Here is a 69,165-nt window from a genome sequence, read left to right as displayed (position 1 = left end):
CACTGAGTCCAGCCATTCCCCCAGCGCTGCCAAGGTCACCGCTGACCCATGTCCTGAGGTGCCACATCCACACAGTTGTAAATCCCTTCTGATTTAAATCCTCAAGCACTGCCCCAGGCAGCCTGTTCCATTGTCTGACCGTCCTCTCTGTCAGTAAATATTCCCCAATATCCAGCTTAAACCTCCCCTGGTGCAGCTCAAGGCTGTTTCCTCTCCTCCTGTCCCTGTTCCCTGGGAGCAGAGCCCGAACCCCCCGGCTGTCCCCTCCTGTCAGGGAGTTGTGCAGAGCCACAAGGTTCCCCCTGAGCCTCCTTTTCTCCAGGCTCAGCCCCTTTCCCAGCTCCCTCAGCCCCTCCTGGTGCTCCAGACCCTTCCCAGCTCCGTTCCCTTCCCTGGATACGTTCCAGTCCCTTAATGTCCTAGAAGTGGTGGGCCCAAAAGCACTGGCTGAGGCATCCCATAATATACCACAGCCATAACTGTCACTGATTTAGTGGCACCTCTGAGCTGCTCCAGAGTGCTCCCATCACTCTTCATTCAGCCAGAGTTGCATTTTCTTTTGCAGGGCTCAGTTAGGAAAGGGTGTCAGGGCTGTACAGGGAGCAGGATCAGACCTTGGAGGAGGGAAAAGAACAGAGAATTTCTTGCTTGTTCTTCCTCCCAGGGCAGTAAAACCTTGGCTTGACTCATCCACAACATGCAAATTCCCCCTAGTGTGGCAAGGAGAGCTCCTAGGGCTGTGCTAGGCTCTCCTGTGCCAGCTCCCTGCCAGAACTAGTCCCAGCACGAGGGAGACACAGAAAATGCTCCCAGGTGTGAGGAGGGTGGGATTGGGAGAGCTCTCGTTGACGTCTCCTTAAACCTCCCTGGAGGTTCTTGCCACCAAAGGGTGAAAAAAGCCCCAAATACACAAGTAGTGGCGGGAAAGGGGTTCCAGGCACCACTTGTGCTTCTTCCCAGTTGATGCTCTGATTGCTGTGGGTTACTGGACTTATCACAGGTGCCTGAGTTTTAGCTGGCAGCAATGAAATGAAATGTTTTCATTTTTAAAGGTGGGAGTGAGAACAGCAAACAGTTCTAAGGTTACCAAGTGTGTCAAACAGAGAGCAAGGAAATAAGTAAATCTAGACATAAACAGCCTCCAGCCATGTGGCAGTAAACACAGGTGTGCCTGGAGTGGTAACTCAGCAGCAAAGCCGTGTCCTCAGAGCACATTCGTGCCTGGGGAGCACTTGGCACATCGCACTGCTACAGGGGCACCAGTCCTGTGCAGGATGGGACCACACTGCCCAGTGCAGCCGCCTCTTGCCTGCCCAGAAGCTGTCAGGAAGTGCAGAACCACAGCCTGTAAGGATTTGAAATGTGCTTGGTTTCCTTTCTGGGCTTCACCCCACTCCTTTAAGCAGAAATGAGCCTCAGGACTTGGCCTTGAACCTTGGGGCTTTCTGTAAGTGCCATTTTAAGAACGGAGGCAAACAAGTTTTGTTCGTGCTCAGATGACCTCAAGTGACTTGCAAATCTGGACTGAATTTTAATTAATATGTTGATTTGTTTCCAAAGTTTATCTGTGGTTCCTTTTCCCCTCAGATCAAGCCTCAGAGGTGCAGGTGACAATGATGCTGACGGAAAGCTGTAAACTCAGAGGGCTTCACCACAGGTAGGGCAAGCAGGGCTGGTGACAAATCCGTGGCATTGTGAGGTGGAAGTTCCTGGGCTAAAGCTCTCTGGGGAGAGGGAGCTCTTTGTTGGGAATTCAGCAACAGCTCTGTAGAATCATGGAGTGTCAGGGTGGTTTGGGTGGGAGGGGAACTTAAAGCTCATCTCTCTCTTGGGCAGGGACGCCTTCCACAAGCCCAGGTAGCTCCAAGCCCTGTCCAGCCTGGCCTTGGACACTGCCAGGGATCCAGGGGCCACCGCAGCTTCTCTGGGCACCCTGTGCCAGGGCCTCCCCACCTTCCCAGGGAAGGATTTCTTCCCAAGATCCCATCTCTCCCTATCTGGCAATGGGAAGCCATTCCCCCTTGTGCTGTCGCTCCAGGCCCTTGTCCAGAGTTGCTCTCCTGGAGCCCCTTTAAGCACTGGAAAAGACTCTGAGGTCTCCCTGGATCCTTCTCCAGACTAGACATTCCCAGCTCTCCCACTCTTATATAATAAAGGCTTTGCCTAAAATACAGGAGTAGCAGGTTCTTGGTGAAACATACCTAAAATAGAAACAAAATGAACCTGCCCTGCTCTCATCATTCCAAATGTGCTGTTGTCCTCCCTTTTATAAGTCAAACTTTTAAAAAAAAGTCGAAAAAGCTTTTCTTCCCTTCACTGCCTGTAAAGCTGGGACCTTCATGGGTCTCTAAAGCTTATGGATGTGACACCTGCCTGTGAGAACTTTTCAGGAAAGAGTAAGAAAATTCAAAATTAAAACCAGTTGTAAGTCATTGGTGACTTTTACGAATGGTTTTCAATGGAAAACACAGATATTTTAAAAAGTGATTGATGGAAATCAAAACTGTATCCAGTTTGGTTTGAGTTTCTGTGAATTTACATATTGATAGGTGTAATATTTTATATATCTTCTAAGGAAGATGTGCAGAGACACTGCAGCATGGGGGTTAACTGGGCCACAAGAGGCTCGGAAAGGCCCTTAAAGTGGCTGATTTAGAACTAAAATCTGTTCTGTCACTTTGCAGCAGCTCAAACCTTGTATTTGTTAAACTACTGTAATGGAAATTTATATTTTATATCTGTAGTTGATTTAGAATGCTACGCCTCTCAGTTTAGGATGTAGCACTTCTGTGTACAAATGTTGTGAATATAGGTAATCTGTGTTCACAGCAGTTTATGTCAGACTGCATGGACCAAGTGAAAACATTTGGAGGGTTCTTCATAATGGGAAAGTAGTCAAATATTCTGTTTATTAAAAGAAATACTGTCTAGGGCTTCAGGTTTTTGGGCATGTTGTGCTCTGCAATTCCTAATACAAGATTAAATGCTTTTCTTCTGTGTTGAATTAATTTTATTACTGTGTTTAGGAATCAAAAGTATTTTTGTCAAATGTCAGTTCCATAACATTAGGGATTTCTCTGTCTTCCAGGAATCTGCTGCCTATCACTCATGTCTGTATAGAGGAGGGAGAGAAACCAATGGTGCTGCTGCCCTACATGAACTGGGGGAACCTGAAACTCTTCCTGCGACAGTGCAAACTGGTGGAGGCCAACAATCCTCAGGTACCTTGGCCATGTGGGACTTTGTGCCCATTCAAGCTCCGTTTGCTCTGGCACCTGAGTTTGTGCCACCAGAGGAGTGGTTGTGGCACTCTCCTGTTCGGTGTGGTGGCAGGAGAACCGCAGAGTTGGCTCTCCAGCAAGTGTTTGCCTTGATCCCCACCAGGAAAGCGTTCCTGGCTGTTTATCCTGGGTGTTCAGAGGGTGGGAAGCTGAGTCACCTCTCATTAGGGTAGGAGCTCAATCAATGCATCCTAAAATTATATCAGCAGCTAGAGGAAATTGTGGATTAAGTTAAGGGAAATCGTGTATGGAGAAATTTCAGATTTACTGATGCTACTTTTGGTATCCCAAGCTATAAATACGTGCAAGATTTTAATTACGATAGGACTGTGAAGTTGCAAAAGGAGCTGAAGCAGCAGCCTTTGATACTGGTTTTGGAGAGCAGCAAGGCTTTTGACTGTGCTGCTGCCTGGAAATGAGCTGGTTTCCAGGGAAACAAAGTGAAAAAGGTGTGGGAAGAGGGGTAAAATGGACCATTTTTGCTTGTGTCCACTTCCAGTCAAAGGAAGAGTAGGTACAAAGAGTGAGGCTCTTGCAAGATGGAAGTATTTTCCCTTGGCACGTCAAAAAAAGAAGTTAAAATTTAGAGCAAGGCACCATCATGAGTGTCCATCGGTGGTTGTGTCTGTGGGGACTGGAAGGGGAGGGGAGGGGGCACTGGGACACAGCAAACCCATTAACCCTGCAGGTTCTGGGCTGGAGGGACTGATGGCTGCTGCTCTGGGCTCTTGCAGGCAATTTCCCAGCAGGATCTGGTCCATATGGCCATCCAGATCGCCTGTGGGATGAGCTACCTGGCCAGGAGGGAGGTCATCCACAAAGACCTGGCTGCAAGGAACTGTGTGTAAGTACTGTCCCCTCTGCAGCTGCAGCTCCCTGAACTCAGCCTGAGCTCTCCTTCAGAATGCAGGTTTGGGGTCACTGGTGTAGTCAGAGAAGTTGTTTACCTCTGAAGCAAGGGGAGCCAGGAATCGTGGTTCTAAAGGACACAGAAGATCCTCTCTGTAAATGCTTCAGCTGGGTTCGTCTATCACTTTTTCAAAGGCTTGAAAATAATTAAAGCTTCCCGTCAACTTTAATAAAAGCTTGGAATATCTTCGACAGTTTGTCGATGGATAGATTTTTGTTTGAAGTTAGTTTTCTGCATTTTTTTCTGCTTAAAAACTGTGTTAAAGACTTTGTTCATTGGTAGATTTCTTAGCTGCCAAATGATGAAAAGATACAAATGTGCTCTGGAATGGCAGGAATGCCAGAGAGGGGTTTGAGACCATCTTCAGGCTTGTATACACTCCAAAATGTAGAGATGGAGGTGTTTGGTGGCCTTCTAGGAGCCCAGTCACTCAGTGACCACCATCTCTGCTCTTGTGCCCCAAAAGGGTGCTCAGTGTGATGGGGTTCCTGACAGAGTCTGTTCCTGATTTCTATTGCTTTTCCTCACTGGTGAGCACACTGACTGGGAAGTGGGAACACGGGAGACAGCCATCACAAATTCAGGGACATCACCTGGAGCTTTATATCTGAGAATATGTTTTTATTTATTTTTCATATCGGAGAACAGTTTGGGTTGGGAGGGACCTTAAAGCCCATTTAATTCCACCTCCTGCCATGGATTGGGAAGAGAAAGAGGTGCCAGTAGCCAAGGTCCCCTGAAGGACTTTGTTCCACCTGCCCCTCTTTGTTTCCCAGGTTTACTCTGGGTGGTGAAAGGCTGGGAAGTGCATCAGACTCATGTCCTAATTTTGGGAAAGGAGCCAGGATTCCAGTGATCTTGGCAGGTTTAAGGGAGGAAATGCTTTTGGTCTCCTGTGCCCATGGCGCAGCCAGGTCCAATTACAGTGGACGTGAGGATTACACAAGTCAAGGCTCTCTAAGCACTGGGGAATTGCCCTTTGGATTGAATTTGTTTTCAAACAGGTCTTCTAGGAATTTCTCTCAACTCTTAATAATGACTAGATAGGAAATTTCCTGGTTTGTAAATTTTGAGGATGAGGAACTGGCCTGAAAGCACATAGAAATAAAATAAATAAAAAGGTATCTGAGACACTAAAGAGGGAAACACACAGAGCATTTCTATTTCATTTTTCTCATCAAAATAAAGAAATAATTGGCAAGATGAGAAGACAACAAAAACCAATTGGTTGCAATACCTCCAACCCAATGTTCCTTCTGTATTTTTGTCATACAATGTTGTAGCCAACGTCTTTGCCATGTTCTGAAGTCAGCTGTTTATGAGAACACTGAACTTTATTAGTTTGAATCACATCCCAGAGGCGGCAAATTCTCTGTGCTATTTTGAGTCATCTTTTCTTGATTAAAGTAACTTTCCTTTAGTACCCAATTTCTGACAAGCATCAATATCTTTGGTGGAGGGAATAAACAGTTTTGCAGCAGATGGCTTGATCAGAAACATGCTTTTAGACCCCAGAGAGTACTGGTTGCTTAAAGATATTACTGGCTCTTGCTTTGCTTAGATCCTTGCCTCATTATTGCCACGGCGGTACTAGAGCTACGAGGCGTTTAATTGCTCTGATAGGGGATCTCTAAAAGAGCAGGAGTAACTTGAGGCAGTTACTTGTTTGCTTTAACGGTATTTTTTTGCACTTGTAAATGTTTGTTTTTATTTAACCGAGCCTGCTGATTTTTCTCGTGCTTATCAGTTGGCACAGAACAACTGGGTGCCGCGATAATATTTGCTAATCACAGAGCGAGTGTGTCTTGATGCAGGAGAGTGTGGCAGTGCTTGAGACGTGGCTTAGCAGTCCCCAGTTAGATCCCGAGTGTGGAGTTAGGGCTGAGCTGAGCCGTTTGCTGCGGGGCTGAACGCTGCTGTTCTCTGTGCCCCAGCATCGACGACGCCCTGCAGGTGAAGATCACGGACAACGCGCTGTCCCGGGACCTGTTCCCCATGGACTACCACTGCCTGGGGGACAACGAGAACAGACCGGTGCGCTGGATGGCTCTGGAGAGCCTGGTCAACAATGAATTCTCCAGCGCTAGTGACGTGGTGAGGTTTTTTTTTTTCTGTGTTTTGTTGGCGTTTTTATCTTTTCTCAGCTGTTGGAGAATCACAGAAGCCCAGAACGGTTTGGGTTGGGAGGGACCTTAAAGCCCATTTAATTCTGCCCCTTGCCATGGATTGGGACACCTTCCATTGTCCCAGGTTGCTCCAAGCCTGGCCTGGAACACTTCCAGGAATGGGGCAGCCACAGCTTCTCTGGGCACCCTGTGCCAGGGCCTCACTGCCCTCACAGGGAAGAATTTCTTCCCAGTATCCCATCTAACGCTGCCCTCTGGCAATGAGAAGCCATTCCCCGTTGTCCTGTCCTTCCGTCCCTGGTCCAAAATCCCTCTCCAGCTCTCCTAGAGCTCCTTTATGCACTGGAAGGTGCTGTGATGTTTCCCTGGAGCCTTCTCTTCTCCAGGTGAACCCCCACAGTTCTCCCAGCCTGGCTCCAGAGCAGAGGGGCTCCAGCCCTTGGAGTATCTCTGTGGGCTCCTCTGGGCTCATTCCAGCAGCTCCAACATCGTTCTGCTGTTGGGGACCCCAGAGCTGGAGGCAGGGGGTCATGGCACTGGATAGGTGGACAGTGGCTTGTTCAGAGCAGCATCTCTATTCCCACTCCAGCATCAGCTGCTTGTGGCAAGTGGTTCAGTCAGGCCCTTCAGGCACAGGAAAATTGCCCCTTGCTCCCTCTTCCTTGGGAGAGTGCTGGCAGGGAACACAGTCAAATTCAGGGAGCTGCACTGGGACCAGCCTGCTTTTCATAAAGTATCCCAAGCTGGAAGGGACCCACAAGGATCATCCAGTCCAGCTCCTGGCCCGGCACCGGACACCCCAGCAATCCCGCTCCATGCCTGGGAGCATTGTCCAAGTGCTCCTGGAGCTCTGGCAGCCTTGGGGCCGTGCCCCTTCCCTGGGGATCCTGCTCAGTGCCCAGCACCCTCTGGAAGTCAAGTTGGACATCCGTTGCTCACGCTGTGCTCTGTCTGCTCAGCAAAGATCTGGTCAGGCACAGGTTCCCTTCCTCAATCCACACTGGCTGTTCCCAGACATCCCTGTGCTTCATATACGCAGGAGTGAGTTCCAGAATAACGAGTTCCCTAACGCTGGCAGGACAGGAGCTGGTGTTTGACTGTGTGGCCCATGCTCCCCTGCATCCCAGCTCTTCCAGAGGATGCCTTCATTCCAGTGGTCAGGAACCTCTGCCAGTTGATGTGACCTTTCAGGGATAAGAGCAGTGTTGCAGTGACCTCCGCCTGTTCCCTCGGTGCCCTCGGATGCATCCCAGCTGGGATAGTGGTCTGCTGCCAGTTTAGGAAACTTCAGAGAAGTTCTGGTTGGCTTTTTTTCTTCTGTGGTCTGTACTAGTGCTGTAGCCATGTAAACAAGAAAAAGAAGGAAGGAAGGGAAGGTGCCAGTTGTTCTCCACATGTGTATTCACTGGAAAACACATGGGGGTTTGTGTTTTACCAAACTTGAAGACAGAAGAGGAAATGGAAGTTGCCTGTAAAAGCATGTTTTTAGAAAGCTAAATTAATTCAATCAAGTGGTGGGTTTTATTTTTACTTTTTAAAAAATCTGGAACGTGAAACCCTTTGCTGTTTGTGAGGACTGGGAAATCAAAGCTTCTGTAAGAGTGGCAGTGAGATGTGGAATTTTATTTGGATGAGTAAATCTCAGTATTGTAACCATTTTTGAAAACTCCAGTGCAATTCAGCATCTCTTCCAGCCCATTTTAGCCCAGAAGTCCTTTTCTCATTGCTTAGGGATAAATGCCACTCACCTTCTAACACACAGTTCTAAATGCAGGCACGTGGCCATCTGAGTTTTGCAGAGTTCAAAAGCGAGCAGTTTTTCTGGGTGTAGAAAACACCATGTGCCCTAAATATCAGCTTTGCATCTACCTGGACTCCTTTCACAAATAGCTGATGTCAGATGTTTTTGTGGGTTTGGCAGGAACAAACCCAGTGATCCGTTGCGTGTAACAGGGAACGGGTGATGAAGTGTGGTACAAACAGCGTCTGTGTCTGCAGAGATGCCATGGGATGTGTTCCAGGCTTGCTTTTTGGATGACTCTCTTTCAAATGTGTTCGCTGGCTTGAAACTTCCCCAGTGATGTGTTGCTCCTCTGCCAACAGCTCTATCAGTCTGCCAGAGTGTAGGAAAACAAACCGCGGTTCCTGCTGAATCTTAATTCCGTGGTTTTCCTGCTGTTGGGCGTGAAGCTCTGCATCTCTTCATGCCATTTTTATGTAGCTACCTATGGAATTAGAACAGCTGTATTCCCAGCATGGTTTTGCTTGAATCACTCTTTATCTCTTCGTGACCACCCCTTGTCCCTCAGCACTCTTCTCCACTGTAGGTCAAAAGGGGCTTTATTTTCTTTGGTGGCTGTTTGGAGTGGGGCCACGTCTGCGCCCCTGCCCCTCCCACATGAAAATATCCCTTCCCTAAGGCTTGGATCAAGGCAGTGGTGGGATTTCTCTTGATTAAAACAAGAATCGTGTGAGCCTTGCAGGATTCTGCCCCTTTTTAATGAACGATGATGTGTAACTTGATTAGTGAGTCATGAGCGTGCAGTATCAGCCCCATCTCTGTTTGGTCTCCTGGGTCTCTGGATACCAGATAATAAATCATTTTCCTTGTACTTGGCTTGTGTGTGCATTAATTGATGGATTTTTTATCACTTCAAGCTCTTTCTGGCAAGAGTTACTGGCTGAATGTGTTCAATGCTGATCCAGCTGTCAGGTTTACTGAGATGAAATCTCTTTTTCTTTCTCTGAGTCCTATTCCTGAGCATACTCTCCAAATATACAGATTATTTGGAGTAAAAAAATTATAATTTCATTCAGTTAGCCCTTCTGATCCTTTGAAGTTCGCAGACTCTTTTTGAGGGTTTTTGAGGCATTTTGAAGTAGTAAAATGTAAAAAAAAAACCACAAACCTTTTGATACTAGACAATCATTGAGTGTTCAGTATTGTTTAGATTTGGGTGTTCTGTAATGTCATGTTAAAAAATGCGTGCTTTTTAGCACCGATATCTTAGTGCTGTAAGATTTTAAGTAGTTCAACTCTGTAGAATCACAGGTTGGTTTGGGTTGGGAAGGACCCCAAGACCATCTGCCAAGGACAGGGAGTCACTAGCCCAGGTTGCTCCAAGCCCTGTCCAGCTTGACCATGGACACTCCCAGGGATGGGGCAGCCACAGCTTCTCTGGGCAGTTTAACACCAGTTCTGTGATTCTTACTTAGCCCGGTTCAAGGCATGTTGAACTGGGTTATACAGAGCATTTATGTCAAAGCTTTCTGATTTTGTGGCCTGGCTGGAGGGGCTCAGGGGGTTTCAGCACGTTGTGTTAATGCCTGCACTGTTCCTTTGCAGTGGGCCTTTGGGGTGACGCTGTGGGAGCTGATGACCCTGGGACAGACCCCGTACGTGGACATCGACCCCTTCGAGATGGCAGCTTATTTAAAGGACGGCTATCGAATAGCTCAGCCCATCAATTGCCCCGATGAACTGTGAGTGCCTCTGCTGGGGAAGGAGGACGCTGCTGGTGTTTGTTTGGTGTGTTAAGCCAGGCTGCCCAAAGAGAGAGCTGGGGTTGCCTTTCCCTGCCTGTTTGTTCTGCCTGTCAGACGGACCCTGGGGTAAGCATTGCTCGTGGAATAGCTCCTTCATCAGAAGGATGTGGAGCTGATGGAGTGAGTCCAGAGGAGGCCATGGAGATACTCTGATGGCTGCAGTCCCCTCTGCTCTGGAGACAGTCTGGTAGCATTCAGCCTGGATCAAAGAAGGCTCCAGGGAGACTTGGAGCCCCTTCCAGTGCCTAAACAGGCTCCAAGAGAGCTGGAGAGGGACTTGAGATAAGAGGTAGAGTGACAGGACAAGTGGGAATGGCTTCCCAGTGCCAGAGGGCAGGGTAAGATGGGATTTTGGGAGGAATTCCTCCCTGTGAGGGCAGTGAGGCCCTGGCACACGTTGCCCAGAGAAGCTGGGGCTGCCCCTGGATCCCTGGAAGCGTCCAAGGCCAGGTTGGACAGGGCTTGGAGCGGCCTGGGCTAGTGGAGGGTGTCCCTGCCCATGGCAGGGGGTGGGACTGGATAATCTTCAAGGTCACTTCCAACCCAAACCATTCCATGCTTTTATAGCAGTTGAGCAATTTCCAGTGAACTACATACTGCTTCTTCCTGGATTGCCATGGGTTATATCCTAAATCAAGCCAGGGCCTGTGGTGGCAGCCCCTTTGCTCATCATTCCAGGTGTCCATCCTTGGGAGGAGCTGTTCAGCATTATGAACCATAAGATCCAGGGCTCTTTGTCTCTCTCTGCTTGCTCAGCCAGTTTCCCCGTGGCAGATGCTGTTTTTCCTTTCAGGCTGGGGCTGTGGTTTCCTGGCTGACGTTCTGCTGTGCTCCATGTGCCTCTGTGTTGCAGGTTTGCTGTGATGGCCTGCTGTTGGGCCCTAGATCCTGAGGAGAGACCCAAGTTTCAGCAGCTGGTGCAATGTCTCACTGAATTTCACGCAGCATTGGGAGCCTACGTCTGAAACAGCAGCAGAAGATGGAATTCCCTGTTTGGGAGAAGCCACGGCATCCATCTGCAGCTCCATGCATCCCTCGGACTCACACACGTGATGTGTATAAAGCAACACTACAGGGAGAAAGCACTTCTTCCAAAACACTGTGCCTTAGAATGCCTTAGTAGTCTCAAGCTTTTTTTGTAAGACCTCTTGGTGTTGAATATTTTCTAGATATCACTTTGGCTAAGTTAAATTGAGACCTTTTGGTTTGCCATCAGGATTTGTAAAGTGTAGAGATAGCGTACTGAAACACGAGATTTGGATGGACTTTGCACTCTGACAACAGACACGTGATTTTTTCGGAAGGGTTTATGGAACTGGTAGAAAAGTCAGGAGAGGGGAAATGAAAAGCCACACTGCAGAAAATTTTCCCTGCTTTTAAAAAAAATGTTGAAACTGAATCTTTCTGACCAGCTCTAGTGTTTGTACTTGTATGTATCTGGAATAGCTTTTTAGTATCAACTTCTTCTATTTTGAGACAACAGCACATTTTATGGTTGGATCCACACATCTTGCCTTTTTAACCCACTCACAGATGTTCTTTGGAAAAGCTGGTCTTCAGGATACAACATCTCCTTTCTAAAGCGATGATGTAAAAGTGATCCCAGTTTACCTCATACAGAGAGTGGTGAAAGTGGGGTAAGAATGGTGCCCCTTCTTTCACATCAAAGGATTTTTGAGATGGTTTTATGTGCTAACTAAAGGCCTTCAGAGAAGCGCCAGAGCAGCCCCTGTGTGGGAGTCTGTCACCTCAGGCTTCTGCCCTGCAGTTTCTCTTGTTCAAAAAGGTACTGGTTGTTTTTTTTATGGGATTTTATGGCCTGAAATGGGCTTAAATATATAAATATATATTTGTAAAGACACTTGCAGAGTAAAGAATGTTTTTCTATTACACCTCATGTGAAAGCTTGGTCCCTCACCTTGCCCTGTGTGTGGATTGTGCGGGTTGGTGGTGGTTAGGTTGGAGTTGGCAGGAAGGGAAGGTGGATTACCTGCCTCCCTGTGGAACTGGTCCCTGAGACTTCAGGAGTTACCCTGCTGCCTTGCTTAACCCAGAGATCCATTCCACCCCAGGTTGTTTAGAGTTGAACGTCACTTAAGAGGACTGAACATGTTTCTTCAGCAAAATGTGTGATAGATTCAGGCTTTTTCTATATGTAACAAAGTTACTTGCAGAGTCCTCCCAGTTCTCCTGGTGAACTGTAGGCTGCATCCTCTGCCTGGTGGCACCACGGGAGGGTTGGGCTTCAGCACAGTGTGGGACATGAAAAGTTGCCTTTTGTCTCTCTCCCACTGCATCGAGTGTTTGTGCAACTGCAGGGGAGGGACACTGCCCTGACAGGCCCCAGAGCCACTGGAGCATTTTAGGAGAGTGCTGTGCAGGTATGAGCAGCTGGATTTGGCTGGGTCATGCAGATGTGCAGCTCCTGTCCTTTCCAGAGTGGTGAACTTTGCTGAAGGAAATTAATCCTCTCTAATTAGTGTCACATGACCCAGAGCCTTCTGCGGCCTGTGTCCCTCGAAATGCCAGAGCTTTCCTGTCTGTTCTCCATGGTTTGTTACCTGTGGCCAGTGACCCAAGCCTTGCTTTGTCCTGGAAGGAAATTTTCCTGCTGGCTCAAGTTTGGGCACGTTGTGATGGGCTGCGCTTGCCTGACGGAATTGAAACTGGTTTTGTTTGGTTGAGTTTGGAGTGGCTGAGTCTGGGGACAGCAGCAGGGCCTTGGGTGTGTGGTATCTCCATTCTGACCTGGGGAACTGGTACTGGTGGCAGGACTTGACGGTGACGTGAGTGTTGAAGTCAGCAGAGGCAGTTCCTGACATCCAGGTCAGTGTTCCAACGGGATCTGCGGAGATCATAGCTCTAAAAGTGAGGTTGGAGAACAGCCCAGGGTGAAAATGATCCACCTGTCGTATGTGCCCAAGGCGGAGTCACATGCACTCAGGATGTGCATTGTGCAAGTTCTGCTCACACCCCAGGGGTGTCACAGGTGACATCTGACCAGTGTGGGCTGGACGTGGCTCGGGGATGTGCTGCACCTGAACCTGCTCCACTCAGAGCTGTGGGAGCGGGAAATGCGTCAGCTTTCCCTTCCCTAGGCTGCTTCTCCCCTGCTTTCATCCACAGAGACTGGGAAGTGGTTCAGCGTAGGTTAGGGTGCAGATACAACTCTTAATTTTGGAAATTTGCTTTCAGTTCGTCAGGGTTCATCTGCAGGGATGAGGCTGCCACCTGCTCCACCCAGGGCGGTGGTGGAGTCCCCATCCCTGGAAGTGTTCACAAAACAGGTGGATGTGGCACTTCGTGATAACAGTTTGTTGGGCATGATGGGCCGTGGTCAAAGGTTGGGCTCAATGATCTTGGAAATCTTATCCAACCCTAATGATTCAGTGCTTCTACGTTAGGCATTTTGCTGATAGCAGAGCTCCCTTGAGTAGATTCCTTGCAGGAATTTGTTGTACCTGAGACTGCAAATAGCTTTTCTGCAGGGATTTTGCTGCATGTGCTGCCTCTTAGCTTCATGGGCTTTTGGGAAAACTCTTGAGAGGCAGGTCACTTGGGGAGAAGATTGGAAAGGCAGACTTCCTGCAAGGAGAGCACTATTGGTAAATTCTAGTCTTAAAGTACGTGAAAAAGTCTCAGTGTGTCCCTGGGGAGAGCTGGATGGAGCTTGGCCGGGAGGTGAGGCAAAGAGATGAAGAACAGAAAGCTGTGGTTACAGGAAGGAAGAAATGAGGAAGATTTTGGCTCCCAGGTTTTTCTTTTTTTTTTCTTGGGAGGGTAATGCCAGAAGTAAAAATGAGGCACAAAGGAGTAAAAGACAAGAGGTGTTGAGCATGAAGTTAGGGGCTTAGGTGGGAAGCTGGCTGAAGGACAGGGTAGGATGGGATTCCCTTTGAGAACAGAGGGCAGAGTTCTTGTGGGGGACTCAGATGGAGGAGTAATCATTCTGGAGTGAGAAGAAGGATCAAACCATGGGGAGAGGAGAAGGCTGAGAGCAGACAGGGCTTCATCAGTGGTGGTTGAGAGCTGTGGAGATGTTCGGGGGGGATGAAGTACACCTGGAAAACAGCGATCAGAGAATGGCTGCTCTTTGGTATTTTCATGTAACTCAAGACACCTCAGAGGATCAAAACACTTTTCCTTGTTCAGTCTCAAGTCCATTTCCCACTGTAGCTCTGTCCAGATTGGCAGCAAAGGGCAAGGGTGACATGGCAAAAGAGAAGGTGGGAATGAAGAGGTAACCTTGTTTCATTTAATTACTTTCTTCCCTGGAGTTTGACACTTGGAATCAGCACCCCAGCCTGTCCAACAACCTTTGTGCTGGGATCTGAGAAGGCTTCCGGCTCTTTTGTGTGGAAAGACTCACATGGACTGTGTTCTAAACTGCAGCGTGGAAAGGTCAGCTGGTGTTTGTCAGGGGCAAGTGGAAATATTGTCAAAATGGTGGAATTCCTGTCAGGGCATTGAGTTTAAACATTTTTGTGGTAGCTGGTGGATGGGAATCATTTTGAAGAAAAGGAAGATTAAAAACAATAAGGAGAGAAAGTCACTGGTCCAAGTGCCAATGTTAAAACTCTCATTTTGCACATGAAGGGTGTCCATGCAATCCCACTGGGATGCAGCGCCCTTGGAGTGTTTTGTACCTCATGTCAGGTGTTTTTTCAGCACAACAACATGGATTTTGAGTGCTCGAGGCTGTGGGAACTCAGCTTGAGGAATCCCTGTCGGGTGAATTCCTGCTGGTGCCAGTGGATTATCACAGGATGCTGTTTGATCTCAGCGCAGGAATTTCGGTGAGGAGCCATTGGAAGAAATTAAAGAGATGTGTTTAAAATACACAAAAGGGCTCTGAGAACTGGTGTGAGGGATCCAAGTAGCTCCACTGGGGTCACAGAGTGCCCGATAAAGGAGCCAGCTTGGCAGCTGGAATCTGTGGAGCTGCTGCTGGGGGAGTGAGGCACTTAACGCCCTGGCACATCCAGATTCTTCCAACCAGATAAAGACATTCCTGCAGCCATCCAGGGGCTCCATGAAGTGATGCTCCCAGTAATTGCTGCTTCCTCACGGGTGAGGATGGGGAGAGCCTACCTTTGCTCTGGGAGTGCCTTGCAAATACCAGATGGAAGTGGCATTGCAGAGAGGCAGTGTTTTGGGGTGGAGGGAATGTGCTTTATTCCTGATGGCTTAGCCTGTTCCTGCAGGGCTGTGCTGTGCCTGTCCTGACCTCAGGCTGGGTTTTGCTTGGAGCAACATCAAAGTGCTGCTGAGAAGGGGCTTGTGTTGCTGTGCAGCAGCTCAGGGCAGGAGGCAAGGCTTGGCTGAAAGATTTAGGGGGTGTTTTGGGTCAGCTTTTGGCCTGATTTGGCACTGAGCGTTGGACTCAGCAGAGCTTGACATGTCTTCACATGGCTGAGCTTGATGTCCTGCTGCCAGACATGGTGGCTTTCCAGAAGCTTCCAATGAAAACATTCTTCCACTAAGAAATCCAAGAATTAGACAAAGTTAAACAAAGTAACATCCCCAAGTGTGTTTTTGATCCCCATGCCAGCTTCTGTGCATTCCTAGAGTGGGAGAGGCTGGATCATGAACCTGTCTCCTCCTCTCCCTCTTCTCTGCCCCCAGCCCCTTCTGCAGCTCCATACTCTCAGCTTCCTCCTGGGTTTCTTAAACAGGATGACTTAGTTTATTCCAGCTCTTTCTTTGCTTGGGAAGTTTTATCTCAGGCTCTTCAATTGCATCACAATCCCATAGCTTTGGACCTGGTGAGCTGGGTTATGTCTGGGAGAAACCCTCCAGGAGCCAAGAACTCTTGCCTTGCCTTGCATCCATGCAGAGCCAAAACAGAGCAAGCAGCCAGAAACCCTGGCACTGGCTGGGCTGCAGGGAGTCCCCCAGCCCAAGGAATTTGGCTCATGGGATCAGACTGGAACCAGCTGGTAAGAGAAGGATCTGTGGTTCTGCTCATGTCACCCTGGAGATGACAGGATGTCTGTGATCTGTCTGGATGTGGGAGAGATGCAGAGCAGATGCTGGCACTTGAGGTTTGCTCTTGGAGCTGTCCAACACTTTCAAATGAGGCATTTTCACTGCTGGAATGGGTTTGAAATCCCAGTTCTGTGCAGGTCTCAAGCTTGCCTGCCCTGTAAAAGCCAGTTGCTCTAAGGGTGGAAATTAGGGGAGGTGGGTCCAATATATTTGTGATGCTTCAGCCTCTAGAATAGACTTGGAGAAGGCTGGAAGCTGGAAACTGTGAGTGCTGAGTGCGTTTCTGCTGCAAAACTGGGATGAAAGCCAGTGGGAATCTCCTCTGGATGTGCCTGAGATGTGATAGCCTGTGCAGGATGCAAATATATTGCTGCACCCAGCATAGAAAAGCTGTTTTCGAGCTTACCTGGTCCTGAGGCTGCTCAGCCCAGGCCCTCTATGTCCCACCTCATTCCAGGCAGCCTTGGGTCAGCACTGCTGTGAGCACGTCTTGGTTCTTGAAGCCCCTTGCTCACAGAGAATCCAGCTGTTCTCAATCTTTCTTTTCCAAATGGAGCAGAGCTGGTGGGGCTTGTAAACAGAGCTGCCCTCTGAGCCAGGAGAGACCCAGGGGTGGACACACATCTGTGGAAACCTCCCATGTGGAGTCAGGCTGAGGAGGTTGAGGCTTCAGCCTGGAGAAAAGAAGGTTGTGTGGAGATCTTAGAACAGCCTTCCAGGATGAGGGGACTGCAGGGAAGCCAGAAAGTGACTCGTCATCAGGAACTGGAGTGACAGGACAAGAGGGAATTGATTCAAACTGAGAGTAGGTTTAGATGGAAAATTGGGAAAAAATTCATGTGAGGATGAAGGGGCCCTGGCACAGGTAGTCCAGAGCAGCTGTGACTGCCCCATCCCTGGAAGTGTCCAAGGCCAGGTTGGACAGGGCTTGGAGCAACCTGGGGTAGTGGAAGGTGCCCCTGCCCATAGCAGGGGCTGGAATGGGATGAGCTTTGAGATCCCATCCAGACCTTGATATTCTGGGATTCCATGCAGGGAAAGTGTCACACTGGGGGTGATTCATGCTCTTACAAGGAGAAATAAATGCATTGCCTATCTGGGTGATGCGAATGGGACAGAGGCTGGGAACGGGTCTCTAGGAGATACTGAAGGACAGTGAATAATAGAGGTTGATGGAAAAGGCTTGAAGGAATAGGGAAGCGGAGCAACTAAACTTGTCTTTGCAGACATGTCTGAGTCTTAGGAGGCAGGGAGACAGGAAGGTGGTGTGGAAAGAGGATATTGATACCATGGGTATGACAAACGCGTGAGCTGAGCAGGGAGATGGTCAAATACCAGGAGAGAACAGCTATGTTGGCCTGGCAGGAGGCTTCAGGCTCTGTGTTGGGTAAATGCCATGTTTGGAGCATCTCTTTTTGTATATAAACAGTGTTTCATGGAGCAGCAGGATGAGGCACCCCTCAGAAAGAACCCTGATGCACAGGACCAGGCATGGAATTAGTGGAGAGCTGCTCTGTACCAGTGACCAAACTGGGGTTGGATCTGCAGTCCTGCTGGGCAGGGAAAGAAAAAGAGCAAAGAGGGTGAAAAACAGGAAAAAAGCCCAGTGAAATAGAAAAACACACAACAAAATCCCACAACTAAATTTGTATGTAATCTTGAAAGAAATGGTGGCTGAGGCTGCCTTGCTGAAGGATTTATAGGAGCACCAAGAAATGGTGGGGGAAGCAAGGCCAGGGGTGGTTTAGATTGGATAGTAGGGAAAATTTCTTCTCCAAAAGGATGTTGGGACACTGGAACAGGCTACCCAGAGTAGTAGTGGAATTCCTGTCCTTGGAGGGGCTTACAAGCTGTGTGGATGTGGCACTTGGGGACACTGTTAGAGGCGGCCTTGGCAGTGCTTGAGTGGGGTTGAACTCAATGGTCCCGGAGGGCTTTTCCATGCTGTTAGTTGTCAGTTAACTGGAAATGGCACAAGGGAAGTTAAAAGGGAAATCAACAATGAGGAAGAAGGAGTTGCTGGCAGCTTCTCTGGGGGTGGGAAACCTGTGCTGCATCTCCAAGGGGACATTCCATAGGGTGCCATTGTAGATTAACTGCCAAATTTTACTTCTGGAGCAAAGGAGTGGTTTACTGGGGACTGAGGAGACAATTGGCCTCGAATTCTTACAGAACCATGAAGGGATGGTGAAAACCCACTGAAAAGTTTGCTGGCTTGATCCTCTTCTCCAGCAGGATGGTGCTGGCAGCTGAGCTGTGGGCCCAGCTGTCTACAAATGCCCTTTGTAGCCTGGGTGATGGCAGCAATTCGGGTGGGAATCAGGGCCATCTCCATAAAAAAGGTGTTTTCGGTGCCAGTGTCCAGCAGAAATCCCAGCTGTTGCTCTTGGAAGGTGAAGCTTCAGGTGATGCCGTGTCAGTCCTTCCTTCTCTGACATCATGTTACCTCCGGATATCTTGGTCCTACCTGCAGAAACCATTCCTAGCTTTGTTTTGGCACCGTTGGGTTGTAAGAAAGAACGTGGATTCTGGGAAGAGCTGTGAAATCCAGCTCTGCTCGGCTTTTGGAAAAACAGGATTGCACGTCAGAGCCGGGTTTGGATGTCTGCAGGGAGTTGTTGTGCCCTGGGGGAGCCGGGCTGGATCCTCGGTGCCGGTGCCCTGCGATGGTGTTGGCTGCTCCCCAATCCCCCGTGGTGCCAGCACTGCGGAACAACAGCGTCTTGGCTTCTGGGATGCGTCCTCCAAAGACTCCCAGCCAGAAAGCTGTGCCTGGGAGCAGCAGGAATGCTGCTTCCAAGAAACAGGAGGACTTCCTGGGACAGAACCAACCACCCTTGTGTTGCTGCTGCGGGTCTGCAGATGTGTGGTCACCCAGGCTGGGACCACCTCTTCTCCTCCTTAACTCCGGTGTGGTTCCTGGACCCACAGAGGAAATGCTGTTGTTCTGCTCCTGCTTCTGACTTTACTCACCAGACACATTCCTGTTCCCTTGGATGTTAAAAATTGGTGTCCAAGTAATTTTTGGAGCAAAGGTCTGATGAAGGGCAGCTGTGGGGGGGGCTCAGCCTGGAGAAAAGAAGGCTCAGGGGTGACCTTCTCACTCTGCCCAACTCCCTGACAGGAGGGTAGGGCCGGGGGAGTTTGGTCTCTGTTCCCAGGGAACAAGTGGAAATGGCCTCAGGTGGCACTGGGGGATGTTTAGGTTGGATATTAGCAAAACATTTCTTTGCAGAAAGGGCCAGGGGGCCATAAACACCCAAACAATTCCTGGTGTGGGTAAACTCTGGATTTACCTGTCACTGCCATGAGGTTTGTCCTCTTTTCCCCTCTCTGATCCCTTCCACACAACACCTCACATTCAGTTCCTTGCTGAGGAGCGAGTGACGTTGTCATGGAGCGTTGGAATTACAGTAAGTCTTTAGGGATAAATTGAAGTTAATGGAGCTCCTGACCCAGGTGTTAGATTTGTCATTCTCCCTTGTGCAACGCCGGTGTAATGAGGAGTGCCCCACACCGTGGACAATTATCCATACTGGAAAGCTTCAGCATGACTCCCAAACAAGGGAAAAAAGACTCTAATAATGAAAAGCTTAATGCCCCAAAGTTGTACACACAGGGTTTTGCTGCAAGAAGGGACTTGTGGATATTGTCTCCAAGTCTATAGAAACACATCATTCTCTCAAAGCTGCTTTGTTCCTTTAGGTAGCCCGAGCCCTGCTGGGTGTGTGTCTCTAATCTTTAAATCTATGAGCTTTAAGGAAAAAATTAAGTTAATTAAAGCATTTTTTACGTGTGTTGTCAGGCGGTGCTTCTGAGTGTGGGACCAGACTGCCTGGATCCATGATCACTGAAACACAGGAATCTCTTACCATTATCCCCTCCCAAGATCTGCTTAATTTGGACCAGAGCACTTTGAAACTCTGATGTTCAGGGAATTAATATCTCATTTCTCAACGTGTCTGCTCAATAGATGCCGAATCCCAGGGGGGAAATTGGGAGCCATAGGAAGGAGAGGTGGGTGGGAGAGCACATTAAGCAGCCGCCACTCCCACAAATATATTTCCTCTTAGCAAGTCGTTGATGAGATGCTCTGGATTTGCAGGAAGCTTGAGTGCTGCCATTTCTTTTTATCTCCTTCCTGTGTCCTGGCAGAGTTCATCTGACAGTAATTGGTGACAAGTTTGTGTTTTCCTCCAGTTCCCTGGAGCAGAAACTCTCCCTTCCCTTCGCTGCTGGCAGTGAAGTCGTGATTCCAAGGGCCTTGGTGGTCAGACCCCCATGTGGAGCTTGTTGGCCCCCTCCATGTACATTCCTCAGCCAGGAGCAACATCTTGTACCACTTCCCAAAGTTCATTTGGGCTTTTTTCCCCGACACTGGTGCTGGTCCTTAGGGTTCCAGAACCCGAGGGTTTCCTGTTCCTGTGGGGTGGGGTGGCTGCAGGGCCAGAGCCCAGGTTTGGTGAGCTGATGTTGCTGCCTGTGGATGTCAGAGCCATGGAAAACAGCAGAAGACTGCCAAATGGGGCTTTTTTAGCATTGCTTTAATTCTCAACTCCCTTAAAAATGTCAGGGTCTGGAGTCCTGTCCTTCTGTGAACGCCGCATCGAGGTGCTGCAGCAAGTTCCCAGCCCTGAAGTACCAAAACCTGGAAAACAAATGGGCTCTAATAGGGAAAATGTCTTCATGAATGTCATTTTATTAAAAAAAGGTTTAGTTTTGGGGGTTTTTCCATGTTGGAGGAAAACTGCTTTCCTTCATGCATGCAGATGCCGGTAACGCGTCAATCCTTGAGCATCGCCCGGGGCTTGGACAGCCCCAGCACAGGAAAGAAGGAAATAGTTTGTATTCTGCAAAAATACGGTAATCTGGGAGGCCATTTGGTGGAGGAAGCCACTCTAAGTGTCGATTAATTGCTCAGAGTTTGTTTTTAATTTCCCAATCTCAAGTTTTCGTTCTTTCCCTGTGCAGTTCAGAATCCGCCCCCTGTGCTGGGCTGATCCCCAGCGTGGGCAGCAGGACAGGGATTGGGATTCTGCCCCTCTGCCCCACTCAGGTCAGCCCCCACCTGCAGAGCTGCCCCAGCCCTGGGCCCAGCACAGGGAGGACGTGGAGCTGCTGGAGAGAGTCCAGAGGAGGCTCCAGGGTGAGCAGAGGGATGGAGCAGCTCTGCTGGGAGAGCTGGGATTGTTCAGCCTGGGGAAGAGAAGGTGATTGTGGTCTTTCAGTATCTGAAAGCCAGAGAAAGACTTTGGACAAGGGACAGAGTGACAAGGCAAGAAGGAATGGCTTCAAGCTGAAAGAGAATGGGTTTAGATTAAATGTTAAAATGCAATCCTTCCCTGTAAGGGTGGGGAGGCCCTGGCACAGGGTGCCCAGAGAAGCTGTGGCTGCCCCTGGATCCCTGGAAGTGTCCAAGGCCAGGTTGGACAGAACTTGAAGCCACCTGGGCTAGTGGAAGGTGTCCCTGCCCGTGGCAGGGGTGGAACAGGATGAGCTTTAAGGTCCCTTGCAACCCAGACCATTCCATGTCTGTGTGAAGAAAAGTCACTCACTTTGCTCAGCTGCTGTGTCTCTTGTTGCAGGCCTCCACAACCTTCCCAGGAGCTGCAAAGGGTTACTCAGAAATCACAGGAGAAGCTTCCTTGAATCTCCTTGCTTGCAGCAGATGGTACTTGGAAGGATAATGGGAATGGGAGTAGGAGGGGCTGGCTTGTCCTGGGGCTCTCCCTTCAGGCAAGTTCTGCTGTCAGGACGTATTTGGGGCTACTATGAGTTCGTCTTTTGGGAATTCCATCCCCAGGATGCTTCAGCCTTGTTCTACCTCTCCCAGCAGTGAGGTGAGCACACGCCAAGGGAAAGGGATGCTCTTGGAGAGTAAAGCCCACGTGCCCTGGAACTGCAGGCAGGGGCTGCTCCCGGTGGTCCCTAAAGGTAAATGAGGGTGAAAAGGCTGGCAGAGACCCCCTTTCTCCCAGCACAGGGCACAGGAGGACCTGGAATGTGCAGCCCCCACGGGTGAATCCTGGTGGAGTGTGCATCCCCCATGGATCCTCTGCAAAATGTGGCTGTGACCATCCCACCCACCCCAGGATTTCCTTAATGGGGGATCTTTAGGCTAAATTCCTCTCTAACTCAGTCATGCAAAGCTGTCAAATTATTTGTAAACCAAATTTGGGGGGGGGGGGGCCCTGCTCCATAGAGATCCAAAATTTCCCAAGTCCCTTGGCCGCACTTTGGGGAGGAAATGCTCGCGTCCTTACGTCGTTTTGCACTGCTGGGCTGCATCCTGGTTCCACTGCAGAGGCTTTGATGCCACCAAAGGCTCACCAACTGGCTTGACGTGTTCAAAATGTGCTTCCCCGTTGCAGCTTGTGCCAAGCTGTCCCTGTGGGTGGCACGTTCCAGCCTGGCACGCTCCAGCCCTGAGAGCCTCATTCCTCGGCTTGTCCAAACAAAGGCAGGTGGCTGATGTGCTCGGCGAGGGAACAGGAGCGACGCTGCACCCTGTGTGGGGAGGCCTCCAGGAACAGCAAGGCTGTTAGCCAGGCTGAGGGCTGGGCAGGGCCCAGAGAGAGGTGGGAGCAGCCAGCACAGCTCCAGCCACCACGGGGCAAACACAAACCTGTGCCCTGGGCAAACAAAGCAGCACCTGCGCGGCAGCACCTGCGCCAACACTGGCAGGAGGCAGCAAGGGGTCAAGAGGGCTGGCAGGTTTCTAAGGCAGCTTTTCTTAGCTCCCAGGAATGTCAGAACCCGGAGCAAAACACGTCTGCATTACCCTCTGACCCCAGCAAGGTGTGGAATCCCCAGGAACGAGCTGGCTTTGCTTCCTGTATGTCCCCCAGGATTCCAGCGCAGCACTGGGTCACCTGTCCCTGCTGCTGTGTCCAGGGCTGTTCCATAAGAAGAAGGCAGACTAGATATTATGAAAAATGTCTTCACAGAGAGGGTTGTCAGGCACTGGAATGTGCTGCCCAGGGAAGGGGGGGAGTCACAATCCCTGGAAGCGTTCCCAAAACGTGTGGATGTGGCACCTGAGGTCACGGGTTAGTGGTGATAACTCTCTGGTGCTGGTTGATGGTTGGACTTGGTGACCTCAGAGGACATTCCCAACCTTGAGGCTCCCACGACTGTTGGGAGCAGGGAGGCGAAGATGCTCCCCCGTCACGCAGAGATCACCAGCTTGCCTCTGGCAGAGGGCTCCTCCAGCCCAAGCAGCACAAGGGACAGGCACACCGGGGCTGGGAAGAGCAGGCACGTGCCACCTGCACAGCCCGGCCATCCCCGGGGACCTCCCGGGTGCCGCCGAGCCTCCAGAGGCTGTGCTCGGCTGCAGGCTGGGCTCAGGCTGGGCTCAGGCTCAGGCCAGCAGGATGGTTCCATGTGCCCTGGGATGAGGTGCCTCCTCCCCACGGAGTCGCTCGGGGCTTTGCCGGCGGGGATAAAGCCTGGCGTGGGCTCGGCCGCACGTGGGGCCGTGGCTCTTGTGCAACCACGTGAGAACGAAAACAAACCCCAGCCCTTCCTCTTTCCCTCACGCCCGGCATTTAGTGGAATTGAGGACGGGCCTGGTTGGTATTTTTATGTTTGTTTGTTGCTTTCTTTCTGGCCGAAGTCCACATGGCCGCGGATTTTCGGTCAAGCTTTTTCCTGGAAAGCTCTGCCGTGGAAGAGGAGGAGTGCCCAGGGAAGACTCGAGGCTCTGTGCAGGTGCTTCCCAGTGGTGGGATGCAGTGACAGGGCTGAAACAGGGCCATCCCCTGGGGCCAGCGGGAAAGCTTCGGCCTGGAAGATGGAGGAAAACTTGGATGAGACCAAAACACTTGACTGTTTCGAAGATCACAAACCCAGCGGGGAACACACGAGAGAATCATGGAATGGTTTGGGTTCTAAGGGGCCTCTAGAGGTCATCCAGACCGATCCTCCTGGTGTGAGCAGGGAGTTGGACCTGGGAGAAATTCAGATACCCCTGAGGATCCGCAGAGAGAGCTGAGGAGCAGCAAATGTCAGAGCTGAGTGACACAGTGCCAGGGTGGGGTGGCTGCCTGTCAGCTGTCCCCACCACGCCCCGGCACGGAGCCAGGTGTTTGCTGAGCTGCTGTGTCGGGACGGGCGAGCGTGTCCTGCCCTGGACCGTGTCCTTGCAGTGAGGGAACTCCATCCAGGAAGCCATGGGGCAGGGAAAGGGCCTCAGCAGCAGAGGTGGTGCTGGATAAAGGTCTTTGGTCTCTTTGCAGTGACCCAGAGCCCAGGCAGAAGGGCAGAGCTGTGTGTGTCTGTGGGCACTGTGGATGTTCCTTGCAGGGTGCCTTGGCAGGGTGGGCTGCTCAGTGAAGAATCTCACCCTGGGCTTTTTGCAGAGTCACAAACGGTTTTGCTTTGAAGGAGACCTTAAAGCCCATCTCATCCCAACCCCTGCCAGGGGCAGGGTCACCTTCCACCAGCCCGGGTTGCTCCAAGCCCCGTCCAGCCTGGCCTTGGATGCTTCCAGGGATCCAGGGGCAGCACCAGCTTCTCTGGGCACCCACTGCCAGGGCCCCACCTCACTCACAGGGAACAATTTTTTCCCACTATCCAATCTAAATCTCTCCTCTTTTAGTTTAAAACCCTTTCCCCTTATACTATCACTATTTTCTTGCGTAAAAATTTGTTCTCTCTCTCTTATAAGCCCCTGTAAGAACCAAAAGGCTGCAACAGTCTCCCCCAACTTCTTCTCCAGGTGAACACCCCTGGCTCTCTCAGCCTGTTGGTGGCAGATGCTGCTCTTCTCAGTGCTCTGCTCCTCTGCTCTAGTCCCTTCCAGGCGCTGGTGTCCAGCAGCCCTGGTGATGTTCCTGCAGAGAGGAGAATGCCTGGCCCATGTTGACTCATGTTGAGTCATGGCACTGTTCATCCTTCTTCCATCCCAGCTCCTGGAGGGAACCTTCTTTGTGGGGTGAAGTGTTTGAAGTGTCTTGTCAGCGCTGGGCAGGTGCTCCAGGAAGGTGGGCATGATGTGGTTGTCTGGAGATCCTGCTGGATGTTCTCCCTGGGCCCCTCTGGTCAGACCCTTCCTCTGGAGCCGTTTCCTCCAGCCCAGCCCCTCCTGGCGTGAGCCGTGCTGGATGCCCTCCTTGGACCAAAATAGAACAACGACGTCCAGGGTTTTCCTTTGGGAGCGTCTTGAGGGAGAACAAATGGCAAGGACTCAAACGGGACATCTGCTCCCCTCCCATCCGGCCAGGCCCTTGATAAGGGCGGCTGGAAGGCGAGGTTTGCCAGGAGGGCTGGTGTGAAGGGCGTGAGAGAGGGCAGCACACAGGGGCTCCTTGGATCCCACCACACCAGGGACCACTCAGGAGGAGAAGTCAATAGAACCCATGGGAAAGTGCTGTTCCTGCTGCACCTGGAGCAGCTCCTGCCCTGGGAACCCCTGTCCTCTGCTCTGAACCCTGGCTGAGCTGTGGAGCAGGGACTCCAGCAAACACAGGCAGCTTGGATTGGGCCTGACCTTCTTCTTGGGGCTGGAGAAGGGAAGCCTGGGAGAGGGACCATCTCCTGATGTCCTGGTTAGAGGCAGGACCTCACCAACAGGTATTCCCATGGGCAGGGTGAGCTGCAGGAGCCCTGGCACAGGGAAACACCAGGACCCGGCTCTCCTGTTGGTGTCTGGGGTCTGTCGTTCCCAGCCTGGTGTGGAGGGAGTGGGCAGGACCTGGACACTGGCCACGTCCACGGGTGTGCTGTGTCCTTGTCCCCAGGCCAGCGCTGTCTGTCCTGCCTGGGTGAGCCGTGTGCACCTGGTGAGACACAGTTTGCCAGGGGGATCCTGCAGCTGGAGGCACGCCAAGCTGGGAGATCTTCCCAGAAAGCAGGGCACGAGCCCCACAGGGTTTGTAGTTTGTGCTGGATCTGTCACATCCTTGTGAGTTCCTGTCTCTGGGTGTTGTAGGTTGTGTTTCTCTGACCCCAGGTGCCCTCCTGGCTCTGCTTGTTTGGTGAGGAGTGAAGGTTGGGAGGAAGGCTGGTGCCCTGCTGGTGCCCTGCTGGTGCCCTGCTGGTGGCTCAGGTTCTGCTCTGCTCACAGAGATGTTTCTGTCTCTCCTCTGGCCCTGAGGCTCCTTGTTGAGCCCAGCCTGGGTTACATTTGCAGTGCTGAGTGACCTCGGTGTTTGCAGTTCTCCTGCCTTTATTTTGGCAAAAGACAGGTCCTGGCAGCCCTGCTGGCAGTGGGGCACCTTGTGCCTGGAGCAGGAACCGGAAGGTCAGCGTGCAAAGCCAGGATGATGGGATGGTCAAGCACAATGCCTAGAAGCAGCTCCCTGTTTTCCAGGAGCCTTTCCAGCTGCTTCCTCAAGCTGGTGCCCGCCTGGCCATGTCCCAGACATTCCTCATTGCCCAGGCTCTTGCCGTGGGTCAGGACCGAGCGTCCTGACGATGTTTGTCTGCTCCAGGAAGAACCCCAGGGCTGAACCTCCCGAGCACCGCTCCTCTGCAAGAGGCAGCACGTCGCTGCCTCTGTCCCTGCGCTGGGCAGAACGGGAAGGGACGAGCCCCGGGCCTGTTCCTGGCACCGCACATCCCTTGGCACGCAGGATAACGCTCCCACGGGCCGGAGCCACCAGCAGCCCCTGCCCGGGCTGTGCCTGCTCCAGCGCCGTGCCCACGGTGGCTCCTGCCGGGCGAGCGCAGGGCCTGCCGAGCCCTGGGGCTGTCGGGGCAGATCAGGCCGGGGATCAGGCCGGGTCAGGTGTCCAGGTGCAGCAGATGGGTTGATGCAATGTGCCCGTTCCTGCTCGGCAGGGAATGTTGCTCACCTGCCCGGGGAGGCACAGGCGCTCCATGGCTTGGCACCGCCTGCCAAGCCTTAATCTCCACTCTTTGACAGCTGGAGCGCCGCTGACGTCAATGCCATGGCTCAGGGGGCTTTGGGGGAAGAATGGGCAAGTCTCCGCACACGTGGGCTTAGCAGGAAAACATCGCTCCGAAACCACAGCGGGAGAGCGGGAGAAGGAGGAGCTGCGGAAAGGACAAGGGTGCAGCGCCAAGGGACGCGGCTCCTGCGCTGACTCAGCCAGCTCTGCCTGGCTGGGCACCACCACTGATGCAGGAAAATGCCACCCTGTGTGTCCAGCCTGCTGGGAATCGCTGCTGGATTCCCTTCCCCAGCCGCGCTGGGGGTCTGTGTGTGCCCTGGAAGCATCTGATCCCTGATCCCACGGGGCCAGCTGGCACCGCCACCGTGGGAAGCTGGATGTTGTCCACACTGCTGGGTGACAGCTGCTCTCCTCTCATCCTTGTCTCAGGGCCTAGGGAAGAGGTGTGGATCTGTCCCTCCCTTCACCCTCTGTCATTAAAGAAGCTGCTTGCCCCTGTCTGGATTGTGCCAGCTTTGGACAATTACTGTCTTGCCTCAAGGGAACATTTCAGGATGCTCCTTGGAAGCCGTGCCCACGTCACTTTTGGCTTTGCTCAACTCAGCTCTGCTGCTGTCCTCATGAAGGAAACAGGTCCCGTGCATAGGTAATGGGAACAACACCCTGTGTGTGGACTGATCCTTCCTCCAGGAATCCACAGGTATCCAGGGTTATCCCTGTGGTGCTCACTGGTCTGGGGAACGCTGAGCATCCATTGTTTCTCCCTGCAGGAATGGTCTAAGCCCAGCTTCCTTGCGTCTGTCTTGCAAAGCCTCACTTATCTTTGGAGCCGGGAAAAAGTTCTCTGGAGAGTCTTGGCATGGAAACCATTGCTGCTTCCACTTGTGACCTTAGCAACACATCCTGATGGCAATTGTTCTCCAGGCTGGAAATCCTGTCTGCTGCGCCGCAGGACTCCCCAAGCAGCTCGAGGTCTTTGGCCGAGGCAGTCAATCCTTCCTGCAGGGAAATCACTCTTGTCCTGTGGCACGGGGCAGCCACCCCTGGCACAGGCTGCTCCCCTCCCTGGGCTGGGCTGCTCTGCTTTAACATCCTTAAAAATATTTTATATTAAAAAAAGAGGCAGCAGCCCGGGGAGTGAGGAGACAAAAGAAGAGGAAGTCAGGAGTTACCATAAGTAGCTCCGAAGGGATTTTGTTTTTTCCTGGCTCAGAAAGCAATTTGGTGGCAACTGTGCTGAAGCTCAACCTGGGTCATACCCGGGAAGTGGAAAACCCTGAAAGCCATTCCAGGTCCTGAGCTGAAAGCCAGGAGGGTCAAAGAACCCTGTAAATAATCCACTTCTCAAATGCAAGTTGTTTTCTTTTCCCCCTCTCCCCTTTTGTCAGCACAAAAGAAGCCGAGTAACCCTGGAGTAAATTACTCGACATCTTGCCTTGGGTTGCCTTTGGTTATGTTTGCACCACTGGCATGGGGCTGTGCTGCTTCCTGAGCACGCACTTGTGAGGCCTTGGAAACTGAAAGTTGGATGATGTCCACCAGGCAAGAAGTGTCTCAGTTTTCAGACCTCCGGGGAAACATCGACTGTGGCTTGGTCCAGAGGAGGGGAAGCAGCACGAGTTGTGCCATGGTGAGTTTTTCTGGAGAAAGCTGGATTCCTCGCTGTGATTAGTCAAACGCTGTGATTCAGCCCTCTCTCAGTAAATGAGGCATCCAAAAGTATGCAGGGAGTTTCTCTTCTTTGAAATTCTGCTCCAGAGGGTACATGTGGGCTGTATAACTCAAGTTTTCCTTTGCAGAGATAAAAGTTGCACTTGATTACCCAAAAAAGCCTCCTTTGATCACTTTTCTTAAATGAGCATCCTCTGTGCATGACCTTTTCTTCGTGTCCACCTTTCCCCAGGGTGCGGTGGAAAACCCCACCATTTTCTAGCTGATATTCCAACAATGTTTTCTGTCTCTGATATTCCAGCCAGGACTTCACGTGTGTTTCTGTAGCTGGGGGTGTAGGACAGGCTCTGCAGCCCAGCCCAGGCTTTGGAGACCCATGATCAGTTCTGACCATGCCGGAGGCAGTTTGAGTATCAAAATAATGAACAAATCAAAGGAAATTGCCATCAAAGCGTGCCAGAAGCTTCCCTAGAAACTCGGCTGGGAAGACTTAGGAGAAGTTTTGTGCACGCCTTTTGCAAGATGAGGCTGAGGAGGAGGCATGATGTTTTGGTTACAAATACTGATAAAGGGTGTTGCTTTCTCCTGGTCTCCAGACCTGACCTACTGCTCCAATGACCCCAGTGTTGGCACATGCTGCGATTTTAGCCATGACTTACAGAATTTGTGCTCAGCTGACGCATCAGGGAAGCTGAGACAGGGAGCTGAGCGATCACATGGAAGAGATGCAGCCTGGTGGCACAAGGGTGAGGGGTCAGAGTGGGACATGGCCGTCTCTGGAATCCCTGGGCCCCCTTGTCCATTAAAAAGTGGGATCTGTGCTTCAGGTTTTCTTTCAGGCTCATCTTTGTAGCCCCTGTGAGCGGTGTGGGGGTCAGGTTGCTGCTGGTGCAGCTGGGTTTGCAGAGGCTGGGGGGATCCTGGGCTGTTCCCTCTCCAAAGCACCCCCAGCCCGGGTTTGGGCTGAGCCTACGCCTTCCCAGGAGGGGCTGCCAGCCTCGGCTGGATCGTCGCAGGGGAGGGAGAGTCACCTAATCACTTCCACCGCTGAACAGCGGTGTCTCATCAGGATTTGGCTTTGTCTCTGAGCCACAGTGGCAGATATCACCTCCCTGGTGGTCAAGGACCAGGGGTCCCAAACCCCTCTTTGAAACACTGATGGCCCAAAAACCTCAGCACAGGCTCAGCTCTGCTTCCCAAAGAGCTCCTGCTGTTCCACTGGCCCCAGGGATTGTCTGCCTGAGAGTGGGTTCCTCTGGGGTCTTTTCAATCAAAAATCACGTTTTCCATGGAAGAAAGGTTGTGAAAGGCTGACATCTGAGAACCCCACCCTGGTCACGGGGCTCCCTCTGGGCAAAACCTGGCCAGGCTGGGGCGGCCTCCGCCGCGTCCTTGTGATGGTTTTGCAACACACAATTCCTTTTTCTTTTTCTTTCAGCTCTGGGAAGAGTGGGGCCGGTGCTGAGAGCTCAGCCCAGGCTTTTCCCTCATGGCTTCCTATGTTTCAGACAGCTCCAAGCACACATGGGCAGTGTCCCCTCCTGTGCCTGGGCTGCCAGCGCTGCCAGCACTGATCCCACCCTGCCACACTTGCCCGTGTGATGGTAAGGTTCCAGATGTGGAACACAGAATCCCAGATGTGGAACACAGAATCCCAGACTGGTTTAGGTTGGACAGAAACTTGGTGCTCATCTCATTTCACACCCTGCCATGGGCAGGGACGCCTTCCACTAGGCCAGGTTGCTCCAAGCTCTGTCCAACGTGGCCTTGGACATTCCAGGGATGTGGCAGCCGCAGCTTCTCTGGGCAGCCTGGGATATGTTTATGGAGAGATCCCCTTGAATGACTTGCAAAGGGCTCTGGGATAGTTCAGCTCCCAAGAAATGGAGGGAGGAGACAAAGAAGCATCCCAAGGAGGGAGAGGTCAAATGGATTTTCCCATCCTTTGGATTTTCCCATCCTTTGCTGCCTGGACCACTGAGTGTTGCGTGTCCTTGGTGCTGAGATGGGGGCCACAGGGAAACAGAGGCAGAGCTGTGGGATAGTAGAGGAGAAAAACAACGTAAATAAACACCAGACTCTTAGAACCCAGGCTCCATAGGCTTTCTAGTAACTCAAACTTAGCTGGATGCTCATCCATTTCTCCAGACCAGGGGCTGACCCTTCCCTGACTGCTCACTTCTGAGAAATGGCCTTTCCTGTTCACTGAGGTCACCCGACAGAACGCGCTGATCTGTGGCTGCTTGTGTGGTTTGGGAGCTTTTGATAGCAGAGGATGTCTGGGGAGGATTTGCCTTGCTCTATAAAACCTCCTCTTCAGCCGCGAATCCAGCAGCTTTCAGAGGAAAATCAGACTATGTGGGCAAAGCTTCCCCCCTCACTCTACCCACCTCCCTGCAGATTTCCTAAATCCAGGAAACTGTGTGGAGGAGGCTGTTCCTTACTCTCAAAAGTGCAAGGCTCAGGTTGGTAGTGCCAGAATCTTGGCCAGCCTGGTTTCTGTGAGCATGAAAGACCTCAAAGAGAAGCTCTCCCCACCGCATCAGCCGATATGAAAACCTGCTTCTGGAAAAGTGCTTTCTTCCTGCCTTTTAAAAGCAAACTGCAGGGTGTTCCTGGTGGAGCCGGAATATTTTCCAAGGGCTAAATAATTATGTTTAATTAGTTTTCATTAGGGTGATGCCAATCCACCCTTCTCTTTGGAAACTCAGCTTCTGAAAGGGCTTGAAAAGAATGAAGCAGGGAAAATATTGTACCTGTACCTCACTCGTTTCCATCGGTCATGGAAAAGGACCACCACACTCCCAAACTCCTTGGGGAAAGGGACAAACAGATCGCACACTAGACGTCCATCCCTCTCTGGCCATGGGAAGCCCTGGAATGTTCTGCTGGGGGTCACGGGGGTTTCCCCTCTGGCACCTGTGCTGCACTGTCTGCACAGCCGCGCTGGCACAAAGGCAGCTGTGGCAGCAGGTCCTTGGTCCTCGCTTGGCATGTGGCTGAGTCACTGGCTTCCAGGTCACAGAACATCGTTCCATCTGCAGCGTGAAATCCTAGAGTCACAGAATGGTTTGGGTGGGAAGGGACCTGTCCATTCTGTTCCATTCACCTGCCATGGGCAGGGACATGTTCCACTGGCCCGGGTTGCTCCAAGCCCTGCCCAGCCTGGCCTTGGACAATTCCAGGGATCCAGGGGCAGCCACAGCTTCTTTAGAAACCCATTCCTCTGCTTAAATCTATGGTGTTTGATCAAAAAATGGTTTCCTCAAGTTCTGCCTCTTACGACTCTCATTCCTGCTGTTTTCCTTTGAGCTCGAGTGCAACACATTCCCATTTATTTAAGGAGCTGAATTTGGGAGCAAAGCCTCTTTGGATCTGCTTTTCCCTGGGTGCACTCTTGCTTTGGGCTTTTCTCTGCTGAAATCAGATTTTCTTCCTGAATCCTTCCCAAGGAGAAGCCTTCCTACAAGAGTTTCTTGTACACACGTAATGGTGGGGGAAAACAAAACCCACCACCCAGATGTCTCCACATCTCCAGCTGTGTTACCAACACAGGCGCCTCTTCGTCTGGTCCTGATCCAAGCCCCAGCAGTGGCAGGGGAAATTCCCAGTCCAGAGGAAGCCATACCAGCATTCCAGTCAGCCTTTTCAAAATACTCGCTGAGGAAAAGCACACACCCTCTGTTGGAGTCCATAGAGTGTCCTGTTTACCTTTCTTCTTGGATACTGCAGGAGAATGTCCCGGTATCACCTGGCCCAAGAAAAAGGGAATTATCCACGAAGGCTTGAAAAATCCCCTGTCCTGGCACTTTGCTGAGTTGAAGAGGTGCCAGCAGCCCAGGTGAGAATTCCGGGGATGGGGATTGCGAAAGAGGCTAAAAAACATTTGAGACTTGGCAGTGTGCGGTGGGGACGGCTCTGCCCTAAGGAGCTGCAGGTCTGCTTTCCCTCTGCACCCCATTCCTGCTGGGTTTGCTCTGTGCCATAAGGTTCTGATCCTGTGAATTGTGGTGCTGTCTGGCGAGAAGAAAGGGACTCGGTGCTGCAGAGGGAAATGTTGGCGTGGGAACCCATCAGAGACACCTCGTGCTCCTGGACAGGACGGCAGGAGAGGAGCTGGATTTCCCTGGGTACGTTGTTGTGCAGAGAATGAGAAATTCCTTCGTAAAGGACCTCACCATATAAACACTGAGTGTGCTAAATCAAACCCCACGTCACACTCGGGGCCTTATGCCCTCACCATTCCTGTGTGATTCCCAGGAATGCTCCCAACACCAAGCTGGCAGCCAAAGCACAGCATCCTGCACGCTCCGTGTGGACGGGGCTTGGAGCAACCCGGTCTTGTGGGAGTTGTCCCTGCCCATGGCAGGGCTTGGGAATGAGATGGGCTTTAAGGTCCCTTCCAACCCAAACCATCCGGGGGTTCAGTGGCTCCATGATCTGCCTGCAGCAACCCCAGGGAACGGCAGCTGTCCCAAACTCTCCGTATGGAGCATCTTTGGACTGCCCCAAAGGCAGCTGGAACACCCCACGCTCCAGTGAGGCCCCAGCTCAGTACTGTCCCCAACAAGGCTGTCCCCTCCCCGTGAGAGAGCACTGCCAACCCCTGCCAAGCCCTGGAATGTGTCCATGGGCTCTGGGAGGAGAACCCCCAACCGTCTGCACTGGTGGGGATGGGCAGCCCCCACTTTGGCACCGATGGCCTCCTCACAACAAGGGGCACAACCTGCTGCCCTCCCCCGGGAATCTGGGTGCCGAAGGTGCTGTTCCTGAGGCTGGTCCCTCCAGGAGAGATGTTGGCTGTCGCTCAGCGCTCCGTGAGTGGCTCTGCCTCTTATCTCTGGCGATGGAGGGCTGTGCTGCAGAACAAGGAGTCCCGGGCCGGTGTCCAGCTGGGGATGCCAGCAGCTCTGGACAGGCTGTTCACAGATGGATCCCTCCCGGTGCGGTGCTGCCGCGCTCTCTTGTGAAACGTCCTGGCTGCATCAAGGATCAGGGCTGGCTCTGGGCACACGGGCTGGAGGAGGCAGGGGAAGGCCTGGGGAGCAAAGACAGCGCCAAATCCTGCTCTTTCAACCCCTCTGTGCCCATGACCTGTGAGGGGGATGCCCCGTGCCTCACATCAGTAGTTATTTTCCCAAGGACCTGTATCTAGACCGTGGCACAGCGCTGCTCCCTGAGAACCCAGAAACTGTGTCCATCTGGATGGCACCATCGGCATTCAAGTGGCCTTCAGAGACCTGCTGCCTGCCCCCACCGATCTGATGGCTTCTGTCCACACCGGGCTGGGATCTCTCCTCTCCAGGTTCCATGTTAGCCCCAGGTTTGCATCATATCCTTGGCATCTCCTCTGGGAGGTTTCCTGGCTGGCAGGACAGGCTGATGTGCCTATCCTTGGGTCTTCCCCGGCATTTCCGAGGGACAGCTGCTGCTGCCAGTGCCAGCACCAGCAACCTCTGCAGGAGTTAATTTTCCTTTATTTAGGTGGGTTAGGAGCCTGCTTCCTGATGCATGGATGGACCAGGCACGATCTGCACCGCTGTTTGTGGCAGCAGAGGGGAACTGGCTGGGTCTTAATTCCTCGTAGCATCTTCCCATCCCTCTGCATCTGCTCTGTTTGTGCCCAGGCGGGGTTTGAGTCGACGTCGTTCATCTGAGAGCGAACCTCCTGGTGGGACTGGAGGAGTCTCCAGGTGCCTTCGGCCTTCTGTTGGCATCAAGAGCCCACAGAGAGGGCAGATCTGGATCCCTGGAAGACCCCAAATGCCAGGGCCTCTGGGGATGGGAGGAGGTACAGCCTGAGTCATGCAAGAGAGGAACTGCTGCTGTGCTCCACCTATTCCAGTCATGTTCTATCCCCTGCCTCGCTCGCTCTAGCAGGGGAGCAGGCAACAAACGATGAGTCAGGCATTGTCCAGAGAGTCTCCACGGGACAAACATCATGCTATCATCTTTCCTTGGCTATCTCCTCAACAACTGCATCCTACAGCTGGCCTGGCGGCTTCTCCTCCTGTTTTGTTCGCTTCCTCCTGGCTGCAGACCGCTGTCGCTGGAAGGGGAAGTGTGGACGGTGCCTCTCAGTCTATTCTACCTAAATTTAAACCACTATTTTTGTCTTTCGTGGCTCATTGTGTTTTAAATTTGGAATAAGAAAAGTCACGTGAGGAAAGCTGTTGTCTGATGTTTGGTGCCTTGGTGATGAAGCCGTCGGGCCGGGACAGCCCGGTCTCACCACTGAGTGTCCCGACTGCGAGGGACAGGGCTGTGCTTCCTACAGACATTCCCCAAAGGAGCAGGGAGGAGGCAGGGGCAGGATGGGATGTCCCATTTCTCTTCCCAGTCAAGAGGCTCCTCCAGCAGCGTGTCAGCACAGAGATAACAGAGGTGGGCACGGTTCAGGATGCGGTTCCCAGAAGTGGGTTGGCATTTCTCCCTGGTGTGACCTGGGCTGGGGGGTGACCTTGCAAAAGAAGGAAAAGCAAAGCCAGAGGTCAAACAACAGGAACAGGCATTGAGGAAATGACCCCTTGCTGAAATTATGGAACTCGTGTGGATAACATGTCTTTGGGTGTGAGTCAGAGCACCGGGGTGTGGGGCTCCTGGCGTCCCTGGGGTGTCAGGGCTGCTGCAGCCTGGGCTGAATGGGGTGAGGACGTGGGTGGCTCCTCACCAAAGGAAGGGCAGTGCTTGGGATGGGATGGCTGCGCAGCCCCCGCTGAAATCACTGCACGGGCTGTTTGTGAAGAGCTCAACTGGCCCCAAAAAGCGTGGTGGTGTCCATGCAGCTTCCCCTTGTTCTGGCTGGATGGTGCCCGCCCCTGCCAGGTGAAGCCAATTCTCCTTAAGTGGAGCTCACGAGGAGAACTGAAGTATGGAGGGAGCTGAAGGACGACTGTGCGATTCCAAATGCTGACCAAACTCCCCCAGTGGCCTCTACCCTCCCACACCTAGGGCAGCAGTGCGTGGTCCTCCCCTCAGGTGAGCAGCTCAGGGCAGTTTCTTCTCTAAAGAGCAGCAACTCCTGTCCCTCTCCTTTTGCTCAGGGTGCAGGGAAACTTTAAAATGCCACTTCCAAGGGAAAACAGGCAGCTTGCTCCCTGAGCTGGCAGCTCAGTCTTGAAAGGATTGATTTTGGGAGAGCTTCAGGGGACCACCATCGACCACATCCTTTTTTCACTGGAATGCATCTCCCCTTACAGCTCTGTGCTGGCATGTCCAAGGCAGCTGGAGTGGGGTATCTGTGCAGCCAGCCAGCACGAATCCAGCTGGTGGGATCTCAGCCATGCCTTTTGCTCTGGAATTCAAACCTTGTGACAGATCCTTCACCTGACTGTCAGCTGTCAGATACAGACCAGGAACACAATGTTCCTGATTCAAAACAAGAAATTTCTAAGGTAAGTCAAGTCAAGCTCATTAGGAAGATGGTTGATCAAAGGAGTTCTTCTGAGTGGGAGTGCTCCATCACGGCTGTCAGAACGATTTACTGATTTCCCTGTGAAAATAAACATCTGCCTCATTCTTTAGGGTGAGGCTGAGCAGCCTGGCAGAGGCTGAGAAGTCAGTCAGCCGGTCAGTCACCCTCTCAGTCACCTGGCGGGTGGCTCTGAAGTGGCTCAGGTGGAGTGTGAAGGCAAAATGTGTGTCATGGGAGCTGGCAGCTCCTCGGCACACCCGCTCCTTGCTCCAAGCTCACTCCCTTCTTGCGGGACTCGGGTCCTTGCTGTCCTCGGAGCAGCGGGAACAGTCAGGTTCCCCTGCTGACATTTCAGTGCTGACACCCCGAGGCAGGGACTGCATGGGCTGGACTTGGTCCAAGGATGTGGTGCTGAGTTGCCCCTTCCAGCCGCCCATCCCCAGCAGTCAGGGGACACGAGGTGTGGGGTGGGCTGGGAGCTGAGCATCATCTCCACCAGGATGTTCTTGCAGGATCATGGAATCATGCAATGGCTTGGGTTGGAAGCACCTTCAAGCCCATCCAGTCCCGCCCCTGCCATGGACAGGGACAGCTTCCACTGTCCCAGGCTGCTCCAAGTCCCATCCAGCCTGGCCTTGGGGACTGCCAGGGATCCAGGGGCAGCCACAGCTTCTCTGGGAACCTGTGCCAGGCCTCCCCAACCTCCCACAGAAGAATTTCTTCCCAATATCCCATCTGACCCTGCCCTCTCTCAGTTCCAAGCTGTTCCCCCTCGTTCTATCTCCTAAAGTAGAAGAGGAAAGAAAGCATCCTCTTTCCAACACATTTGACTGGAACACTGTGATTTTTTCCCGTCTAATTTTTTCCTGTGTTAATTTTTTTTAAAGAGGAAGGACAAAAGGATACATTCTGTTTCAGACCCAAAGCTTTTCACAATCATTTAGAATGTGGGGATGGGGAGGATGAGGGGAGGAACATGTTTCAGCCTCCTCAGCCCATTTTTGAAAGGAAACAGCGGAAGATTACTTTCCTCAGAAATTACTGTTTAGGAATGTGAGCTAATCACATAACGCTAAAAAAGCCATGATCTAAAGGAAATGTTTTCAAATTGTGAAAGGGTAATGCTGCAGCCAACCTGAGGCTGCAACTTTCTTCTGCTGATGAAGCTTTTCAAGAACAGGGATTTGTCCAGATTGGAGATGGGAGGGGTGGAGGTTCCTGGAGCTCTCCAGGTATGAGAAACACGAGACTACTACAAAGCAGGGCTCAGATTTCTCATTTGTTACCTTCTTTCCTTCCATTTCTTTATGGAAAACTGACAGGGGTTTTGGCTTCTCACCAGTGCTCCTCCAGTGCCCTGGATGTGTGTCCACAGGGACTTGCTCCCGCCCAGTCCATGGAGCAGATGCAAAGAGGCCTCCTCCTCCTGTCAGGTGGAAACCAAAAAAACATCCCCAGGCCTCCTGTTGACCTGTTCTGTGATGTGTCACGTTTCAGTACTGTTTTTCTCCTAATTTGTTGGCCTTCCCCCAAGGTCTTACGGCTCCTCAGTCCAAAACACGTCCCCCTGGATGTCTTGCCCTCCATTTTCCACATTAAAGCAGGTGTTTCCATGAGCTGTGCCCATGGCGGCTGCTTGGATGGCTCTCCATCCCCCTGGATGGGATGGTTGGATGGCTCTCCATCCCCCTGGATGGGATGGTTGGATGGCTCTCCATCCCCCTGGATGGGATGGTTGGATGGCTCTCCATCCCCCTGGATGGGATGGTTGGATGGCTCTCCATCCCCCTGGATGGGATGGTTGGATGGCTCTCCATCCCCCTGGATGGGATGGTTGGATGGCTCTCCACTGCTCTTGCATGTGGCTCCACGGATCCCTCCTGCTGAAGTGGGAAGGGCCAGAGAAGGATGGAAACTGTGATGGGACAACTCCCCTGCGTATCAGCAGAAATTAAATGTCATTTCCATTGGAAAATATCTCAAGGTGTTGCAAGCTTTCAAGATGAAACAAAATCTTTCCCTGCAAAATGTTGATTCCAGCCATTGTTCCAGATGGACTTGCCCGTTCCAAGGAAAACAAATTTTACTTGCAATGGCTCGTGCTGATAGCAGCTCAAAATCAGCTCTTCCCTGCCCACACTCAGAGTTTGGAGAGGCTCTTGTGATCCAAAACCTTTTCGCTGTTTTGATTCCGGCTTCTCCAAACAGAAAGTCTCCAGCACATTTTGTACGACGGACATTGCAGTTTTCCATCCTGCCCTGGGCAACGCCCACATTCTCCTTGAGGGAGATGGAGCCAGAGATGGAGCCAGAGCTGCCAGTACCCTGGTACGGCCAAGCCTTCACCTTAATTTTGGGTGCTAAAGCTGCTAAATCTCAGTGCTGGAGGGAACCCCACGGGAAGAGTCACCCTCCAAGGGCGTTCTGTGCGGGGACGCAAAGAGCTCGTAGCGGCGTTGTCTCCTGGGAAAACCTCGGAGGAGGAACGAAGAGATCCAACAGCTTTGAGCGTTCGGAAATGGGTCTGTCAAACCTGATTCCCAGCTGGGCTCTGCAAAACTCGCGTCAGCAGGGCTTGGTGGCGGCCAAACCCCGGCGCCTCGCTCAGGGCAGGTTTAATGGCTTTGCTCTGGGGTGTGCTGGTGAGTTTGCTGCCCGAAATCCAGGCTGGCTTATGGAGGAGGGCGATCCTTTCCTCACTGACAACCAAACCCCACAGCACTGGGGAGACCTGCGGGATTACGGACCAAACAAGGAGTTTTTGTGAAACTTTCTGAGCGGTTGAAAAACAAAATGGAAAAAAAGAAAAAGGTGATTACACAACTTTGTTGGCACTCCTGTTGCCATCATCGTTAAGTAAGTCAATATATAGTATAATAAAAATATTTTGCTGCCCATTAGTGGAGACTGAAGCATTTTCCTTGCAAACACATAACTCTCATTCCATATTTAACAATACCCAGAGCCTCAGGACTTGCAGCAGTGTGAGCGCAGTCAGAGCCAGAGATATTAGGAATGAGATGTGCTGAATTCACTCTCACTTATCCTCTTTTTATTGAATTTAACTTCTTTTTTTTTTTTTTTTTTTTTCCCCAGAGAGAAGCCTACAAGCATCCAAAGTTTGTGGTTTTACTGTCCTTAGAACAGTTTCAGGAGGAATCAGATAGGAGCTGTGATCTTTGCACAGTGTTTGGACCAGCTCCTGTCATGTAATGGTGTAAGAGCCATTAAAGCTTTTGGATATTTTGCTTTTTTTAGTTTAATTTCCATTCAGAGGTGGCTGCCAAAGCACTCTGAGGTCTTTTAAAGGAGGCAAAACAGCTAAAGAAAATAATTTCCAAGTTTGAGGGTGATGGAAACTGTGGCCGCCCCATCCCTGCAAGGCCAGCTTGGAGGGACCTTGGAGCAATCTGGGATAGTGGAAGGTGTCCCTGCCCATGGCACAGGTGGAACTGGGTGGGCTTTAAGGTGCCTTCCCACCCAGACCATCCTGTGATTCCATGAAGCACCCAACAAGGCTCAGCTCTTGGAGGAAGTGAAGGTTTCCAGCGGGATGTGACCAATGTGGGCACTTGGGTGTCCCGTGTCCCAAACCACAGACACCATCCCACCCCTTCTGGCCCTCCCCGGGGTGTCTCTGTGCTCACCTCAGTGAGACAGCAGAGACTCCTCACCCTCAGTGAATGAGAGGGTGACACACGGTGACACATCTCCCACATCACCTGCCAGGCCTTCCCAAGGGAAGAAGGAGGTGACACCTGGGCTCTCCATCTTTTCCTGGGATGGCCAGGGCAGCTGGATCACACCCAGCTGGGAGCAGCTGCTGGGACCGGTCATGCTGGGATGTCACCACCTTCTTCCCTGGGCTGGGAGGAGCCCCTTGCCGTGGGGTGTCCCTCTGGATAGGGCCCTCCTCGAGCTGCTCAGGGTCTGAGGCAGTCCCATGTCTCACCCCTCACAGCCATGCAGGGATTTAGGACACTCCTGCAAGCGACAGCAGGTTTTGGTGCTGCTGGACACACCAGCTTTGCCCTGCGACCCATTTTGAGGCAGAGGAGAGCCTGGAAAATCTGTCTCTCCAGGGTGTAAGTCCATGGAGGTGTGGAGGTTAAGGAATTTCACATAAATATTTGACTGTACCTTTTCAGGCAGCAGAATCCTTGCTTAGGGGCACTGTTCCTGAAGTGTTTACCAACCGTGCAGTTTATTGGCAGTGGGCAGAAGTAATTTAGATTGTCTCATCGTGATCACTTGAAGCAGTTTCAAGGAAATACAATCCTGCTTTGAATGGCTCTGTCAGATCCTTGTCTGCCTCCTTTAATTGCTTTTCCTACAGGATACTGATGCTTTAGATTGCAAATCCTCCGGGGCAAAGACTGTCTCTTTGTTCTGGTGTGCAGAACACATCCTGCAGCGAAGGCCGGGGCTCTGGCTTGGCTGCAAACATCGGGCTGTTTGAAATACTGCGCTCAGAGGGTGCCAGGAGGCTGTGAGGGCTGGAGGGGCCCTTTGGGTGCTGGGTGACCCCTGGCATCCACAGCACCCGCATCGCTCCCGGGGATGCGCGTCATCCTCCGTCCTCGCGCACGGCTCAACACAGATGGGCAGGGCTGCAATAAACAATCTTAATTCCAATCTCCCACCTCCTCCTTTAACCAGCCAGGAGAGTTTCTCCTCTGGAATGTCCTGAGCTAAAGGCCCCACGCCTTTGAGCTGGCATCTCCAGAATCTCCTGGGGAGAAAGGAAAGGTGGGAGAGGTGTCATGGAGAACGGAGAGCTGGCTCTCCCACCAAAATAATCCACCCCTCAGGCCATCTCCAGCTTGACTGAAGAGCCTCTGGTGTACCATGGCATTGACTTAACTGATGGTGAAACTCAAGTGGCCTCAGAATAAACAGGAGTTACTTGAAACACAAAAGGCAGAGGAAAAGAAAGCGGCTGTTTTAAGAGACACGAAGCACCAGCAGAGCTCATTTAAAAGCATTTCCTCCATTCCCCTTAGCTCTTGAAAGTGGAGGAGCTTCTGCGTTCCTCTCTGCTCTTTCTAAAGTCCCAGCCTGCCAAAATCCGGCCTCCCAGCTTCCAGGCTCCACGGCCACCCTGCAGCCACAGCCTGGCAAAACCTGCCTTCCCCTTTATCCCTCCAGAGCGCATCCTGCTTCTGCTGCTGCCCTGCAAGAGGCTTGATTGCCGGGGTTTGGACACGGGATGGAGTTGCTTGACGTTATTTATTAGTCAGCATCACGGGAGGAAAGGTTTAACCCCGACACGCCGCTCTGCCGTCACCTCCCGGAGGTGCTCCCTGCCCTCCATCCCACCTTGACCTCACTCCTAATCCTGGGCGTAGCTCTGGCCGCCCTGCAGGGCTGCTGGTGGCCTTGGAAGGAGGACAGGCAGTGTCACCTCCTGCTCTGGGGCTCAGCTGTCGCTTGTCCCAAAAGCCAGTGCCCTGTGGGCCTCTCCACCGTGGGGACAGCAGTGTCCCCTCCCCAGGAGGGTGGACACCCCCGGGGTGCTGGTGAGTCTCCTGCCCCTCACTCTCCATGCCCAGGACGGTCAGGCTGTGAGCCAGCCAAGCCTGTTCTTCAGGTACAGCTGTGCACTTCCCCTCAGCCGTGTTCCTGCTCCAAACACGCAGTGCTGGCAGATCAAACCCAGCTCTGTAATTCCCAGGCACTGGCAGGAGCCACTGATGCCACTCCGGTCCTTGTTCCCCCCCGTGGCACCCCACCAGCCCTGGAGAATAAGCGGGGGCTCCAGGGGTGGGGTTGGTGTGCTGCTCCGCACCACCAGGGACTGGCTCTGGTAACATGGGGGCTCTGAATCCACATTCCCAGTGCAATCTTTGTACCCACAGTCCTGAAACCTCCTGGGAGGCCAGGGGCTTCGTGTTTGCTTCCCCAGCAAATCAATTTCCATTCAACGGTGGCTGTCAGAGCACTCTGAGGTCTTCTAGAGGCAGCAGAACAGCTGAAGAAAATAATTTCCAAGTTTAAAATTCAGAGAAGCTGTGGCTGCCCCATCCCTGCGAGTGTCCAAGGCCAGGTTGGACAGGGCTTGGAGCAACCTGGGGGAGTGGAAGGTGTCCCTGCCCTTGGCTGGGGTGGGACTGGATGGGCTTTAAGGTCCTTCCAACACAAACCATTCCATCACTTCAGTGGTTTTAAAGCCCAGCTGGCAATAAATAATTGAGCAGGACAGGTTGGCGATCCCACGGAGGAAAAGTGAGGTGTTTCAGTCCCTGCCAGGTTGAAGGTGGGTGCTGAAGCAGAGTGAGCCTTGTCCTAGCCAGGAAAGCATGATGCTTTTCCCAACACCTGGTGGAAATTGAGAAGGGGGATGTGAGGAAAGACTCTTCTCTTTACTCGTGGTCACATTGAAGCCATTTGACCCATTCACCTCCCCAGCAGAAGGGAAGTGGCCTCAGAGGGTTCTGATGTTCTGGTGGATAAGGTGAGCACCCCAGAGAGGGACTTGTCTTAGTCCCTGCACCGCTGCACCCGTGACAGTTTGCTCTGGCCATTGGAAACGGGCTCGGTGGGCAGGTTTCATATGGAGACAAACCATTCCACCTTGGCTTGTTCTGCATGAGGGAAGGGGCTCAGTTCGAGGATGAGCTGCTGGGCACAGGGAGAGCTGAAGCAGCTGGTTCCCTCCCAGTCAGGAGCATGAGGGGCTCTCCTTCCCGCTGATTCCTTGGCCAGGGGAGCGTCACCGCTGGAGGAGGAGCTCCTTTCCAGGGCTGAGGATGAAGCACAGCCTGGGAACACTAGAACAAACCAAACCCAGCCAAGGTGGGATCTCTCCTGCCAGGCATTTTAACCCTATTGCCCTGACCAAACGTGATGAGAAGAATGTGAAACCCAACTCTCCTCCCCTTGTCAGGACCACCATAAACCACTTCCCTCCTGTGCACTCATCTTCAGGATGAAGAAAGTGAAATGCAGTAGAGAATCCTCAAAAAGAGGCAAGAGACCCTCATTTTCTCACGTGCAGCTCATTTTGTTAACTCCTGCTGCACAGTCTGAGGCCTGTGATTTAAAGGCAGTGTTGGTGTAAGAAAGCTGGAGATGAACGTGTGTCCAAGGGCTGGAGTTTCTCTTCCAGCAGGACAAAAGCTTGGGAGGTGTCAGCAGTGCTCTCCGATGGTCGGAGATGACTGGACTTTAAATTCAGATTGCCAGCTTTTATTGTGTTACTGTGGCTATGTAAGCTGCCAAGGCTTGGGCAGCGCTCCCTGCTCGGGAAGAATGTCCACTGGGAGCCCTTCCTGGAGCTCAGGATGTGGCGTGGGGTGGGTCAGCAGGGCGTGCAGCCCCTGCGGGTCCCAGTGCAGCCCGTGGCTCATGGCTGGGCATGAACCAGCTCTTCTCCTGCCTTACCTATTGCAAGAGCTGCACATTGAGAAATACAACGGCAGCGTGGTTTGCCAGCGGCGTTTCTCCCTGCCCTCCAGCAAATCGGCCCCGCTGGGGCACCTGTCCATGTCTGAGACCCAGCAGGGGCTTGCCGGGGGTGGCCAGGCCCAGGGAGGACAGTGGTGCCCGCGGGGACAGGTCCTGTGCTGCCGAGCACGCCAGAGGCTGCTCCAGCCACAGAGTGTGGTCAGCTCCCACCAAGATCCTGCATCCATGAAGAGTCTGGAGCACCAGGAGGGGCTGAGGGAGCTGGGAAAGGGGCTCAGCCTGGAGAAAAGGAGGCTCAGGGGGAACCTTGTGGCTCTGCACAACTCCCTGACAGGAGGGGACAGCCGGGGGGGTCAGGCTCTCCTCCCAGGGAACAGGGACAGGGGGAGAGGGAACGGCCTCAGGCTGTGCCAGGGGAGGTTTAGACTGGATACTGGGAAAATCCCTTCCCAGAAGGGGTGGTCAGGCATTGGAAGGGGCTGCTCAGGGCAGTGGTGGAGTCCCCATTCCTGGAGGGATTTAACAGAGGAGCAGATGTGGCACTTGGAGACATGGCTTAGTGCTGGACTTGGCAGTGCTGGGTGAACAGTTGGACTCCATGCTCTTAGAGGACTTTTCCAACCTAAACAATTCCAGTGGGGCAGTGACACCCAGCCCCCAGAGGTGTTCACCAGAGGCAGATGCAGAGGATCCTGATTCCCTTTTGACCCACCAGAGCCTTTTGGCTCCCCTTGTGGGGGTCACCAACCCCCTCTCAAGGTGTGTGCAGCCCCTTCCAAGGCACGGGCCATCAGGGCAGGGGTGTTTCCCTGCTGCCAGGCCGGGCTCAGACTCGACAGGCATCTTCCCCGCTGTGTTTTTGCTGTACGCAGACAAATTTGTATGGAAAAGCTGGAGTCAGTGGCCAGAACAGCTGCTACACGAGGGGGTTGTTATGACAAAGCCAAAATAAATCCTGCAAAATAAACGGAATGGGGAGCGGGTCAGGCACTGCCTGAAAAATTAGGTCAGTGGCACGCTGGGCTCCCGGGGAGGATGGGAGAGGAGCAGGGATGTTGGTTTGCTCGAGCTTTTCTCCTGGTAAGGCTGAAACCTCCACGTCTCGCCAAAGAATATTGGGTAAAAGGGCTTGGCTAACTCTGACGGGCAATAAAGGGTCTCTTCACGCCCCGGACCTGGCAAATTCAGGGACAGGAGCAGGAAAAGAAAGCTGTAAAACACCGATGCTTCTTTTGCCACCCCAAAGCCAGCGATACCCACGCGTCTGGGACGGCGCTCACAAACCGGGATGCTGACGGCCAAAAGGAGCTCATTTTATCTCAGCAGCGCTGATTGTCGCAGCGCCCTGGGCAGGGCCGGGTTCCGAGGGGCATCACCCGGGGGTCGTGCGGCGGAGGGAGGACGGCAGCGCCCGGGAAGCCGCTTCCCACGGGCTCCGGGCACCCTCTCGTGGTGAGCGCCCGGGCCCGGGGGTGCCACCGAGGGGCTCGGTGCTCGGCACCGCGCACGGGAACCCGCCAGCCCCCCCGGGAAAACCATCCCGGGAGCTGGGGTGTATTTCTCCAGCCTCAGGACAGCCCCGCTCTTTGGTCCCCATGCCCTCCCCACCTGCCTTACGCAGGGGAAGCGATAATGCGGACAGAACACTCGAAGCTGGTTTCTCCTCCGGCTGGATCAACCTGCCCTTCTCCTTCTGACGCGTTTCCCGCTGACAGGAGCTTGCAAAATAAATCAGCGCTTTGCATAAACAAAGCCCCGAGAGGTCTTGGTGAAAAAAACAGCGCTCAGGAGCTTCGCAAATGCAGCTTTTTCTATGAAAACACCGAAGTTTGGTTTTGGTTTGTTTGGTTTTTTTTCCTCCAAAACCCCTCGGCCCGGGGAAGGATTCCTCCATCTGCCCACCCAGTTTCTCCCTCCCACCACATGGCAGCCAAATCCCAGCTGCTGAAAGGTGCCTCCCCTTCCTCTCGGCCCTTCAGGGGGGCTTTGAATGAAAATCCCGTCGTTGTCCCTGCGGGAAGGCTCCGCTGCCGGCGCCGTTCCCTCGTCCCGCCGCGTCCTGCAGCCCGGCACAGGGGGCGGGTCGGGGTGTCCCCACGGGTGGGCAGAGCACCGTCCCCCCTCCGCAGCCCCCACTGCCCGAGTGTCCGGGCTGGCCGAGCCCTCGCCCCCACCTGCTCCGTGCGCCGCTGCCTTTGCTCCCTGCGACTTTAAAGTTCCCTCGGCGCTCGAAGCAAAAGAGGGAGGAGAAAGCGTTTCATCATCGCTCCCGGGAGCCGACTTATAAAAACTTGACGCTCCCGCTGCCCGGCTCACTCGCAGCCTTGGAGGGATCCCGGCGCGGTCCGTGCGGGCTGCGGGCGGCGGGACGAGCCGGAGAGCGGCGGGAGCCCAACAATCCCGGGCTCCCCGGGAAGCCCTCGCCATGGGAGTGCACCCCGAAGTTGGCAAATCCCCAGTTGACATCCCCAAGAGCTCCGGCACCTGCTCCAGGGGTATCTTCTGCAACATCAAAGTAAGGCCCGGGCAGGGATGCTCGCGGGGTGGGAGGAGGATTCCTGCCTGGAGAGGGACCCCAGCCCGCCCCACGCATCCCCGCGTCCCTCGCACGCACCGCGGGTGAAAGGAGGGCTGTGTGATGAGAATTTGAGCATCGGCTCCTGCGGCAGTCCCGGGGAACCCTGCCCTTCCCGGTGCCCGTGGGTTGGGAGCGATGCCCCGCGCGGCACGTGGGTGTTTCACCCCACGGAGCGGCTCTCCCTGAGCTTCCCCACGGCGTCCGGGACGCGGTGTGCTGCCGCTTAGGGAATGATTAACCACATCCTGGTGTGAAAAGAAAGCACTGCCCTAGAATAACACGCGCTCGCTTTAAAAACTTGGGCGAGCAGAGGTTTTTGAGCGGCAGAAACAAAAGCTCGCCGGGTCGGGGTGGGTTTTGCGGTTTCCAGTTCCTCACCTGCTGGCACCTGGGAGCCGGCTCCAGGCTCCTGAGCTCACTGCCTGCACGAGAGAACACAGCGCTCACCGTGTGCGGCACCTTTCACACCCTGCCGACCATCCTGGCTTCCCACCTCCCCTCACCCGTCCTTCCCCCGCTCTTTGGCCCGTTTTGGGATGTGCACGTGCTGGCTCCTGTCCTCGGGACAGGATCCCGCCTGGATGTCCCTGGAAGGGTGGGATTTCCACGCCTCCCGCACATGGGCACCTGGAGCAGGCGGGTGCAGTTTTTTGGGAACGGCGGCTGCCGGGGCCAGAGCAGCTCCGGGGCTGTGCCGGGGGTCCCCGGCGGGCTGCACCTCCGGTACCGGTGCTGCCGGTGCCGCCCGGGCCGGGCCGAGCTGTCCCACCAGTGTTCTGGATCGGAGCGTGTGCGCCGTGCTGTGTGTGCACTTCCCAGCCCAGGGTTCCCAGGATGCGTGGCCGTGGGTGAGGTGTGGTGGCCGGGATGGGTTTGGGGTTTGTTTTGCAGTGAGCTTCCCTCACCCTGAGTGAAGGACAGTGCTGCCTGCTCCTCCCTGAGCCGTGCTGGAGTTCCGTGGGATGCTGTAGGGTGCCGTGAGGCTGTTCCCAAGCGGCTGCTCCTCCTCAGAGCTCCCAGTGCTGGAGGCATGATCCCGGAGGATGTCTCCCAGTCCCATGTCCCTGAAGGTCCCCACTGCCCAGGCTGTGCTGTTCCAGCAGGTGATGATGACACTTTTGGCTGCAGGCTCCAGGACAAAGACCTTGGGATTACCCTGGGTGACCTGGGCTTGCCTCTGGGCTACACTGATGTTCCTCTGGAGGGGACTGCTGACCTGTCCCCTGCTCTCCTGGAGGTGCAAAATGTGCCCCCAGCCCCTTCCATGCTGCTGCAGTGATGACCCTGACTTGGGGTGAGTAAAGTCACCCAAAACCAGAGCCCTTCTTGCAGTTCATGCTCTTTCCTGGAAACTGGCAGCGAGCAAAAATAGCCTGGAGGGAAAAAAACATTGCCAAACCCTCTTGCAGGATGTCAGACTTTCAGATTAAAAAATGAAAGCCACAACAAGTAAATGCTACTCCATTTGTACACCCCACGGGCGGCTGCAGGGCGTGGGATGTGGGTGTCCCAGAGTCAGGCTGGGTGCTCAGCACCCCACATGCCCCAGGGATGTGGTGACTTTTAGGGTGACTCGGGGGTGTCACTTTGCGAGTGGCAGGAAAACCATCGCCTGAAGAACGGCTTTAAAACAGCTTTTTAAAACTTCTTCTTTTAAAACTTCTAGTTTAAAATTGTTTCTGGTTTCAAGATTCAACAGTCTGGCAGTGGCAAGGTGCAAGCACATGAAAGAACAGTTTGAGCTCTACCCAAACATGCTCGTTGGCATCAGAGGGATGATGTGCTCTGTCTGGGATGGTGGACAGTCAGGACACCCATCCCTCAGAGAAATATTCTTTCCTCTAAGAACAAATGTATCCCCCACCCTTTCCTGATCTATTAATCCTTCCTGTCCTGTGACATTTGCATTAAAAACATATACATTAACAAGAGAACTGCTTCAGGCTCAGAAAGCATTAGCCTGTGTGTGGTGTCAGTCCCCAAAATGAGTAGGACCTCAAAGTGTCATGGTGGAATTTCCAGGTTTGGGGAGTTTTGGAGTGAATGGTCATCAGAAGGCAAGGCATGGTCAGCATCTGGGTTTGAAAGGGTTTGTAGCTCTTATTTGTACGAGGAGCCACTGGTGCTATGAATGATGGATTATTTAAAAAGCCTCATCCAGTCCCAAATTTTATGGGAAGCTGAGGGCATCACCCTCCCCAGAGCCATCAGACACAACATCATCCAGGCAATGGCAGTTTCTGATGGGGACAGTATTGCCAACACAACAAAATTCCCTACTTTTAACGGGCTTAGAAGGACATGATTAAGACTTGGAAGACTTAATCACGAAGCTCATATTTAACCCCCAAAGCCCATGTGACAGGATCATATTCAGGGTGTCTTTTGCAGGGCTGGGGCCAAAATAACAAATTATTTTTCCATGTAAACCCTCTTGCCCTTCCATGATCCCTGTGACAAGGGACTGCACCAGATCCATTGCCGCTGAGGGCTGGAGGTGTGGGAACACGGCGGTGCCAGGGACGGGCATCAGGGAGGGAGAAGTCCTGGTGGAAAGGGGCAGTTTGAGGGGTTCTGTGGGGGTCTGAAGAGTGGGATGGGGTTGGAGTCACGGGGACACTGCTCGGGGTTCAGGAACGGCGCAGCTGCACTTCAGGAAGCAATTCCCCGTGGATGCGGCCTCGGACGCGTGCGGCTCCAGCTGCGCCTGTTCCCTCTGGAGCCGGCTGTGACAGCTCCGTGCGGTGCTGTGCAGTCACTCCCAGTCACACGTGGCTGTTCGGCGGCGGCGGCACCGACGGGCTGGGTGTGCGCTGATACCGCCGGAGCGCCATGGCCGCCTGCCGTGCCCCACGCCTGCCGTGAGCCCAGACACCGCTCCGGGTTTGAGGGCAGGGCTGCCAGCCCTCTGCCCGCTGCTTCTGCCCCGATGCCCCCGTCAGGCGCAGAGCGGGGCACAAAAGGCCTTCGGGTTCTGGGGCTGCTGAGCTCTGACCTCAGCCAGAAACCTGGAGCATCCCGGTAACCCCACAGCATTGGTGGAGATGAGGTGAGGATGAGATATTTAGATGGGATACTGGGGAGAAATCCTTCCCTGGGAGGGTGGGGAGGCCCTGGCACAGGCTGCCCAGAGAAAGTGGCTGCCTCTGGATCCCTGGCAGTGTCCAAGGCCAGGCTGGACAGGGCTTGGAGCAGCCTGGGACAGTGGAAGGTGTCCCTGGGCGTGGCAGGGGGTGGGTCTGGATGGGCTTTAGGCTCCCTCCCCACCCAAAACGTTCCACAGTTCTGTGATTTCTCTGATGAGCAGGGACATCTCTCTGCTTGGACACTCACCAGAGCTCCCGGGGTGGTGCTGACTGGCACCGGGGTTTGGGGGATTGCAGCTGTGCTGCTGGGCAAATGCAGGGTGAACCCAGCCCCCAGGTGGATGCCGGGGGATACCGAGAACCTCACAGGATTAAAACAGCTTTAAAAGGTGGAGAAGGTTCCTTTTGACACCCACATGTGGCCAGGGACTGCTTCAGTGTCCCCCAGTGCAGAGCCCCAGCCATGTTGGGCTTGATGATCTTGGAGGTCTTTTCCAACCTTAAAGATGCTGTGATTCTACGTCCATTTTCTGCTCCCAGACAACCACTGGAAAAGGATTATTTCACAGGAATTCTCTGTTTACAGAGCCTGAGATATTTTGGCTTCTTCGCCTTCACTGTCTCATTCGTGGTTTTGAACTATTTTAATTGATTTTGGGATCCCCAGAAAGATGACAGGGAGGAGAGCTTTATAAATATCTTTTGATTTAGAGGAGCTGGACGGCTTTCAGCTGGAAGCTGGAGAGCACAGAGGAGCAGTGTGAAAGTGTTGTGAGTGCAGGCAGGGGGAGGCTTTTCTTTTTTTTTCTTTTTTTTTTTCCAGGCCTGCAGACCGCCTGGCATGGAAAAGGAAACAGGAGGACAACAGAGAATTATTCTCACTTATGTCAGCCAGAGGTGATCCAGAAAGAGCTTTAAAAGCCTTAGGAGAGGTTTAAATTGGGTGTTGTACCGGGGCAGGGTGAGGGAGGGAATGGAAGAGGGTAGGAGAGGGGACAACAAGGTCAGGAGGAGGCTATGGGCTCTCAGAGCGTGATGAGGCTTGAAAGCATCCCGGGGTGAAGGCGTTGGGAGCAGGCAGGGAGCAGTGAACGGGAGCAGGGAGCTCTCACCTCCCTGGGCAGGCTGGGTGTCTCCTGCAGAGGAAACGGAGCCCGGCCTTGGGGTCTGAGGTCCCAACAGCAGCAGGGCAAGCTTTTCGTCCCTTCCTTCCAAGGGACTAAAGGAATTTGCTGAGGAGTGTATTCCAGAAGCCTGGAGATGTACCAGTTGCGCTCTCATATCCTGTTGGAAAAGATTATGAATTGCTTTGTTTAGCCAGAACAGGAGATTCATCAAGTCACAGATGTGGAGGCAGCGTGGCTGTAGGTTTGGAGAGGGAAACACGGGAAGGAGAAAGTCACGGCTGATGAGAGCCGTTGATTTAAGGAAGAAAATCAAAGCAATATTGCAATCTCGGGCACGGTGCGGGTTAGATGACGGCAAAGGGGGGTCTTTAGTGACGTGAGGAGAAGGACCTGCAGTGGCCAGGGTCTTCCAGCATTCCTGGTGATGGGGCTGGCACCAGACAGCACAGGTTGGGTTTGGATGGTCCAGCACTGTTGTCACGCCTGCTTTTGGTGGGATCAGGCTCCAGAAGGGAAGAACCACCTGGTCCTCACCAGCAACACCAGCAATGGGATAAGGAAAAAGATGGGCTGGAAAATTTAGTGGGATCAAGGTCTAGGAGGCCTGAGACAAGGGAATTTTATGAGGGGCGAGGTGGTTGGGTGCCCAAACACAAGCAAGGAGTGGTCAGCGTAGATAAGATTATCGGGAGCAGGACGGGAGAGGAGTGACGCTGATAGGGAGCACGAGGCACGGCCGGCCGGGCGGGAGGAGTGTTTGCACACACTTCTGGGTCAGGCAAAACCCAGTCAGCCTGGACCTGCCCTCAAGGAAAGCCTGGTCGGATCCTGATGCCCCGGAACGAAAAGAGACCTTCAGGAACGAACAAAGGAAGGCAAACCACCCAAGCTGCCCGAGGGAGGAAAGGCTGCGGGATGCTCGGCGTCCTATTTTGAGGGCGGTATTTTCTTGGGAAGCGTCCCACACTGAGGGTCTGTCTCAGCAATCCTCTGAGGCCAAAAACCTCCATTCTGGGCAAAGCTGGGCCGTGCAAAGTCGCCGGGATAGAGTGCCAGGAAACCCCGTGTCTGTGTTTGTTGCAAAAAGAGCAAATATTGTCTTTGCACGTGACAGTTGGGGGGTGTAAAACGTGCGTGGCTTGGCAGGAGACAGTCGTCATTCCAGCACGCCTCAGGCAATCCCCGATCGGGTTAATTTTTATATTATTTTATTATTTGCAACAGAAATCCCGGTTAGAAGCCGACTTCTGCCATCGGACCAGACTCAGAGGTTCTGTGCTAAAGGACGGGCTCTGTGCAGGGTGTTTGGCTCCTTTTGTGGAAATGCTGTGGGGTTTTTTTCACCTTTCATGGTACTTTTTGATCTACAAATCCAGGCAGCTGCCCATAGAGAGTGATGTATTTCCCCACTCATCCCTATGCTTTCCATATCCAGCTGATACATTTCTTGTGGACTGAATGACCTCAGCTGTCCTACTGCAGGAGGATCTCCCAGTGCAGTAAGAGCTGATCATATGCAAACTCTAAAATAAACACTCTGTCTTCTCTCTGTTAAAATTCTGGGGATATTTTTATTAATTCCCACAGTTCCCCCTTTTTTTTTTTTTTTTTCCCTTTTGCATGCTCAGGAGATTAAAGTGGAGGCGGTCTCCAGAGGTGGGCAGCTTGGAGTCTCCTGCTTTGGGAGGAAAGTTCCCTGATTTTGGAAGGAAAGTCTTTCGACTTTCCATTCGGGTCAAACAATTTTGCTTTGGACTCAACTCCAATTGTACTCTGTGTAGGGAAAGAACGGATGGATTATCCTTACTCCAGGTCCTTTCCAAAGGTTTACTCCAGCCAGATTAATTTTGCTCTTGGACACGTCCTACTTTGGTGTCATCACTCACCTGGGAGCACTTGGACAAGTTCTTTGAGGGTCTCCAGCTCTCCAGGCAGTCCTTGTGTCCTCCTAATGAACAAAGCCCTGGCTCTTTCCATCCCCACTGCCGTGGGAAAGGTGCTGGGCACGGAGATTAGCACAAGTGCCGCCAACATTTCCACCCTCGTCATCTCCAGCTGGGGCTGCCAAGGGGAAGACACTGAAAAATGAAGTGGGGGACGACTTTGGACGTGAGCTGTGGAAGCAGAGCAAGGAATTAACCCTTAACTCACTCCTCCAGGTGGAGCAATGGCCGTGCCACACGTGGCAGGATCCTCCCAAGCCTGTGATGAGCACAGTTAGGGTCTCACCTGGAAGAGTCTTACTGGGACTCGTGGAGATCCTGGAGGCTCCATGGAGATGGTTCACTCCTATGAAATGAAACCCGAGTATCTGTTGGACACATCTTAGAGGGAAGTTTAGGCCGGGGTTGACCGAATCCTTGCCAGCTCCCGTTGTCCAGAGCATGGAAGGAAGGACCAGTCCACCCCTTCCCTGCAGCGGGGTGGGTTTCTCTTCCTTTGGAAGAAGCACTGCCCTGGGAGGTGCTGGTCCCCACGACCTGGCTGGGGGCAGCAGCTTTGCCTCCCCCAGGAGTTTGCTTCCCTTCTAAGAGCAGCTCCTTTTGGAAAGGAGTCAAGTGCCTTGTATAAACAGCCTGGAGTCAGGATTGCTCCGAAAGAAGCCACGGGGATGATTACGATGGCGTTTGGGGGGTCCATGTGGGTGCACGCCTTTGGCCTTCCCGTGCTGCTCCCTGCCTGTCTGCAATCACTGCTTGCCTGCAGCTCCAAAAATACGCCCGGCTCCCGTGGGAGCCGCTGCTCCGGAGGGTCAGCGCTTGGGAGTGCCCCCGGCTCCTCAACCTCCCACCGTGCCTTCGCCCTCGCGTCGGCTCTGCGTCAGCCAAACCTCCCTGCGAGGGAGCCTGGCTCTTCCTTAAGAGCCCATTCTTGTCATCAGGGAAGATGGATGAGGGCAGCTCCCTCCCCTCCTGGGCTGCTCGGCGGGAGCGTGGGGCCGCACAGCACATCTGGAGCAGCTGGAAGGGCCAGGCCAGCGCTGCCTTCCGTGCACCAGCAGGTCGTGGGTGGTCAGCACGAAGGTGTGGGGATGGGAAGGTGAGGGAAGAGAGACAGGGATGGGAGAGACCCACGAGGACCTGTGAGGGGACACAGGACAGTGGTGCCCCTCATGTCCACCAGCCTCAGGGGGAGCTTGGACTCCTTTTGGGGAGCCCCCCAAGTAAGGCACTCCTCCAGTGTTTTGCACTCAGAGCCTTCAAGGTTTGGGATGTCCTTATTTTAATTAAAACCGAGTCTGCTGAATGCAGGGGAAGTCATGAATCAGGCCTCATCTCACCTCCAGACACTTGGAGTTTGTCTGGAAAAGCCACGCTCCAGCTGCACAAGTCCTGGAGCAAAGGCTGTTTCGCCTTTCTCCGGCTGTTTTGGGTGGCAGGCTCTTCCCAAGGAAAAAAAATCACCCCTGCCCTTCCCCTCCCATTCTCTGGGCTCTGCACATCCGAGGGCTGACGTTGCTGTGTGGTCTCAGGGTGGGATCTCATCCCTGGAGCATCCGTCCGGCTTTGCTGCCTTTCCGGTTAATCCTGCAGACAAGAGCTGGATTAGAAGGACCCATGGGCAGGGGGAAGCAGTCACACCCCAAAGTTTTCCTCTTCCTTTGGTGGTGCTCTCCAGCTGCATTTCTCCCACCTCGTCTCCCCTCCTGGCAGGAAGCCCCAGCTTGTTCCCAGGCATCTCTGGATCCAGGGCTCCATTTTGGTCATCCCGGGTTATCACCAAGGCGTAAACACACCTTGGGCCATCTCCTGGCAGTTCTGCCCTTTCCTTCCTGCCCTCTCTACCCATGGCTTGTCCCTCTCCTCTCCTCTCCTCTCCTCTCCTCTCCTCTCCTCTCCTCTCCTCTCCTCTCCTCTCCTCTCCTCTCCTCTCCTCTCCTCTCCTCTCCTCTCCTCTCCTCTCCTCTCCTCTCCTCTCCTCTCCTCTCCTCTCCTCTCCTCTCCTCTCCTCTCCTCTCCTCTCTCCTCTCCTCTCCTCCTCCTCGTCCTCTCCTCTCCTCTCCTCATCCTCTCCTCTCTCCTCTCCTCTCCTCTCCTCTCCTCTCCTCTCCTCGTCCTCTCCCTCCGTCCTCCTCTCCTCTCCTCTCCTCTCCTCTCCTCTCCTCTCCTCTCCTCTCCATCTTCCCTCCATCTTCTCTGTCCTCTCCATTTCCCCATCTGCCCCGGGATCGGGCTGACATTTGCTGCGCTAAATTCGGCCCCGGTGATCCACCCTCTTCCCTCCCTGTTGGTAAACAGCTTGACTCCTCCGGCTGACGCCTGGCTCCAGGAGAGCTCTGTGTCCAGCTGCTCTGCAGCTCGGGCAGTCCCAGACCGCTGCTGTTCAGACGGCTCTTCCTTGCTCCAGCGGCTTCAGTAGTGTCTGGTCACAGCCACACGAACAAAAATTGATGTTCTCTGACAACCAGATCCTCTCTCCAGTTCCCATCCTCGCAGGAGTCACCCCCTGCTCCAGGTCAGCCCACGATGATCCCAGGTCAGGCCTGGGGGAGGTGGTGGATCCAGCTTCCACCCACAGGATTTTGTCCTGAGATGGGATTTCGAGTGCGGGAGCTGATAGTGGGAGGGTGGAGAGGACATTCAGCTTCCAGAGTTTACTGGCAGACGCTTCACTTCCACTTTGGCCCTGTCTGGGAGGATTTCCCACGTTACACCCCGAATTCCTGTTCTGCAGCTTTTTGTCAGGGCAAAGTCCCAGCCTGGGACTTTGTCCTCTCCTGGTGACTGCAATGGCAATGCCAGCCTGATGCCAGCCTGTCTGCTCTCACCCCTCCGAGATGTGGCTGGGGACTCCGTGGGGCCTGTGATCCTTCCTTCCTCGCTTTTGGGGTGTTTGCCTTTCTCCTTCATCTTCCCCGTGGTCTCCAGTTTTTTCCCAGCCTGCCCTCACACTGCCAGGGCTCCATTTTCTCCTTGTCCTTCATCTCCATCCTCTTCTCTTCTGCTGTCTGTCAGCATCTCTCCCATCCCTTATGTTTTTAGATTTCCAGCCAGGTCTTTTGGCTGGATCTCTCCTCCCTCACAGGAAAAGATTCCCAAGAAACCATTTTCTTGCCCGTCTTCTACCCAAATTCTGCTACAACGGCTGGGCCTGGCCCTGCATCACCCTCTGCTCCCAAAACACAACTCCACCCACTTACGGAATTTGCATCCTCCAAGCTGGGTGGACAATTTGGGGCTTTTTGGATTATTTTTTTTTTTTTTTTTAATCATTTCATGGGTTGGGACTACTGGGTGCTACCGCCCTTCCAAATAAATACTCATCAGGACAGTTGCCGCTCTCCTGGCCAAGGACATCAGGAATTTGTCACCCCTGCAGTACCTTTGTTCCCCATCCATCATCCTGCACTTCCCAACGTTATCATTGAGGGACACTCTTCCGGTATTCGGCAAATATTTGATTTCCTGTGGATCTAAATAAAAAGACCTTCCCCCGTTTGTTTGGGGGGGTTTTTTGTTGTTTTTTCTTTTCTTTTCTTCTTCTTTTTTTTTTTTTTTTTTTATTGATTTTTAAATACTTTGGGCACCGTGTGGATGCATTCCATTCCAAGAAAAATAAAGGAAAACTGTTCTGACTAAATATAGATCAAAAGGCACTTCTGAGCTGCCTCTTGCATCCCTGGTGGAGAGCGCTCTCCTCTCTCAGCCCACCCGGGCTCTTTCAAACAGATTTCTCCCTAAACTCTCTGTATTCCTTGCTCTGCCTTCGCTCAGCTTGGCTCCTGGCTCAGCTCAGCCTGGCTCAGGGGAAGACGCTGGGTTTGGAATACTATTTTGGAGTTCTCCGGGTAGTGAGACCACGTTGCGCATATTTCATCCTCTCCCTCTGGGGCTTTTAACGCCCTTCTTCGACTTCTTCTAGCAACACCCCTTGGAGCAGGTTCTGTTAATTGACTTTCCAGCTGAGTGAATCCCGGGATGCTCCATGCCAGAGGTGCAGCCATTGGCCAAAGCCAGCTGGAACGCGCTCATGCAGGATGTGGGCGCCGGCAGTTACGCAGCAGCAGGGCACTGTGGTCTCGTGTGGCCTCAAAGGGTGCACGGAGAGGCTCACATGGGGTTTCAGGGAAAATTCTTCACTGAAAGAGTGGTTAATCATCAGAACAGGCTGCCCAGGGAAGTGGTGGGGTCACCATCCCTGGGAATTTCAAACAGCGAGTAGAGGTGGCACCCCTCAGTGGGGTCTAGTGGGCATGGCGGTACTGGGTCAAAGGTTGGACCCGATGACCTTGGGAGTCTTTTCCAGCCTTAATGAGTCTGTGATTCCAGCCGGGTCCTCACTGGGGTGGCTCTTCTCATTTGCCCACAGGTGTTCGTGCTGTGCCATGGGCTCCTCCAGCTCTCCCAGCTCCTCTACAGCGCCAACTTCAAGAGCAGCCTCACCACCATCGAGAAGCGCTTTGGGCTCTCCAGCCTCTCTTCAGGCTTCATCTCCAGCTTGCACGAGGTAACCGGGAGAGGAACACCCAAAGGGGTGGCCAGAACCTGGGGGCACCTTCCCAAAAGAGGGTCTCAGGGCTGTTCACACCCAGGGCTTCCTCGGCAGCTGTGCTGTGCTCTGGGACACCTCGCCACAGGTCATTCTGCCCTGCCACGTCTGGGGGGAACGGAGGGTCCTGTGCTGATGGCCCTCGGACAAGAGCAGACTTCCACTGGATGGAATTCCAGAATGGTTTGGGTTGAAAGGGACCTAAAAGTTCATCCCATCTCATTCCACCCCCTGCCACGGGCAGGGACAAATTCCACTACCCCAGGTTGCTCCATGCCCTGTCCAACCTGGCCTTGGACACTTCCAGGGATCCAGGGGCAGCCACAGCTTCTCTGGGAACCTCTACCAGGGCCTCACCATCCTCCCAGGGAAAAATTTCTTCCCAGTATCCCATCTTACCCTGCCCTCTGGCAGTTTAAGGCATATTGCTGAACTGGCGGGGGATTTTCTCACCAACACTTTCTTATCAAGAAATCCCTTGGAATAAGTTTTCTCGTTCACATTTTTGGGAATTCTGTCCTTCCTAGCAGCTCCTCAAGGCCTGGCAAAGGCCAGGGAAAGATCTGCTGGCAGAGACTATTTTTGCTGGCACCAAGTGGCAGCACACTTGTTCGTGAGCTCCCTGGTGAGCGCATGGGATGCTCCATCAAGAAGCTGGACACTGGGAATTTTCCTGGATCCTTGGGGAAGTGGATGCCCAAGCCTTACCTCAACCATTCGGGAGTAAAAAGATGTCTCAGGGCCCACTGAGACTTCCTGCTGTCTGTGACTGTGTGGGGTGCCCTGCCTGTCCAGGACAACAATCTTATTGCGTTGGTGCCTACAGCAATTCCAAGAACAAAACCCACAAAGAGACAAACAAGGGAGCCCACACAAACACAAATACAAAGTTTTCTCAGCCATACATAGAATCACAGGACGGTTTGGGTTGGAAGGGACCTTTAAAGGCCATCTTCCCCAGCCCCCTGCAATGAGCAACATGCCAAAGTTAAAATGATGTTTAGCTTGTCCTGAGCTGTCAAAGCCCATGTAATGGGAATTTTGTGGTGTTCACCCACTCCTCTGAGTGAGCTGAGTGGCCTCATGGCTTTCTAGCTGATGCTATCTGCAGTTGCAAATGCCCAGGGTCATAAATATTTGCTCAGTATTTGAGCTGGACTCTGTAGCAGGGCTCGTGTCTGTCTGAGTCACAGGAATGGAGGCAATATGTTTCATTCCTTGCTGGTTTGGGAGGAATGGTCAGTTTATGCCACGTTGGTCGATCTCTTCTTCCAGGGAACAAGGGACAGGATGAGAGAAAATGGCCTCAAGTTGTGTCAGGGGAGGTTTAGTTTGTGTATGAGAGAAAATTCCTTCACTGAAAGGGTTGTCCAGCCCTGGCACAGCTGCCCAGGGCAGCGGTGGAGTCCCCATCCCTGGAGGGTTTGACAGGTGTGTGGATGTGGCACTTGGGGACACGGGGCAGTGGTGGCCTTGGCGGTGCTGGGGGAGCGGTTGGACTGGATGGTCTTGGAGGGTTTTTCCAGCCTGAATGGTTCTGTGATGCCTGTGGGGTAGAGGGGCAGGTGTGGGTGCTGAAAAGTCCCAGCCAGATCGCAGGGAGGCTGTGAGGTGTTTCCTGCCAACGAGGGATGCCCAGAGGTGGCCGAGGCCAAGCAGTGACCTCATCTCTGGCTGGAGATGAGAAGGGAGCACACGGGGAGAGGGGATGCTCCCATGAGGGTGAAACCCCCAGTGAGAGACCTGTCCACCCACCCAGACACCACCATGGGATCTGGATGTCCTCTGTGATGTCTTCTCACGCTCCTCCTGCTTCTCTGTGCCTTTTCCAGATCGGCAACGTGGTGCTCATCATCTTTGTCAGCTACTTCGGCAGCCGAGTGCACCGCCCGCGCGTGATCGGCATTGGGGGGCTGCTGCTGGCGCTGGGGGCCTTCCTGGTGACCCTGCCACACTTCCTGTCGGGCCCCTACGAGTACACTGCGCTCAGCACCGGTGAGTGCCCCAGCCGTGCCCCCACAAACACAGATCCAGCTGCTCCGGGAGGGGTCACCCCGTGACTGCCCAAAAAAAGGGTCCAGGGCACGCATGGTTTAAAGAGTGGATGAAGGCAGAGCCTTAAGGTGGGCAGTTGCTGATTAAACCTGATGTCACTGTAGCTTTGGAACACCTTCTGAATGCAAAAATTGTATGTGGGATTTCTTCTGCCCCTCCTGCACATGTTATTCCAGCTGTTGTTACAGAATCGTGGAACAGTTGGAGTCTGAGGGGACCTTAAGGACCATCTCATTCCACCCCCTGCCATGGGCAGGGACAACTTCCACCATCCCAGGTTGCTCCAAGTCTGTCTTTGAACACTTCCAGGGATGGGGCAGCCACAGGTTCTCTGAGAGAGAGTAGGTTTACATTAAATATTAGGGAGAAATTCTTTCCTGTGAGGGAAGTGAGGCCCTGGCACAGGTTGCCCAGAGAAGCTGTGGCTGCCCCTGTGGATCCCTGGAAGTGACCAAGGCCAGGCTGGACAAGGCTTGGAGCTACCTGGGCTGGTGGAAGTTGTCCCTGCCTGTAGCAGGGGGTGGAATGAGAAAGAATCACTTTAAAGTCCCTCCCAACCCAAACCATTCTGGAATTCTGTGATACAGCAAAGCTCCCCTGTCCCCAGGGCCTGTTCTGCTCTGCCCGGGATATTTATGATCCAGTCCGAGGAAGGCTGCTGCTTTAACTGGGAAGGCTTTGGGAACAAGCCTGTGTGAACAATGACAACTCTATTTTCCATGCAGAATGGAATAAGCAGAAGAACCTGCATCACTTGCCACAAGCCTGGCTTTGGTCTCTCCAAAGTGGTTTGGGGCCCTAAATCCTCAGAATGCCGATGAGCCTCAGGCTCCATAGGGATTGCCACCTCTGAAACCCAGACCTCTGCTCGTCCCCATCCCATGATTTTTTTGAGTTTGGATAGTAAATCAGGCATCAGATATCAAGTTTTCCAGCAGCTTAAATTCACGCATCAGGCTATGGACAGGTCAGGATTTGGGACAGGGGCTGCTCTTACTGCAAAGGAAATGAGGAAGAAGCAGGTATCACCCTGCTCCCTGCCCGGAGCCAGGCTCCCTGTGTGGGTGGATAAGTAGAACAATAAGGAAACAGGACAGGAATTATGCATCGGTCGAGTAATGCTAATGCCCCACTTGATTAGTGCTGAACTTGTGTGCAACCATGGAAGTGTAAGCAGAAATCACTGAAAAGGTCAAAAGAAAGTACCAAGAACGGTGTTTGACCCAAAAGCTCTGTTCAGAGCACAATTCTTGCAGAACATCTTTGCTAAACTGAGCAGGATTGGAGGATGGACTGCAAAAACAGATGGACAGGGCAGAGATATTGACATTTTGGGGACTGCCTGATGATGGAAAAGAACACATTCAGTCTGTGAACAGCCCCTGAAGATACTGCAGTCCTGGCTGGAGTCTGGAGCAGGGTGACGACCCCCAGGCTGTGTGAAGAAGCAAGGGCCATGCTTTGGAAGGAGCAGAGCTACTCCTGAGCCATGGGGGATGCAGAGATTTGGGGCAGGGTGTCCTGCTTAGGGCAGCCAGCTGACCCCAGAGGGCATCATTCCCTGTCCCTGCCCAGGAGGGAGCAGAGACCACAGACAGCAAAAACCAGCCATGGGTTAGGTCTGCCCTCATTAAACCCAGAGCACCCTCACTCCATGGCACGATCCCTCTAAAGGTTTGATTAAAACCACAGCCTGGTTGTTTGCTACTCTGACCTCAGTGTAATACTCCAAAGGAAGCACAGGGTGATGAGAACTACTGAATAAAATGAGCAATCCTTCCAAAATCCAGCAGTTTGTGCCTACTCAGAGAGTTTGGGAGATTCCTGCAATTTGGGGATTTAGTGTGGGAGGAAGCGGGGGATGTACCCAGTGTTGAAATGCTCATTTTTTCCCCTTCCAGGTAACAAGAGCCAGGGGCAGGTTGAGCTGTGCTATGCAGAGAGCAGATTTGTGTGCCCAAACACCACCAGGGACCCGCAGAAGGAGGCCAGCAGCATGTGGGCCATGATGGTCATCGCCCAGCTGCTGGCCGGGATCGGGACCGTGCCCATCCAGCCCTTTGGGATATCCTACGTGGATGACTTTGCAGATGCCAACAATTCCCCGCTGTATGTTGGTAAGTGGGACCATCGCTGTTCATTGTTTTCTGTTTCACAGAATCCCAGGATGGTCTGGGCTGGAAGGGACCTGAAAGCCCATCCAGTGCCACCCCCTGCCACGGGCAGGGGCACCTTCCACTAGATCAAGCTGTAGCATCCTTGTCTTCCCTCTGCAGTTAGGGATTACTGTTCCACTGTATTGTCCCACTAATCCCTTAGAATTCCCAAATCTGCAAGGAAAATGAAGGAAAGAGGGCTAAAGGAACCCGAAAGGTTCTGAAGAAGGAGGAAAGTGGGATTGGTGTGTTGTTTAGAATACAAGTGCTCCCTTTAGGGCTGTGGGAATGTCTGTCAGGGTGAATGGCTCCAGGGGGTCCGGGTTGCCTCAATATAGCAGAAATTCCATCTCCCCAGGTCCTGTTTCATTTTATGTCTGATGCAGCTCAAGCTCACTGTCTCCTTTTAAACAACTTGAGAAGGTTGTGTAAAGAGTTTCTCTCAAGGAGGGAACTTGGATTCTGTCAATGCAAACAAGTCAAAAGAAAATGTTCTGTCCTTACGGGTTATCTGTTTCAGAATGGGAGGGTTCAGCTACACCCAGGGTGGTCTGGCGGCCTTTTTACCCTCAGAATCTTTCACCCCTCCTGACGTTTGTACTAAGTGTTTTTCCTTGGATCTGAGGATTAGGATGTGTGTGTTTCCTTGGCATCCTAGAGGAAATAAAGGTCTCAATCCCCTGTGTGAGCCCAGGATGTCACTGCCCTGCTGCTCCTTGGGGTTCACATGTGTCATGGATATTCATGGTGTAGCTGACAACTTATATCATGTCAGCAAAGCCTTGATGGCAGCAGAGCAGAGAAACTTTTTCCACAAGCAGCTGCCTTCCCTCTCCTGTTCCTGTCAGATAAACACCGCCTTCAGTGTCGGGGCAGTAGGGACCTTCTCACCATCTGAAGCGTGATCAAGGGTGGTTTCCCCCCTCTGTGTATTGTTTCACCATTCCTGCGTCTCCTGGGCAGACAGAAGCCATATCTGCATGGAAGCTGCCACTGTCTGCTCACAGGGGCTCTCTCTGCTCCCTTCTCCCAGCCATCCTCTTTGCCATCGCTGTGTTTGGCCCTGCCTTTGGATACTTGCTGGGGTCCGTGGTGCTGCGGCTCTTCGTGGACATCGGAAGGGTTGACACTGGTGAGTATTGCTCAGGTAGCAGTGGTCCTAAAGACCCTCTGTGGGTCAGAAGGTCACTCTGAGATGAAAGGTGACAGAAGCCACCAGTCCCGTGACCCATAAAACCCCGTGCCCTGGAAAGACCCGACCTAGAAAAGCACCGCCAACACACTCCTCCACTCCGTAAGGACAGATGCAGGTGGTCCTGACACCGCCACTGAAGCAGAGCCCAGGGGTAGGGACATTCCAATGCCCAACTCATGGTGCTGCTCTGGAGGTCATGGCTGGGGTCTGCCCACTGAGGAGGCATCCCAAAACCCCAGCATGGTGGTGGAGAGGAACAGGGAAATCTGAGGAGCCCAGGGATGAACACAACCACGGAGCAACCACTGCCCTATGGATACACAGAGAACTTGAACCTACTCATCCTCCTCCCCAGTACACGCCACCAGCACCTGCAGAGAGGGGCTGAGCTGACGCCACCGCAGGGATAATTTGCTTTATCCATGGCATGTGCTTATTATTTCTGGTAACTTAATCACTAAGGAATTCTCCCCAGCTCCATCATTAACATGGCTTTTCCTGTGTTTCCTTAGAGAGATCAGAGCCTGCCTGACATTTTTGTCCGGTGCCTGATAAGAATAATAAATGAACGTGGGCAGGAAACGCCAAAAAAGCCTTGGCCCACTCCCCGCGGCGGCAGACGGATTTAGCAGCCTCTGCCTGGTCGCTCCGTGATGACGTCCAAGCTCCAGAGTGGAGTGGTCCTGTGAGGGGAAGTGGGATGATTGTCTCAGTGGGCTCCTCTCCTGTCACACCCTGGCACGGAGCTCCCACCCGGAGCTGGCCGCTGGTTCCTTCGCGCGCAGCCGCGTCCCCTCGCCAAGCCAGGCAATCTGTCAAACCTCCCGTGAGCATCACTTGGCCCAGCCAAAGGATGTGTGTGTGCTGCAGACAGAGCGGCTCTCACCTTCTCCTTCTTTTTCCGGAGAAGGCGCCCGGAGCTTGGTCCACTCGGAAACCAGGAGATTCTGCCAGCACAGGACCTTCCCTCGGTCCCTGCAAGCAGAAAGTGACCAAGCCTGGAACAATGGGAGAGTAACTTTTTCCAGGAAAGCAGCGTGCCTTTTCCCAGTGCCTGTCTTGGCTCAGCATCCCTGTCAGGCAGCGTGATCCAACTCACTGTGTTCTCCAGGCAGAGGATGGGGTCAGGCCCCCGTAATCTCTGCCTCACTGGTGGGCTCAGGGGTTGGAGTTGAACCTGTGCCACCAGCTGCTTCCATGCTGACCAAATCCATCCTGCAGTCATCTGGGAGGCTCGGCACAGCTGGGATGAGTGGTGATACAGGACCCTGGCCAGGGAAAACACAACCAGCTGCCAGCACTGGTGGGACCCCCCCACCTCCATCCACTTGCTCTTACACGCCAGTGGAGAGACCCTTGGGCTGTGCCCACAGGGACTCTTCATACTCCACCAGTCCGTATTTTCATGGAGATTTGTCCCTTTCGCCCCTGGAGCTCTTAGAGTGTGTCCTTGTGTCTTGCAATGACAGTGGACCTGATGCCGAGTGACCAGCGGTGGATCGGAGCCTGGTGGCTGGGGCTGCTCATCTCCTCGGGCTGCTTGGTGCTCACCTCCATCCCTTACTTCTTCTTCCCTCGGTACATGCTGAAAGGAGAGGTGAGACCTCATCTCCAGAGGCTGGAACGTCCTGGAGCCAAGAGATGTGCTCAGAGAGGGAATACCCGTCCCCAGAGGAGCGGGGTGGGAGGGGGAAGGCAGTCCAGCAACCCTTCCCCAGTAAAACAAATTTTAAAAGATGGGAAATAATTAACATGTATCATTTTCGTGTTTTCAAACCCTACTGGGTTTATTACAAAAATACTTCAGCTCTGTTTTGAAATTGTTTACTCATTGATTCTTTAAAGGTAAAATCAAACCCAAATTATTTCACAGTTATGGCTAAAGGACTCCAGACTTGAGCTGAACTATCTCCAACTTTCATTTTCAGACTTTTTATAGGGTTAGAAGGGAGGTGTTTTGTCAGTGTTCAGGGGAGGAAAGATTTCCAAGTTCCTAAAATCTCCCAGCAACAGGCTGTTGTCTTGCTGCTCTGCTCAGGGGCTGCAGTGATATCTCAGATAAATCACCCCTTTAATCACAGAATCCTGAAAGATTGGTGTTGGGAGGATCTTAAAGCTCATCCTGTTCCACCCCCTGCCATGCAGGGTCACCTCCCACTATCCCAGGTTGCTCCAAGCCCCATCCAGCCTGGCCTTGGACACTTCAGGGATGGGGCAGCCACAGCTTCTCCGGATACCCTGTGCCAGGGCCTCATCACCTCAAGAATTTGTCCCCAAGGTCCCATCTAACTCTAATGGCAGTGGGAAGCCATTCCCCCTTGTCCTGGCACTCCAGACCCCTGTCCAAAGTTCCCTCTCCAGCTCTCTTGGAGCTCCTTTAGGCCCTGGAAGGGGCTCTCCCCAGAGACTTCTCCAGGTGAAATCTCACAGCTCTCCCAGCCTGGAGAAGTGCTCGGGGCATGTGGGATGGGGCTTTGCTGTAATTGTCAGGCTTGGCTGGGGGTCAAAGGCCCTGGGACAGACCCTGCCCCTCCTGAGCCTCCCCGTGCCAGGATAGTGCCAGCCGCTCTCACCGCAGGCTGCTCCTCTCTCCCCTCCCAGGAGCGCAACACGGAGGCCGGGATGCTCAGGAAGATGGAGACAGGGGCAGCTGAAGAGACCTCCCTGCTGGAGTTTATAAAAAGTAAAGGGTGGATGGGGATGCTGGGCCGTGCTGGGTGGACAGATTCACTCCAAGGGGGCTTGTTGGCAGTCCTTGGGAGCCCAGCACCGTGTGTGGACCAGCTCTGGTGGTCCACACACACCACGAGGGCCTGAGGACCACGGGAAGGTGGGCACAGCCTCCCTCTGGCTCCAGACCTCCTGAGGCCTCTCTTCTGTGGGGCCTGAATTGTTTCCAAATTTTGCGCTGAGGACCTTCAAGCGGTACCAGTGTGCCGGAAAAGGGTCGCTGGGAGGTTTAAGCCCAGCTCCAGGAGTGGGCATGGGGCTGCCGGTGCCACCAGCTCCTCGTCGAGGTCACCCCACTGCAGCTGGCACTGTTTATGCAGAGCCCAAACAGGTTTGAGAGGGATGTCACTGCTGAGGGACCAGATTAATGACTCTTTTAGCTCCAGGAGAACTTCTTCCCAGATAAAGCCCCTCCCTCCTTGCCTCTTCCTCCACTGCAGCCGTATCCTGGAGCTGCCAGTTCCCTCTTCTCCTGTCTTTGGGCTTTAATGGATGCTGGCTCTCCATCGCTCTCAGCTGTTTAGAAAACTCTTAAGAGACCAAATAAACAGAGTTACTCCTAGGGCCCATCTGCCTCTGTTGACGGTGCCAGAGGACACAATGTCCCACCAGGAAAACACATCCATGGTCCTGCCAGCTGCTGGGATGCATTAGGGTGTCTCCCCTCCTACTTTCCCATGCCCGCAGACATCCCCAGCAGATCATCATCCCACAGACATCCTTACTGGGAACAGGCTAAGGGTGGGGGTTTCTTCCCAGTACAAGTTGTTGGCATGAGGATCACATGGCTAAAAGACATTTTTCCTATGGTTTCCCTGTAGGATTCCCAAAGATCTTCTTCAGGCTGCTGCTCAACCCCCTCTTCATCCTCCTGGTGCTGGCTCAGTGCAGCTTCTCCTCCGTCATTGCGGGTCTGGCCACCTTCCTCAACAAATTCCTGGAGAAGCAGTACGGTGCCTCCCCCTCCCAGGCCAACTTCCTCATAGGTGAGCACGGATGGAGGCGAAAAATATGCATCAGCAGGGAGCCAACTGCCCATATTCCCCAGGCTTTTGAAATCCTGGAGGAGAAGTCACTGAAAATCACATTTTTGGATGAGACCTGGGGCTCACATTGGGGTAGCTGGTGACTTTCCAGCTGCCTCGGGTTTGGGCTGTCTTGGACGAGAGTTGGATCTGCAGGTTCTCCCAACTCCTGTGATGTCCAGAGAGCTTCCCCCCGCCCATGGAGGGGTTCTGGGCAGGCAGGGACCCCCCTGATGGCTCCGTTCCTCTGCAGGAGCTGTGAACCTGCCGGCAGCAGCGCTGGGGATGCTGCTGGGAGGGATCATCATGAAGCGCTTCTCCTTCTCCCTGCGGGCCATCCCGCGCTTCGCCGTGGTGGTGCTCGTCTTCTCCATCCTCATCTGCCTGCCCATTTTCTTCATGGGCTGCTCCACAGGGCACATCGAGGGCATCTACCACCCCAGGTAATGCAGGTGCTGCTCCCAGCTCCTTGTTTCTCCAGCTCTTGTCCCTGGGGAGGGATGCACGCTGGTGGAGAAGCAGAAGACATCACCCTGCTGCTTCGTGCTCCTTGATTCCCACTGCTCGGAGGAGATCCGGGTGCTTCACAGCGCAGATGGCTCGGGAGGGTGTTTATGTGCTTATCCATGATTTTCTGGGCCAAACAAGCAGGGTGTGATTTTTCACTCTGGATTTTTAGGGGAAAATCAGTAATATTGTGTCCACAGCGCTTCACACGCTCCCAGTGTTACAGCTGGACATCGTCCTTCTCCTCACCTCAGTGGATATTTTTGGCTCTTACCATGACTTCTTAAGATAAAAATGGCATTTATATACAACCGAGGCCTGATGTCAAATGCATTGAGCTCATTTCCCAGCTCACTGCCAGCAAGGGAGAGATTTCCGATGCCATCTTCCCACAGGAGGCGGAGCAGGCCCCATCCCGCCCTGCCCAAGAGCAGCTCTCCAGTGCCACATTCCTGCAGGATTCAGGCTGTGTGACTCCAGCAAACGCATCCCTTGGGGGAGTGAGGGCAAACAGGGCAGATTTGGGGTTGCCCCCTTCACTTCCACGGTCATCAGGCTCGTTTGGGAGCATGCCCACTTTCAGTTTGTGTCCGCGTGGTGTTTCCAGCTGTGGCTGTTCACACATCTGTTTGTGCAGCTCTGGATGGAGCCCAGATCCATTTCTCCAAGCTTTTGGCCGATTAATTTTTAGCTGGGGGAAAAAAAAAAAAGAGAGAGAGAAAGAAAAGAAGCGTGCGAGTATTTGTTTGTAGACATAACATAATTCCTGTGACATCCACTGCACGCTTCCAGAGGTACCTGCAGGGATCAGGGGCTGGCAGAAGGCCAGGCTGCCGCTGGCAGTGTCCCAGCCCAGACAGGAACAGGAGAACTGCTCAACTACTAAAACTTTTTTTTATTTTTTTTTTTAAATTCCTCCTGTTCTTAATTTTTTACCGATTTTCCCCCCCTCCTTTCTGGCAGTACACCCAATTCCCAGCAGCAGGTTAAGGCACGGGTTGGATGCCAATGCTCTAAGCAGATCTTCCACCCCGTGTGCCGGAAGAACACCACGGAATACATCTCACCCTGCTTTGCCGGATGCACCAGCAGCACCACCAACCCCTCCAACCCCAGACAGATGGTGAGTAAAGCAAGTGGTCAGCAAAGCAGCCTTGCTGGGAATCGTGCAGGGATGCTGCAGGAACCCAACAAATGCAGTAAGAGGGTGGAAGGTTTTCCACACGCTGTGCTGAGCCCTGGGATGGTGCAGTGGAGAACTGCTGTGGGAATGCCCTGGGAACCTGCTTGGAGGAACAGGGATGGTGCCAAATCCCATCACAGGATGCCACGGCTGTGCCTTAAAACTGGAGCTGGTGCTCCTGTTGGTGTCCTGCACAGGGATGTGGGATGATGGGTCACGAGAAACTCGTGCTCCTGGCGCTGGGAGAATGACATCTGTTTTGTTCCAAACAGATCTACCACAACTGTTCCCTGAATGGGAATGAGCTGTTCTCCACCTACACGGGCTCCTGTCCAGTCAGCTGCTCCCATATGCTCCTTCCTGCCATATTCCTCATCTCCTTTGCTGCCCTGGTGGCCTGCCTGTCCCACAACCCCCTCTACATGATGGTGTTACGGTGAGCGGTGGCCGGGGGAGTCCTGAGTCCCAGGGGGAGTGGATGTGATGGTTCCCCATGCTGGGATCTATGGGATGCCATTAAACGTGCAGCCAGCCCAAGTCTTGGCCAAATCCAGTGCCAGCAGCTCTGACCTCCCCTGGCTTCTCCCCTGCAGGGTGGTGAACCAGGATGAGAAGTCGTTCGCCATCGGAGTCCAGTTCTTACTAATGAGACTGCTGGGTGAGTGTTCCTCTCCGGACGAGGCTGGGGGCTCACTGGAGCCGCGGGAGGCCCCGAACCTCCTCGGGACCAGCACCTGACCCCATCCTCTCTTCCCGCCAGCCTGGCTGCCGGCCCCGGCCATGTTCGGAGCCCTCATCGACTCCTCCTGCATCTACTGGCAGCAGCAGTGCACCCAGCGCCGCTTCTGCGCCTACTACAACAACGATTTCCTCCGAAACAGGTACCCTGTGCCCCGGGCACGGGCAGGGGAGGGGTCCCAGCCCAGCCTGGGGCCGGCTGGAAGCGCCAGCTCCGGACACGGCATGTCCCCGCTCTTCTCCCGGCAGATACCTGGGGCTGCAGGTGGGCTACAAGGTGGTGGGCACCGTGCTGCTGGCCCTCATCAGCTGGAAGGTGAAGAAGAGCAAGGAGTACAACGTGCAGGAGAAGGCGGCGGGGCTGGTGTAGCCCCCGAGGACTGACTCGCACCCCCATCACCCACCGCCACTACTTCGTCTTGTCTGGGTTTGTTTCACCTCCCACGGGAGCGACTCCGCCTTGGCAGCTCCGGGCTCCTCTCCCGCAGCCCGGGTGCTCCCGGCGAGCAGCCCCATCCCGGGAACGGCATCTCCAGGGTCTCCAGCGGAGGGACAGCCCCCGGCCAGCTGGAGCAGGAGGCAGAGGGGGCTGGAACACACGGAGAAGTGCCTGCTGCGGGCGATGGTCCCGCCCCGGTGTGACATTCCCGGCCGGGACAGGAGCAGGGGAGGCGGCTGCCAGCCCGCAGGGGCTGCCCGGTGTCCCGCAGCCCCCACTGAGGTCAGCGGGGACACCGCACACGTCTTGGGACAAGTCATCACAAGGGGTTTATCGCAGAACATCTGGGGTTTGTTGCTCTTTTTGGTTTTTTTTTTTTGTTTGTTTGTTTGTTTGTTTGGGTTTTTTTTAAATAAAGGTCACTTTTCCAACTGTGGGGCTTTCTCAGTCTCCCCCCAGCAGCAAGACAAGCCCTGGGGAGGCTGCGGGTCACAGCCCGGCCCATGCTGAGCACATTCCAGCTGGGAAAGGGCAACAAGCGGTGGCAGAGGGGGACATCCTTCTGCAGCTCCACCGGTGATGGGGGAGGGCTGGGAGGGGTTACACAGAGCTCGGGGCCGGCAGAACCCACGGCACCTGCCAGCCCTGCCCACAG

General features: G+C 53.4%; 2 protein-coding genes across 4 annotated transcripts in view; both read left to right on the top strand.

Moving 5' to 3' along the window:
• Positions 1–11,753, top strand: part of RYK (receptor like tyrosine kinase) — a 53,916-nt gene extending 42,163 nt beyond the window's left edge. For both annotated transcript variants that reach the window (XM_040074605.2, XM_058421987.1), the window contains exons 10-15: positions 1,588–1,657; positions 3,089–3,221; positions 4,016–4,125; positions 6,126–6,285; positions 9,664–9,800; positions 10,717–11,753. In XM_040074605.2, the coding sequence (XP_039930539.2) occupies positions 1,588–1,657; positions 3,089–3,221; positions 4,016–4,125; positions 6,126–6,285; positions 9,664–9,800; positions 10,717–10,828 (722 nt within the window). In that variant the 3' untranslated portion in view covers positions 10,829–11,753. The remainder of the gene's footprint in view (positions 1–1,587; positions 1,658–3,088; positions 3,222–4,015; positions 4,126–6,125; positions 6,286–9,663; positions 9,801–10,716) is intronic.
• Positions 11,754–45,533: 33,780 nt separating this feature from the next.
• Positions 45,534–68,912, top strand: SLCO2A1 (solute carrier organic anion transporter family member 2A1). Of its 2 annotated transcripts, XM_040074133.2 has the most exons (14): positions 45,534–45,717; positions 56,303–56,440; positions 58,315–58,477; positions 60,439–60,654; positions 61,727–61,825; positions 63,358–63,485; positions 64,490–64,571; positions 65,440–65,604; positions 65,897–66,086; positions 67,114–67,273; positions 67,606–67,769; positions 67,927–67,991; positions 68,094–68,214; positions 68,321–68,912. In XM_040074133.2, exons 1-14 carry the CDS (start codon positions 45,628–45,630, stop codon positions 68,439–68,441), a joined length of 1,902 nt encoding a protein of 633 aa, XP_039930067.1. In that variant the 5' UTR covers positions 45,534–45,627; the 3' UTR covers positions 68,442–68,912. The 2 variants fall into 2 exon arrangements, with proteins under 2 accessions (XP_039930067.1, XP_039930066.1); XM_040074132.2 differs by having other exon boundaries at positions 68,094–68,906.
• The last annotated feature ends 253 nt before the right edge of the window (positions 68,913–69,165 follow it).

The sequence above is a fragment of the Hirundo rustica genome, chromosome 10 (assembly GCF_015227805.2).
Source record: "Hirundo rustica isolate bHirRus1 chromosome 10, bHirRus1.pri.v3, whole genome shotgun sequence".
NCBI classification, from domain to species: domain Eukaryota; kingdom Metazoa; phylum Chordata; class Aves; order Passeriformes; family Hirundinidae; genus Hirundo; species Hirundo rustica.
Note: the sequence above shows the minus strand (reverse complement) of the source record. Positions and strands in the feature narration are given on the sequence as shown.

Coding starts and splice junctions, on each gene's coding strand:
- SLCO2A1 (XM_040074132.2), top strand. CDS start 45,628: ATGGGAGTGCACCCCGAAGTTGGCAAATCCCCAGTTGACATCCCCAAG. Junction 60,655..61,726: donor CAATTCCCCGCTGTATGTTG/GTAAGTGGGACC, acceptor CCCTTCTCCCAG/CCATCCTCTTTGCCATCGCT. Junction 63,486..64,489: donor GGTACATGCTGAAAGGAGAG/GTGAGACCTCAT, acceptor CTCCCCTCCCAG/GAGCGCAACACGGAGGCCGG.